Source organism: Paroedura picta, chromosome 8 (assembly GCF_049243985.1).
Source record: "Paroedura picta isolate Pp20150507F chromosome 8, Ppicta_v3.0, whole genome shotgun sequence".
Classification (NCBI taxonomy): Eukaryota; Metazoa; Chordata; class Lepidosauria; order Squamata; family Gekkonidae; genus Paroedura; species Paroedura picta.
Genome location: NC_135376.1, coordinates 33879746 through 33951834, shown reverse-complemented (window position 1 = coordinate 33951834; position 72089 = coordinate 33879746). Strand labels below are relative to the sequence as shown.

General features: G+C 42.5%; 1 protein-coding gene across 1 annotated transcript; it reads right to left on the bottom strand.

The window, feature by feature from the left end:
• Nucleotides 1–15307: 15307 nt before the first annotated feature.
• RBP1 (retinol binding protein 1) lies at nucleotides 15308–59831 on the bottom strand. Its single transcript, XM_077347843.1, has 4 exons — nucleotides 59695–59831; nucleotides 58686–58864; nucleotides 25008–25109; nucleotides 15308–15567 (listed from the first exon to the last, which is right to left on the bottom strand). The coding sequence occupies exons 1-4, from the start codon at nucleotides 59765–59767 to the stop codon at nucleotides 15514–15516; spliced, it is 408 nt and encodes a 135-aa protein (XP_077203958.1). The 5' UTR covers nucleotides 59768–59831; the 3' UTR covers nucleotides 15308–15513.
• Nucleotides 59832–72089: the final 12258 nt, after the last annotated feature.

Here is a 72089-nt window from a genome sequence, read left to right as displayed (position 1 = left end):
GTCATTCCCCACAGAGATTTCAATAATTCGTCCTATCACTGTGATCTGGCCATTCGGTGGTTTCTCAGCTTTGTCTCCTTTAATGTCAAGAGTAATTACTCTGGCCTATGACTTATATTCCCTAGTATTTCAGGTGTCATTATCTCTTCTGAATAGGAGGCAAAATTAGCTTTGCTAATGATTGCGAATCCAGATCATTTGCATGCATGAAGAAGCATACTATTTCTCCAGCACAGTGGCAACCACACCACTTTCTTAAATAGGGCATATAATGGTGTTTTTGTGCCTCTGAACAGCCTTGTTCTTCCATCACCTGAGCCAGATTCCCCCCCCCCCTTTTACTCTCATTACACAACCCTGGAACCATATTTTATTTATTTATTCAGGCATTTATTACCTCCTTTTCTTCCCAAATGGGAAGACATAGCAGCATACATAATGCAAAAAAACAACTCAAATAGATAAACAAAAACATACACAACCATTTTGGGCTGCTCTTCATTTCATTAGTCTGGCTCATTCAGAACCACACATGAGGAGCCATAGACTGCTAGCTGATATCTTGTTTATTCCATCTAAAATATTTTGTGCTGCCTTCCTACCTGATCAACATCTCCAAGGTGGAAACTAAGGAAATATTTGAATACTGAATACTAAACATTTGAATATTGATGATGTTAGCCATTCAGTCGAGTCCAATCTGATCGCTCAACTTCACCATGATTTTTTTTATCTTGCACTGCTTCTTTTAGTTGTATAGTGTTCTGGCTGGTGTCCATGTCCAAATATCCCAGCCATACACACCTGAGCATGCCGGTCCCAAGCCCAGATAAATGGGGAGGGAGAAGGAAAGACCTGGCAACTTACCAGCAGTGGAATAGGCTGCCTAAGGAGGTGGTGAGCTCCCCCAAACTGGCAGTCTTCAAACAAAGATTGGATACACACTTTTTCTGGATGCTTTAGGATGCTTTGGGCTGATCTTGCGTTGAGTGGGGGGTTGGACTAGATGGCCTGTGTGGCCCCCTCCAACTCTATGACTCTATGATTCGAAGAAGAAGAAGAAGAGTTGGTTCTTATATGCCACTTTTTTTCTAATCGAAGGAGGCTCAAAGCGGCTTACAGTCACCTTCCCTTTCCTCTCCCCACAACAGACACCCTGTGAGGTGGGTGAGGCTGAGAGAGCCCTGATATCACTGCTCAGTCAAAACAGTTTTATCAGTGCTGTGGCGAGCCCAGGATCACCCAGCTGGCTGCATGCGGGGGAGTGCAGAATTGAACCCGGCATGCCAGATTAGAAGTCCGCACTCCTAACCACTACAACAAACTGACTCTCTCTCTTAAACTTTAAGGTGCCACTGGATCTTGTTTTATTATGACATAGCTCAGAAGGACTTTAAGCCTAACTTCTCTAGGTGTTTTCTAGGTCAATTGTGCAGTGAGAGCCCTAGGCCATTCAGGAGCATGTGAAAAAGGAAAGGGAAACTTATCAAGATTTGTTAGATATTGTCCCAGAGGGATCTATAATCGAGGAATAGGAGTTTTATGGAAAGAATAAATTATGTCAGGAGGTATTAGTAGGAGAGTGAAGAGTGAAGGCTGACAAAGGGGAAGGCAAAGCTGAAGGGGAAAATAACATGGCCAGACGAATTGATTTTCTGCCCTGCATAAGGGATAGCACAAGCTTTGAAGAAATTGATTTGTTTTGGAAAATCATCTGTTGTTCACATTAGCCTGATCATTAGAGCCCTCTTAAACGGCTTTTGATGCTTGCTTAACTTGACTAACTGCTATAGAACAACTTTTTACTAGTGTAATCAGGAAGAATTGGATTACTGTAGATGGGAGCAATGGTAAAGTAAAATGCAACTCTTTCCCCCAAAAAAGCATTGAGCTTGTTGGTAATAGTTTTGTGTGAGTGATGCCACAGTGCCATATATTGCACATCAGGGATGTAGCAATTGATAGGCAAAGTAGGTAGCAATCTGTGCATATGAATTCCTGGTCCACCAAACTGAGTGCTTATGTATTGTGTCAATAATTAGATAAAAGCATAGGGATGGATCCCGATTTGCATTCAAATGGAAAGTGAAGAAGTTGGTCATCAATTTAGCAGATTATTACTCTGGGCTAGTTCACCTCATGGAAATGCCACATAAGAAAGGTTACACCTATAAGCAGAGTGCAACAAATTTCAGCTAATGCCATTATGATGGCTCATCCACTTCCATCTTTCAGAGGGAAGATTTTGCCTCTGTCCAATTACCCTCTTATCCTTGCCAGCTTTCCCCAGTTCTCCCACCTGTGTTAAACTGTACTCAGTCAGGGCTGAATTCTGAAACTTTCAGTATCTGACTCTTCTCAGCTAGGGCTGAAATCAGATTGAATTCTCCTCAGCATCCAGTTAATAAGGTTTTCTCTGCTCAGATGATGCTACCCAATCAGATTACTTAGAGTAGCTTATCTCAAAGCTCTCTGTTTCTGCAAATAATTAATCCTTCATGGTCCTTCAGCTGTTTGTACAGAATTTCTAAGCTTTTACAAAGTTCAGTCCCTCATCGCAACTCTTGCAACTGAATGAAACAGAAAGATTGATAGAAAATAAGGGTTTTTTTTTAAAAAAGGAAAATGTTTTAAACCATTTCTGCATTATATCTACTACTCAAGTTGCTTAACTCTTGCTAGCTCTTTGTATAAGATGAAACCATTAATTTCTGTTTTGCAGATGTGAAATTTGCAGTGCAATTCTAATCACACCACCCTAAACTCACTCACTTCTAGTCTGTTTAGGATAACACTATGTAACTGAGAAATAGGATGGCATTGCATGACTTACTCAAGACTACCTAGTATGTTCATGAAAGGATCCCAAGGATCCAAGGTCTTCATGTGCAACATTTCCCCTAAACAGAGATAATCTTCCTTATAATCAATGTAGATTCATCAGATAATGTACATATTATAAAGGTCGTCAGGCTATCCTGTAGTCTAAATTCTCAGTTTACTACAGTTTACTACTGATTCAAACTGGGAAAGATAAAATGGGTGGTGATGGGGGAGAAACAATGTGTCCCCCCAAATGATGTTGGCTATATCGTTGATCTGAAAACATCAGATGGTATAAATAATACACTATAAAGGGAAGAGTATAATAGGGAAAATTAACCGCTTTAAACAAATAGTATTCCTACATTAGTTGTCTTCCCCCCTTTAATAAATAGGCTACATGTCGATCAAAAGTCCATTTCTACTTAAATATGAGATGATTCCCAGAAGCTTGGTATAAGTGCTGTATTGCAATTAAAGCATTTTCTTTTTGAAATTCAATGGACCAGATTTGACCAAATCCCAGGAAATAGCCTACAGCAAAGTTGAGGAAGATTAAAGGGCCCATTCTCTGTTACATGCCGATTGATTTTATAATCTTCTAAGAGCATAGCAAGAGCTCTATCCACTGAGCTGCTGAAAGTTTAAATTCTGTGTCTTGATTTGCAGAACTTCAGTTAGACTAATCACTGGAACATGTGCAGCCAGCATCATTTCATTGACATTTTAAGTCTCCCTTTTCTTTTTCAACCTTAGCCTCTCACTTGAACAACGACCTTCTCCTGTTTTGTTTACCGAAAGGCCCATTCATTTTCTGCTGGCCTATGAAGGTCTTGGTAGATGAATGATATCTTGTACACTGTGTATAGACCAAAGAAGGAGGGTTAACGTAAATGGTGAGAGAACACAGTCATGTTCATGACTTTGTTTTCGGTTTGCTTTGGCTTTATTCTTTAGTAGCCTTCATCAAACTACCGAGGAGGTCTGATTTAGGCTATTCAATCACAGATCATACAGAGAAAGATTTCTGATGTCAGTGAATAGAAAAGTTTCTTGAGTCTAAATTGACATTGAACTGGATTGATAAGGTTATAAGAAATTATTAATTGGTCTTTCACAAAAGGACTTTTTCTCTGTCATCATTATTTTATGACCACATCCTTGTGTCATCTCCCTTTAATTATTTAGCCAGCTGTATAAAGGTGAGTTCAAAGAGTTGTATTTCTTTGTTCTCTCCCTCTTTTCTAGGGTAAGCAAGATGTTGGGGGTGTTTCATTATTCTGTTATTCTTTATTCTGTGTTATTTTGTGTGTTTCTAATTTTTTTAAATTGCCTCATGCTTTGATAAGACCATTTAATCAATTTCTTTATTTAGGCTGTCTTGAAAGTTTCCCTGTGCTGTCTTAGAAAAGCTTTCTAGTGGCAGAGCTAATAATGTTGTTAGTGGCTTTTAATGCCTGGGTGTTTTCCCTCACTTTCACCATGCACGTCTGTTGTTTTTTCTGGTTTGTTCTGCATTTCCCCTCACTTTCACTGTGCATGCCCATCAGGTTTTCTTTTTCATTCTGCATTGAATGGGAGAAAACTCAGTGGGAGAAAACTCAGAATAAAAATGAAAATACTATGCAATGCTAAAAAGAGAGGAGGGCAATCTCTATTGAATTTGAGGTTGTATTTTGATGCATGCAGTCCAGTTTGAATAAAGAAGTGGATAACTTTAAGAGATCAGAGGTTAATAGAAAACTGTATTCTCTCACTAGAGTTTCTCCTCAGAGGGTTTTTTTTAAAGCTAAGTTTGGTGATCAGACCTCTCTCATACCAGTCTCAGAATTGTCTTCCCTCAAGTCCACAACCAGTATATCAACTCCTACTCAGGTGTGGCTGGTCAATCACAGGGCTGTTGTTTCAGCAGAGTCTCATTTTCTAATTGTTGCCAATCACACCACAATGTACCTTTGTTGACTTGGCTCAGCTGAGTGGATTTGGGCAAGATGTGTGTGTTGGGAAATAGGGATGGGGAATGGGGCTTCTCTGCTGGTGGCCCTGGAGAGCTTGGTGGTCCCAGGCAAGCCAGTACCTAAGGCAATTGAATCAGCTGATAGTAAGGGATTGGCTTGGGAGTGCAGTGAGCACCAGTCCAGTCTTAAAAGGGTGTGGGCTTGTTGCTGGGTTCTGTGCCACCTGGAGGGCTTCTGGCTTGGTGGGGAAACTGTCCCAGATCCCTTTTCTCCAAACCAGATGGCAGGAGGTTTATGCTTGTTATGAGGCCTGTGCCACCAAGATCTGCTTTGTTTCTGTGGCCAGCCTTGGCCTGAAACTTGCAATGTGAGAGAGGCCTCCTCTCTTCTGTTGGAAGTAGACAGGGTGTTTTCCTGCAGGGCCAAATTGTGCAGGTCTGTGGTACAGGGTTGCCTTTCTGCAGCAGAACATCATATCTTTCCCCTTCCCTTCCTTGCCACCTGGCTCATAGGCTGAAGGGTCCATGCTTCATTATCTGTGGCATTTCACTTATGAGCTTCCTCCTGCAATGCAAGGCATCCGGCTTTGTGGTATTTAGGACTCTTTTACAAGCCATTAAATTGATCAATGTACCTGAAACAATGTGCACTAACATTCTGCAAAGATGGCTACCCAAGAATAAACACAGCTTGGATAATCTATCCTAGCGGTCCCCAACCTTCTTCTGGTCGGGGACCGCCTCCGGGGGTGGGGGAGAGCCAGCGGCCCGCTTGCCGCAGTTGCTCATAAACACGCATGCCCAATTGCTGCGCATGCGCGTTTTGGCCACCAGGGGGCGCAAACGCGCATGCGTGGCAGTTCCGCGCATGCGCGTTTGCGTAGCCGGCCTCTTTCCCCCCCTCTCGCTGCAGGGGGGGGGGAGGCAGGTGCAGCTGCTGGCGGCCCGGTATGATGGCCTTTGCGGCCCGATACCGGGCCGCAGACCGGGGGTTGGGGACCCCTGATCTATCCTATTAAAATACACATCAAGTGCAAAACTGACCAATAAGGAGAGACCAACCATGCCACACAAAAAAGAAGAGATTTCAGTGTTGTGACACAATAGTCCTTTTTTTCCTTATGGGTATGCAGAAAATGTGTTCTGTGATTCAGAAGAGAAAAATTGGGGGAAGGGGGAAGGTGTGGAGTGTGTGTCTAGCATTTGAAGTAAAGCCCCAATGACTTGATTTCAGAGAAAGTAAAAAGTAAGCTGTGCATGCATAAAAGGCCAATGTTATCCTAAGCAGACTTCTAGGTCCATTGATTTCAATATTTGGAAAAAGGTATAAGTCTACTTTGGTGCCACTGTGTATTCACCATTTGTGTAGTGAACAACAGAATTACCTAAACTTCTGGAGTGGTATAAGGATGAAACAAGGGCAAGGGAGATTTCAAGCACAAAACATGTGTGTAGGCACAATATCCAAAAAGATAAGAAGCAATGATCTCAAAGGGCTCAGGCCTTGTAGTGAGTATTTCTTAGTAGCTTTTTCATGGAGCTGTCTTTCTCCAGTGACTGAGGTCCTGGCTACTCATATAGCAGAGTGAGACAGTAGCATTCAGAGGTATAAAAGAAGAAAACCATGTCAGATTGCAAGTGGGGTGTCAAATTGATGAATGCTATTGGGCATAGACAACTCTTCCCAAATAGAAACTTAGCACTTGAACCTACCCCCCAACCAGCTTTACTCCCAGCGCTATCTGTCAGGACAATCACATCGGAAGACAAAAGTGAGCTAGTACGGGCTGGTGTAAAGCAGCAAAGCCACCACCATTCACCTGTTGCAGTGGCATCCCAAAGACGAACAATGGTGAAGACACTTCCCATATATGACAGTAGTTGTTGCCACAACTGAGAAAATCCCTGTGACTGTCACCTTTGAAATGGCAATGTGTGGCAGCCATCTCAAAAATGGATGAGGCCTCGTCTGTCCCCAGCAGCCACTGCTCACCTGTTACAGGTGCCCCCTCGCCTCGGTGTTGTAGCTCTGATGATGCAGGCAGTGGCCAAAGATAGGAGCCCAAAGGGTAGTTTTTTCCCCTAGACTCCAGTGACAGCCAACAACCTGGTGAGAGGCCAAAAGGAGCAGCAGTATGTGTCGCTTGCTAGGTGCCCTTGTGTTAACTTCTGGAATGGCTGCTGAGGAGGTAGATGAAACCATAAGTGCTCCAAATAGCAGCATCTAACTCTTGCAGAGTAGCAGAATAACTTAATCTTCTTTAACAAGTTATAGAAAGCTTTACAAAAATTAAAGGCTTTTGTAGCCTTTGCCCAGTGTACCCTCCACTTTTGTTGCTGCACCACAAGCTGGATTTAAGGAGGATGCAAGCAGCTCAAACCCTGCCAATCCTTGCATCCCTCCCTGGGCCCAACTTGCCCAACAAAGCCTATAATGGCAGCAGGGTCTGGGCTGCTCACCAAGAGGCTGGAACAAAATAAGAATGGGTTCAGTGAAACAACAGCAGCTTGTCAACTCCTTGGTATCCACAGGTGTGGCAGCAACATATCCGAGGCCAGGGAGTTCGAACTGCAACAGGGCACACCCCAGAGGGTAGAATTTGGGCTGTATCAAACGGAGTATCATGTCCAGATCATGGAAGGTGATAGTACTGCTTTACTCTGCTCTGGTTCGGCCTCACTTGAAGTACTGTGTTCAGTTTTGGGCACCCAGTTGAAGAGGGATGTTGACAAACTGGAACGTGTCCAGAGGAGGGCAACAAAGATGGTGAGGAGTTTGGCGACCAAGTCATATGAAGAAAGGTTGGGGGAGCTTGGTCTGTTTAGCCTGGAGAGGAGACGACTGAGAGAGGATCTGATAACCATCTTCAAGTATTTAAAAGGCTGTCATGTAAAGCAGTGGTCCCCAACATTTTTATCACCGGGGACCGGTCAATGCTTGACAATTTTACTGAGGCCTGGGGGGAGGGGGTAGTCTTAAGGGATGGCTGGTCAGACCTTAATGGCTGGTTTTAGCAAATAGCCTGGAGCTGCGGCCAAGTACCAACTGATCCATGGACCGGTACCGGTCTACCGACCGGGGGTTGAGGATTGCTGATGTAGAGAATGGAGCAGAGCTGTTCTCTCTTGCCCCGGAGGGACGGACCAGAACCAATGGGATGAAATTCATTCAAAAGAAATTATGTCTAAACATCAGGAAGAAGTTCCTGACAGTTCGAGCAATTTCTCAGTGGAACAGGCTTCCTTGGGAGGTGGGAGGTTCTCCATCTTTGGAAATTTTTAAACAGAGGCTGGATAGCCATCTGACGGAGACGCTGATTCTGTGAAGGCTCAAGGGGGTGGCATGTTACAGTGGATGAGTGATAGGGTTGTGAGTGTTCTGCATAGTGTAGGGGGTTGGACTAGATAACTCATGAGGTACCTTCCAACTCTATGATTCTATGATTCTATGAGTTCAGGCAGTGGAGCATGGCTGGCAAGAGTACTAATAAGTAAGTAATGTTACTTTCATCACTGGTTATTTCCATTTCAGCTCTATTGCAGGTGTTTTCAGTTATGCCCTCAACCATTCGGAATAACTTTCAGGAAGAGATGAGGAAGGTATTTTTTTTTCCTTGCCAGCTATCAAAAAAGGAAGAGAAGATAATTTTTTTTTTAATTATTGCAGCTGATACAGCAGCTGGTATTTTTAAGTGTTAGTGCTTTTGCTTAGATCGTATTTTGTATTTAGATGGTGTTTTATTTCTTTGATAGTATCATATGATTTTATTGTTATAGAATTTATGGGATTGTGAATGGCTTTCAATGCCTTAGAGTGTGAGGGGAAAGGTAAGAAGTAATTGTTTTTATACATAAAAATGAACAAGAGGACTAGGATCGAGAAGCAAACTCCCCCTCCCTGACAGGTTACTTGTTTCTTTTGCCTTCCCCTCAAACAGGCTTTTGTGCGGAGGGACATTTCAATCTCCTTGCAGTCTGAAGTGTATCATCTGCACTGCCATGGCAGGATCCCATCATCTCACACAGCTGCTTGTGTCGGACCTTTGTTGGGCATTGGGGTAGGTAGATCTGCTCTTTTTGGTACTGCGGGTTTCATGCTTTTAAAATTTGTTGAAGTGTTTACAAAAATAACCACACATAAAATCAGCTTAGGAAATTATATAATGAACATCTAAATTCATGAAGCAAGCAAACCCCTCTTAAATCTTCTTTTCTTCACTGCTGTTTTGGTATTTATGTTTTAAATAAGCCATTTACTATTAACTACAAACCTACTCTTACCCTTGTGTCAAATGTCCCCAAGGGGAGCATCTGTGTGCCTGGTGACAGTAATAATAAGACTCCAACAATTGGATTTACTTGGCTAGTTGCTAATTGAACTCCTTATATGCTTCCACAGAAGTGGTTGAGAGTGAGGCATAAGAAGGAATTAGAAGCAAAAAATGTGAAATGCTCCCCATCCAAAACCCTCAAGAAGTCCATTAGATGAATTATTGGTTTTAATCTTCTGCGATGCTTACGGTTCTAATGAACACATTTTAACCATCTTAAGACTGTTAAGCCAATGACAATGGCTATATGGAAAGGAGGACATGATGGACTTTTAATAGGTGTGTAGCAGAGGGAATTTTTGTAGGAGCAATTTACCATGCAGGAGAGAGAGGCTACATCTGTCAGCATTCCCTCTTTTACAGGCTTATTTGACATATCGGAGACCTGTTTTGTGTCTTTGGGGAGAGGCTAAGGGTTAGTGGTAGCACACTTACTTCCTAATCAGAAGGTTCCAAGTTCAGTCTCAAGCAACTCCAGTTAAAATGGTCCTAGATACTGGGAAAGACCTCTCCAGATCAAAGATTCTGGAGAGTAGGCAGTACTGAGCTAGGTGGACCAGTGTTCTCTCTGTCTTGGAATTCAATAGCATCATACAGTCACTCTAAATCAGCCAATATTTGCATATCTGCCCAACTGGATGTATAGGATGCACACAAACAATGTTATGATGTTGATGAAAACCCTGCCAGAGCCACATGGGAAGGCTGGTGCTGCTGAAAATGAAGCTGTTTCTCATCAGGCTAGATGCTGAGCAAGTGGTGTATTTCATTTTGTACTGCGATCAGAATGACAAGCATTTATCAGTGAGACGTTTATAAGTGAACATTAAGCTCCCCCACCCTGGTGTGAACTCTTATCTGCCAGATCGTAAAAAGTTTTGTGTGAATCTGATCTGCATGATATAGCAGGACTTTCAGTCCTACAAACCCAAATGCCATCGTGTTAATTTTTAATTTTATATGTACATAAAAAGTACAGCTGAACCTTCCTGTATGTTTAATTTCTCCGCTGAAATGGCAGCATCAGTAAAGGTCAGCAAACAGGTAATATTATAGAAGTGAAAGTAAAAAAAGAATCAAAAATCAGTGCATGTTATTCTGAATGGGCTATAAGAGCAGGTATGCTTCTTCATGGAATCCTTAAAGAGGTGAGTGAATGATCAGTTCAACAGCTGTAATACATTTGAAAAGGTTGTTTACTAATATTTTGAATTTGAAAATGTGCCCATTCTCCTCAGGGGCTATTGTTATAGTAACTCATGATTTATGCCTGAAATCCTGGCTAGGTTGAAATCAGTGATAAAAGTCCCATTCAGTACAGGAGTTTTTGTACTATGACCTCAATCCTAAACATATTTCTCTGGATGAGCCCATTGGAATTATTGTTAACTAGTAATCAAGCCCACTGTACCTGAAATACAGCGGGTGGTAGCGGGGCAGTGCGCGGCCCCCAAGCTGGCCGGCTGCCGACAAATGAGTCATGACGAGCCGCGCTGTGCGCGGCTTGCAATTGCCGGTGTGCCGGCGGCCTGACGTGTCGGAGGCGCTTCGCGCCTCTCGACGCATCAGGTGGCCGGGAAGGGAGCAATGGCGAGGTGCGGCAAGGGAGGCACGGCCAGCCGTGCTGCGGGCGGCTGGCAATTGCCGGCATGCTGGCAGCCTGACGCGTCAGAGGCACTTCGCACCTCTCGACACGTCAGGCCGCCGGCAAGGGAGCAACCGCAAGCCGCGCTGTGCGCGGCTCGCACTAGCTCCCTTGCCGGCAGGAGGCCAATCGGAGGAAGGGGCCAATCGGCACCCTTCCTCATCCCGGACAGAGCCCGCCCTAACTCCTCCCCCCCAGCTCTTAGCGCATTATTTAGTCCACGGCACCGCAGGTGGTGTTAAGATTAAGATAAGTAGGACAACTGTGGTAACGAGGGATGGAAAATGCTTCTGTTTAATGATAGGAAGCAGAAATAGAGGGTAAAGGGAAAACTAAACTCTCAATTTAAAAATCTTCTTAGGCCCTGGATTTCCTCATTTCATAAAAGTGAGGCTCATTCCAGGAGCCTCCTTGGACTGTAAATAATTCACACCACCATGCTCTCCTAGCTTAGTTTTCTGGGTCTGGCAGTCAAACTGGGTCTCCAGTTGCTGCTTGTGTACCTTTAAAATCTGTATCATTCTAGGATCTGCAGCTAGTTTCCACCTCTTTGTCAGTCAATATTTGCCAGCCAGAGAGGATAGTTCCTGACTCCAAGAGCCTTAGATATCATATAGGCAGCCACTAGGATTAGAGGCAAAGCATTATGTATCTTCTTTGGTTCCTAAGTGAGGAAGTGGAGCAGACCCATTATTTTATCTATCTATCTATCTATCTATCTATCTATCTATCTATCTATCTATCTATCTATCTATCTATCTATCTATCTATCTATCTATCTATCTATCTATCTATCTATCTATCTATCTATCTATCTATCTCTATACTGCCCATTTCTTTGCAGCTCTGGGCGGCTTACACTGAACATTATATAACTTGCATGGAACATTATACAGACTATAACATCAAAACAACTTTCAATAAAGCATCAAAAGATTACAAAACCAGAGTTATAATATAAATAACAATTAACAGTAACATTGCGAGAGTCATGGGCGGGCGTCTGGGGGGGCAGCAGGTGTTCTGAGTCGGTCAGCCTCAAGTGAATGCCTGGTGGAAAAGCTCCCTCTTGCAGGCCCTGAGGAACTGTGGAAGTTTGGGCAGGGCTCTGATTTCCTCAGGGAGCTCGTTCCACCAGGTGGGGGCCAGAACCGAGAAGGCTCTGGCCCTTGTTGAGGTCTGACACGCTTCTCTGGGGCCAGGGATCCGCAGAGGTGGTGGAGCGTAAGACTCTTTTGGGGGTATGGGCAGGGAGGCGGTCTCTCAAATACACTGGCCTTAAAGGTGATTACCAGAACCTTAAACTTAATCCGGAATTCAACTGGGAGCCAGCCAAGTTGCTGGAGTGCCAGCTAGATGTGGAATCTCCATGATGTTTTAGTGAGAATCCTGGCCGCAGCATTCTGCACCAGTTGTTTCCAGATCAAGGATGAGGGTAGGCCTGTGTAGAGCGAGTTGCAGAAGTCCAGCCTAGAGGTGACCGTCACATGGATCACTGTGGCTAGGTGCTCTGGGTCCAGGTAGGGCGCTAGTAACTTGGCTTGGCAGAGCTGGTAGAATGCCAGCCACGCTACCTTTGTGCTGGACTTCCATTATAAAGGAAGCATCCAGGATCATGCCCAGGTTCCTGGTGGAGTGCGTTGGTGAGAGCAGCACACCATCCATCGTGGGCAGATGCACTTCCTCCCATGCTGTGGCATCCTATTACTTACCATGCATTGCTGCCTTTTCCTCCTTGTACTCCTAGTTCCATCTCCCCCTCTTCATGGCCAGCAACCAGCAAGAGACATGCAGAAGTTTGTGGAAGGAGATGGAGCATGGGATTAGATAGAATGACAGAACCCCTCATAGTTCTCCTAAAGATGAAGGATGCTTTGCTCTCATGGTGCTTTCAGGGTTCCATGATAGTGTGATAGAAATGCACAATCACAGTTCTTTTTATGCCTGTTTTTCTGTTTGCTCCTTCTATGACGAGGTCTAATGTTGAGTGGTACATTTTTTAATATTTGAGTCTAATATATACAGAAATATCCACATTCCATAGAGGAAGAGGTCAATTTTGATGACTTAGTGGTTGGGACACGAACAGCTATTTATTATTAGAACAAAAGAGATCACTGGGTCAGAACAGATGACATTTCTTTCAGTGGAACAGAACTTTCCTGATTCCCAATTCAGTTCACCCCCCTCCCAAATGCTGCTTCTGGGAAACAGGGAACCCCCCCAAGAATAGCATGAAGGGCAAACTGAAAGTCTGAAGCAAGAAGGGGAAAGTGGCACAATACAAATCACCATCCCTTTCTGTTAGTGGAAGATGTAGTCTGATTCCAGTCCTGTTTATCTGTCCATTTTTCTACCAAGTATAATCTCAGTTCTTCAGAATTTGAGCACTCTTCTTTTTTTTACTAATATATCACTTGAGGGACTGTATGTATTACTAACTGGATTTAATATGATAATGCAGTGACAATGAATACACATAAGAATTACATATGTTTAATTTTTAATTTGATCTCTTGAACAGGGCAATCTCTAGAGATTTCTTCTCAGAATAAATGTTGATGTATAGCAGCTTTCACTGTGCCTCTCTGCCCAACAAAGGTTGAAGCCTTCAATTTAAGTGATTCTTCTGCTGAGCAGAGGCCAATGATTATATTTGTAATAGCTTGACATAGTTGCTATACATTGTTCCCATAGTTCTTCTTTTATAACCCTTTTAATAACTTCTTACAAAGAAAATAAGTCCATCTACCCTTAAAGGCAGCTTATATATATATTCCCAGATAAGTGAAACTTATTAGGTGGATAACTGTGTTTGAGAGAATATTTTTCTCAAACATTTATCTTGAATGGCCATCTGACAACTTTAAGTTCTGGGAACGGAGTTATGCCTGCTTGAGATCTGCTGATTCTGTAGCCCAGATATTTGCAGTCCCCTTCTAAAAACCTTATTTTGGATCTCAGTGTTGCTTTCATTAATACAGTGCTTGCATTAATACATAGTTATGTACTATACGACAGCTAGCATGGTGTCTTGGTTAAAAGCTACAGAGTTTGATCTGAAGAACTGGGTTTGATTCCCCACTACTCCACAGGATGCAGCTGGGTGACCTTGGGCCAGTCACAGTTCTCTCAGAACTCTCTCATCCTCACATACCTCATAGGGTGACTATTGTGGGCAGAGGAAGGGAAGGTGATTGTAAGCTTCTTTGTGACGCCTTAAAGTGGAGAAAAGGCAGGGTATAAAAACATGCTTTTTCTGCTTTTTCAGGAGAATTAATAAAGCAGACCCAGAGAACTGCTTAATAGCCTAGCTGAGTACAGCCAGGGAGTGCTGTGAGGGGGAGGGGAGGAGCTGCAGGTGTCCCTTCCACTCTGTTTCCACCAAAGAAAGGTTCAAAAAGCCTACCAACAACATTTCCAGGAGTGAAAGTGGTTTGGCAGGAAAACTGGGAGCTCCTTTTCTCTCCCCTCCCTCCCTTGCAGCACAGGCTAAATGAGAGCAGTTTAAGGTGAGTTCCATTACACATGTCAGACTGTGAGTTGCATAGTGCACCTGTGACCCAGCATGGATTGGGTGCATTGTGTAATTTGGCTAAAAATCAAATGCTTTATTTCCTGTTATTCCCCCCCCCCATCCCTCTCTCTCTCCCTTTCTGTATTCGGAGTGGATTCCATATGCTTTTCTCTGGACACCTCCCTGGGTTCCTCTCAGTTTCCTGCTCTGCCTCCAGCACCTCTCTTGATACTACAAGCCTTTCAGTTTGTCTACATTCTTCTTAGATTACTGACTCCACAGATGCTTAGAGATCAGGACAGATTATTGTCTCATGCAGAATTATTGTTCATTAATTATAGATAAATTAATATTAAGATTTGCTGTTGCTTTTTCTGCATAGTGCCCACTTTTTTCTTAAGTATACACATTGCATTAATGTTGTGGGCATTAGGAATATTTGCATTTATTGCGAGCATTCTAGTATTCAGTATTATTTATATTATTAGCAAGAAAGCCCATTGCAACCAGGAATGCAATGGGTGCTAGGACCCAGGGGACACCAGCAGGCGCAGATCTTTCTCTCTCTTGCAGCAGGAGCCATAGCAGGTAATCAGGGTTTGTTGGTAGCAGGGAAACAAGGGTCATTTGCAATTTGGGGGTCGTTTGCAGTTTGGCTCTGTCTATCTCACTCTCTCCCTCGCAGCAGGAGCCATAGCAGGTAATCAGGGGTCGTTTGCGGTTTGGCAGGGCTCTCTGTGTCTTTATGTGTCTTTCTCAGGCATCTGAGAACAAAGTAGCTAGCCTCCAGGGAATGGGAGCTGGAGAGGGAGGGCCAATTGATTGAATAGAGGCTTGTCTTTTTTGCCCATTATGGTATAGCTGTTCTAGATGCTTCCATTTAGATTTCAGACCACATATCACACCTCATGATAAGCTTATTTTTTAAAAAATCTATTATGCTTCTATATTCCAAAAACTGCATTTGCACTGAGATCAGGGTTCATCAAATTTATTATTTCTATAAACAATTATATTCATTTAGATTCCTTTTCTTCATTTAAAATATATATCTGCAACAAAAGCTACTATAGGCAAATCCAATTGCCCATGGGTAGATGGTGTCCCTGGCCTCTTTTCTAGTGTTAATGGAAGAGAAGATAGTTGAGCACAAGCAGCAATTGTAGGTTTGGCAGCATATCTATCCATCCTAATCCAGTCTTCTTGATATCAATGGCAGGAACAGGACATGAGATGCTTCTCACCGTACTTTCTTAAATACTTGCTTACACTTGACACCACAAGCTCTTATTTCCTGGAAAAGAAAATTTAAGGCATGAATCCTATGTTTTCAAATATTACTTGTAGTAAAGCCTGTTCTGTAATGCAACAGGCACTGACTCATGGTTTGGTGTGGGTTTAGTCAGGGGTAGTCAACTATTACAGCAGGGGCTCATGGGAATTGTAGTCCATGGACATCTGGAGGGCTGCAGTTTTGACTACCCCCAGTTTAGTGCCTTACTTGGAAAGTGGCAAGCCTGAGAAGAGGCCTCTGTGCACAGCTGTCTTCACTCTAGTCAGGGTTATGCACACCTAGGTAGTGTGGAATTCCAGAACATGAACCACACCAATTTTGAAACCTTACCTCCTCTCTGCAATGTTTTCTTCACATGAAATAGGTCAGGGGGTGCTAGGTGGCTGCAGGGACATTACACACTTTTGAGGCCCCACTTCCAAACCTCAAGGACAGCCAGCTTCCAGGTGGGGCCTGGAAATCTCCTGCAACTGCTGCTCATCTCATATCAGCTTCCCAAGTGAAAATGGCTGCTTTGGAGGGTGGACTCTGAGGCATTGTACCATTTTGAAGTCCCACCTCCAAACCTCAAGGAATATTTCCGAAAGGAATGCATGCCCATGCCCACAGACTCCCCTGTACTGCTCTCAGAAATGCATCCCTTGCCTCAGTCAGTTGCTGTTAGAGGCTTCCTCTATAGCAGGCCTGAAGGGAGAAGGTGCAGAATCCTGAGCAAGAGCAGCAATTGATCCTGGGGGAGGGGAGATTCCACCTTTGGAACCTTCAGCATGTTGTTGGAAGTATGAATCACTCTTTATTTATATGTAGAAGTTTTAGTGTCTATTGTAAAATCAAAAGCAGAATTAAGTTTAAATAAAGTACTATAATGAGAGCATACCCATATGCTTTCTGTAAGCAATAGAGTGCATTTTTTCAAATCATGCAAATTAAACTATACAGTGGTTCCCCCTCCCCATTTTAAGTACATTTTAATTTTAACAGGAGTATGCATGGCTCTTATGGACATGTAGTTTTGGCTCTTCCTCCCACCCTACTTGTTGTCTGAACAGGAAGCTTACACTGCTAGTAGTAGAGGGAGCCAGGGTGTGATTTTACCCAATCCCCTCTTCCTACTACAGCTCCCATGCCAGGTTGCATTTTTCTCCACAAGACTCACAACAGCAATCTGAAAGATGCAAGCCATGTTGCCACACAATATTTTAGCACTACCATCAATCCAACTGCTCGTGTTCTGAGCAGGTACATGGGAAGGCTTCTGTTTTCCATTCAATGATCCTCCCAAACATCCATAAGGTATTGCCTTTGTACTTTTACTAATTAAGACTAGCCAAAACATCACAGAATAATGATCACAAGTTTAATTAGACTGAATGTTAAGAAACACACTCACCACCCCCAGAAGGTGCCCCCTTCCTCCATTGTTTCCAAAGGATTAAAATTAAACCAGAGAATCTCTGCAGTAGAAACCCACACAATGTACCGAGTACCCAGCACAATATTAACAAAATTTTGCTGCTAAACTACTTTTAAGTACATTCAGTCACCAAACAGGATAGGGATGAGAAGGTCTTGAGACAAGGAAGTAAAATAAAGGGGGAGGAGAGACACAGGAAAATTAGGTGAAGGGAGATAGAAATGAATGCAAAACATGTGGAAAAAGTGGAGAAAAATTAAGAGAGGGAAGAAGAGGAAGAAGAGGAAGAAGAAGAAGAAGAGTTGGTTCTTATATGCCGCTTTTCCCTACCTGAAGGAGGCTCAAAGCGGCTTACAGTCGCCTTCCCATTCCTCCCCCCACAACAGACACCCTGTGGGTTGGGTGAGGCTGAGAGAGCCCTGATACCACTGCTTGGTCAGAACAGTTTTATCAGTGCCGTGGCGAGCCCAAGGTCACCCAGCTGGTTGCATGTGGGGGAGCGCAGAATCAAACCTGGCATGCCAGATTAGAACCACTACACCAAACTGGAAATATTGTTTTATCTTGCTGCAACACCCCATCTATTGCTTTGCAAGATCTGACTGAACTGGATGCGAGAAAAGGGAGAGAGAAAGGCCTGGTTATTGGAAAAATGACCTGCAGGCTGGCAATTACTGTAGCAGCTTTCAGCACAATCTGTTAAGGAAATTTGCTTGAGTCATGGAGAGAAGGGAAGCTTAGCTGATCCTAGAGCTTTTTGCTATGCTCAGGCTTCCCTGCATCCCTAATGGTTGCAGCAAGAACTGCATTTTAAATACAAAAGGGAAGACCTTTGGCTGGAGGCAGCCGGATAATGCTGGCTTTAAGGGCCCCCTTCAAAAGTCTTCCTTAAGCTATGCCCAGGGCGCGTTACATATGTGTAGCAGTTTGTTCTAGTATAGTTCTACCCTAACATAAAATGAACAGTTCCTTTCCTTTCCCTCCTATCCATGATCTAATTGTGTTATTGAGTCACTCTCAAATTTAAAGAACTGTTAATAAGTGTACATTGATAATTTTCAGACTATTTGTACTTTCTCTAAAAATGGGTTGATGTTAAGGAGAGGGTGTTGTAGTCTGTGTAGTACAGAAGGTAGAAGCTTAGCATCTAACCTCATTACTCTTCAAATTATGTTCTGCTCTTTGGGATGGGATACGCTAAGGGTAGAATGAAGCAGATAATACTCTTTAGCAGTTCTCACAGAAGGCTATATCAAGGAGCAGATCTGTGAGCTACAAATCAGTGGAATTGGGGATCGGAGAATGGTATGTGACAGAGAATAACCCCTTTATTTGGGAAGCACTACCAAACTGAAGAAAGCCCTTTAAGGCTCTGGAATCTGATTAAATCAAAATTGAATAATAATATGGTACAAAATAGGTCTACCTACGTAAGAGCACGTCTTGCGCCAAATTGGTCCTGTGCCATTGAAAATATGCAGAAGGTGAATCCAGACCTTTTGTAGGGTCACAAGCAGGCTGTGTTCAGGTACTATGATAGCCTATAGTTTATAAAGGATTGTGTTGATTTTACAGCTGCTCAGCGACCAGTCTTTTTGTTACTTTGGCTGTTGAACAGTTCAAACCTATTTGGCAGGCTACTTAAAAAAAAAAAACTTACTCAAATAATACAGTACAGGGCATTCAGCACTGCTTCTTGCATGTACTTTTCCACACTGGAGCTTATAATTAAACTGTATTCTTATATACATTGCATTAGATTGACTGGAATACATGCTTGAATCCTACCTCAGTACAAAATGGAACATTTTGAACTAGCATTTGGCCTAACTCCTAACTCTGTTCTACAGAACAGCTTTATGCTCAATAGCTGCATTCCAAACTCTTTAATACACACACACAACCCTTATTTTGAAGACTTAATTTTTTTTACAGACCTTAAACTACAGCAGTCAATAGGCAGAATAATAGAATAGTCTTGGGACAAGAAAGGACTTGAGGATGTTTGATTTAAAAGAAAAGATCAAACTAGCATTTCTAAAAGAGAAGCTTTTGGACAACGTTAACAATAATTTTAAAGAAATAAATGACCTGGATGCTATGAACATAATTTGTTCAGTCCAAAGGAGAATGTTTGATATTGCTTCACAGAAAGATTAATCTATGTGAGGAAATAGATTCCTGGGGTGAGTGACCTGAAGGGGGTAACTGATCTGAATGAAACTAGAACAGAGAAAAAAGACCACTTTAGATTCGAAAGGTACCAGTTTGGAAAAACAGGTCAGACTGAATGGAAGTCATTCAACAAATGGAGAAATTCTGGGACTCCTTTTTCATGCTGATAGATCTGAGTAAGGAGTATGAGCAGAAGGGATGTGAGATCTAAGAATGGGGAAAATGCACAAAAGGCCACCTGTTGAAGGGTAAAGGGCAACACAATACAGAATAGACTGAAGAATGATCAGTCTATGGCAACAATGGAAATATCACACCTACAGTGATATTCACATAAGACCAGGATGTTCACATAATAAAAAAAAAACAGTGTGTTAATTAACTAGAAAAAATGCTGACTTGGAAAATGAGCTGCCTGGGAATAATTGTGAATAAACCTCTAAAACTTATGCCAGATCACTTCATAGACATTGTAAAAAGACTAATTAATTAGCATTTGGAATATTGTATTAAGTTCAATAGAATAGTAAAATAATTACTGAGGCATAGTAAAAAATGTTTATGGTAACTAGATTCCCTGCACATCAAAACACTCTCAGAAACACACCAGAAAATTTTTTAAAAATCTATTTGATATTAATAAGATAAAACCAGTCAAAATTTTCAAAGAGAAAGAAGATTTCAAAAGCAAGCAAGATTAGATTATGTAGCTCTTGCCAAGCATAAATAAAATGCAAACAAGGGAAGGCTAAATATGTAAAATAAACTTAGAAATGGTCTGATATTCATCATTGGCTGAAGAGACATATTAGTTTCAGGGGTCTTTAGTCAACAACTCATTTTCTTAGGGGTGAAGGAAGAATCCCTTCCCTTCCTCCTCAGTTGTCCAACCCTCATCCCTTCTTCTCCTCTCCTTCTCCCCTACCCTTCTGGTCTGCCCACCTACTGCTCAATCATTCCATTCCACTCCATTCAATTCCACAATCACCTAAGACTCTTTCCTTCCCTCTCTCATCCTGAGCACCTCTTAAGTGGAGTGCAGTCTCCATGCCGCCCATGCCATGTGCATGCCATCTGCACTGCCTCCATGCTGCCCACACCACCTCCACACCAACTGTGCTGCCTGCATGCCACCTGCGCTGTCGCCATGCCACCCATGCCTCATGGATGCGGGTGGCGTGCAGGCAGAGTGGGCTGTGTGGAGGCTGTGGACCACTTGGGGAGGGAAGGAGTCATGGGCGATTGTGGAATGGAATGGAATGGAATGGTTGAGCAGTAGGCAGGTAGACTAGCGGGATGGGGGGACAGAGAGGAGAAGAAGGGATGAGGGTCTGACAACCGAGGAGAAAAGGAAGGAGGCACTTAGTTAAAAACCACTAAAGAGAGACTTAATGGTGTTTGAACTGATGGAGGGGGGGATCTATCTCCCTTGTTGGGCAGGAAATGGAAGTGGGAGTAAAGGCAGGACAAAACTGAGCAGACTGTCATGTGTTTTATCCCTCATATCTTCTTTTAGCTGGTTGTTCACCGGTGGCTTGCCCGTTTTAGGGGGCTTTTTGCACGCCTTCAAAATAGCACAATGGTTGCCAATTGAAAACACTACTGATTTGCTGTTTTGCACAACGTCGTCGACAATCTGCCACACACCTGAAACCAATCTGCAAAAAGCGCTTCCTTGTAGCGCTTTCAGGGAAATCCCCAAAAGTGGATTCACCCTCCGGAAAGTGATACACTCCTGCAACCAATCTGCAACACTAGCGAAAAAGACCTGTGCGTTAACATTGTTGCGGCTTCTACAAAGTCCCTCCCCCTGGCTCTCTTCTCTGATCTTCCGGCGAAGCGATCGCCATTTTTTTTTCTCCGAGCGAGCGGGGATAAACGCACCAGCGAGCCTCTTTCTGTTTAGAGGCTTCCCTGGCTTCAGTCCCTCCACTTTAGTCACTAAGCACAAACCACAGAAAAGCCCGTTTGCTGATGTATTTTCCCTTTAATTTTCACACATTCATTCAGCCGAAAATCGGGCCCGTGAGAGGGGGGGGATTTTTTTTTTTCACTTGGAGGAAGCGTGGCAACGATCAAACAATCAAACGACAGCTCAAACACATTAGGCAGCTGGATGGGTCTCTCCGTTGCAACGAATCTACACAGATTCGTTGCAATGGGTCTGTTTTTTTTTTAAAAAAAACCTTCCTTAAAGGGAAAGGGAGCATGCTAACGGCTGCCCATTGGCTGCTTGACGGCCAGGGGCGGGACGAGCTTGGCAATAGCGCTTCCTTTCTAGCGATTTCTGCCGAGACCGGAAGCCTGTGGGAAACGCTACAAAACGCAACTGGATTCCACTACAAAGGCAGGTATGCATAACAACGAATTCCACTATTTTAAATGGCGATTTTTCATTCAGTGACCAATTTGCTACAAAGATCCCGGTGCGTAAAGCCCCTAGGTATGTGAATCCACTTTTCTCAATTCCTAAAATCGCAAGTTTAAAATGGTGAAATTATGAGCTGGCTGCTGGGCAGCCTCTCGATGTAGACAACATCATGTGGAGGGGCCAGAATATGCCGCCTATATGTGCGGAAACACCCTATATGTTACAAAGGGTGCAATGATTCTTCAATAATCAAAGAAAAATCATTTAGAAAAGAAAAAAAGAAAACAATGAATGTGGGAAATTTGGGGGAAAGCAATTCCCCTTCCTATAACAGCATTTACCGTATTTTACAAATGAATTAAACAGAGCCACTAGTATAATATCAGAAGTAATTTCTTTTTTCATTATGTTAACTTTTCTAATGAATTCATGTTGCTAGTTAGTATTTTAATGGTGGACTATAATGGTGCAAAACCCCTAGTAACTGTATCAAATTGCAATCACAATACCAAAAGAGATACCTTGTTCTTGAATGTTTTTAGACTCAAGACCCACCCGGCACCACAGTTTGTTATACAGAATCATCTTTTTAATTACATGTTATTGGCATTTCTTTTGCTTTTTTCCTCTGCCTTCTCCCTTTCTCCTTGTCTTTCTCCATGACCATCTTTCACTTTTAGCCCCTCTTTCCTCTTCAACTATAACTGGTTACAATTATTAGTTATTAGGTAAAGGTAAAGGTATCCCCTGTGCAAGCACCGAGTCATGTCTGACCCTTGGGGTGACACCCTCCAGCGTTTTCATGGCAGACTCAATACGGGGTGGTTTGCCAGTGCCTTCCCCAGTCATTACCGTTTACCCCCCAGCAAGCTGGGTACTCATTTTACCGACCTCGGAAGGATGGAAGGCTGAGTCAACCTTGAGCCGGCTGCTGGGATTGAACTCCCAGCCTCATGGGCAAAGCTTTCAGATGGCTACCTTACCACTCTGCGCCACAAGAGGCTCTTTATTAGTTATTAGTATAAGGTTATTACATGTTTTTATAGACTGTTTTATGTATTGTTCCTTGTCATGATGTAAACCGCTCTGAGCCTCCGGGGAGGGTGGTATATAAGTATAATAAATAAATAAATAAATAAATAAATAAATAAATAAATAAATAAATAAATAAATAAATAAATAAATAAATAAATAAATAAATAAATAAATAAATAAATAAATAAATAATAAATTTTGGGGTTTTGATCTACGAAGTCTTTAATGGTCTGGTCCTGCATTTTCTTCTGTATAGTGTCCTTCTCCCAATGAGATGAGGTTAGATGGCGAAGACCTGATTAAAGGGCCATCTTGCCATGTTTCTGTTTACACACAGCACAGCCTTCTCTGCAGCAGCCCTAGAAGCCTGGAATGCCTTCCTTCAACAGGTCCAACTGGCCCTTTGAGTTGTTCCATTGGATGGTGGACCACATTTTGTTTACTACAACTTTTATGTGAGCTTTTAACACTTGTTCATACTTATATCCATTTTTTATGCTTGGTGGCACTAAATATATTTGAAGATTAAGTCTATCTGGTTATTTCACTCTTTTGTTAGATCAGGGTGGACACATGGGATGTTTTGTTATGCTGTACAATACTTTGGAGTCCTTGAGAAGGAGCTCATAAATTTTGTAGATCAATCAGTCAGTTAAGTTGAAAGGCCAGAAACTTATAATTTTAGAACTAGAAGGAACTATAACTTACCCAGTCCCCTGCCTGGATACAGGTCTATGCATTTTTCATCAGTGATAGATCATTGTGGGCACTCAAGACCACAGACACACACCAAACAAGTTGTGCCACAATCCACACGAGAAAAATCTGGGGGCTGCCAAGATAGTTCAGAAACTCCATGGCAGGATTTAAGGCAAATTTCATGTAAGCTTTCAAAAGTAGAGAAGACATCACTGACTCTTGTCAAATGACTACCATAAGGATTTATTTGTATTAACTAGCAAACCTTCCTCCAAAAACCTCCTACAACTACTGACAAAAAAAACCCTTAGTGTTAAATTGTTACAATAGATCCATCATTAATTTATAGAATATGGTTGAGATCTTAAATTCACTTGCTTGGAAACAATTACCACTGAAAACAGTGGGACCTATTTCTTGGTGAATGTGCTATGGGTTGGAGGGTGGGCCCAGAAGTGTGTGCAGCTGTGGAGGTGCACACGGACATTAGGCGAGCATGTGAGTGCCTATTTAAGACACCAAGTGTCTTGCTCTCCCTCTTCGCCCGCCGCAGCTGAATGGAGCAACATCCCATCCACCCTATTCCTAATGTTATGGGGTTTCTGTTATAAAAAAATTAATTGTCACAGCCAGTTTAAGGGGGCATGAGACCAAGCCTGTTGGTCAGGGAGCCCCGGTTTGCATACCGGGCTCCCTGGAACATAGGGACCTCCATAAGAGACAAGCTATTAGCAAGCGCAGCATGCCTGGCTGGGAGGCCAAGGACTCATGGCCAGGCGACTGGGACTGCCAAAAAGAGGTGAGCATCCATTGGCCCCCGGGTATGTTGTCTCCCACGGAAAGAGGCAAGGGGCCCGCTCTGGCAGCTGGAAAAAGGGCGGGTCCCAGGATGCCTACAGATCCTACGTGTGATGCAGCCAGATGGCTGTGGGGTCAGGCTTCATGTCTCATGCCAGAGCTAACCTTCTGAGGGGTTGGGAGTTGTTGTTAATAAAAGGCTCTGGCCATGTTAATGCCAGAGCACGGTGCTGCATTTTATTTCGGCCGAGATATGCTTGCCTGACAGTCAACTGGTAACATGCATTTAAAAGGCAGTAACTTCTCAGAGATGGTTTTGTAACATCTCGTGTGGAAACGGTTTTCATCAGTGCTATAAACTATTTGGGAAAGAAGCATCATAAACTTTATTAGGCACTAGTATCTAGGAAAGTCAGAAAAAATGGTTAGAAAGAAAATTACACATTCAAAACTGAATTGTTCACTTTTGTTTCCTAAGCTATAAAAAATTTGAGTCTTAAAAGAATAGTGATTCTTCCCACTTTTGGCCTATAGTATGGGATGCAAAAACATCCTCCATTCACATATCATTTGCATCACAGCAGGCATCAAGGACACTTCTATAACAGACTTTCTCTTGTGTAAGCAGATCAAATCAATATGCAGGGAAACGGACAATTAATATAAATACATACTGAATTTAAACCACCATTATTTATGAAACAGGCATACAAAACTAATAACACTGCATGAAATGATTGCCTTGGGTCCCAATTATCTGGAGAAATGGGGGTGTACACTTACTTTAAACAAATAAATGTAAATCAAACACCACACCAGAACCTAATTACTCCAGAGTTAGCCAGTGTAATAGGCAAGCAAGCTGTGGATTATTGCATTTAGCTGCATGAAGAAATAAAAGGAGGAGGGAGACAGACGAGTTATGTTGAGAACACTGCATGTCCTTACCAAGTGCATTTCATCTCCTTCAATCCACTGGGTCCATCCACGGCCTTCTTTTTCTCCTTTCTGTACACAAAGAAGTTTATCTCCATCCCATGTCACACAGGTCTAGCAACAGACATAAAATTAATTAGCATGCAGTGATTTCATCTTCTTTCATTTATGTCTGCATAAATTCAAATACTATTAGGAAATAGAACTCAATATTTAATGAAGGAACACAGACACAACTGCTCTCAGAAGAAAGTGGCAGGTCATATGAGATGTCATCTCTTTAAAGGAACAATGGATTGGATCTTGCCAGCTTTAATACTTGATGTCACTTGATTCTTTTTCTCATTGCAGACTCTGTCTAATGCAGCTTTTATCTGCACAGATCCCATGGTCCCCAGAAGAAGGTTCCTCCTTCTAAGCATTACAAGATATCAAAAAGTTAAGTTAGTAGACATAGTTTCTTAAATAAATGTATTTATTCATTAAAAGGTTTGTACTTCCTTTGCACCATGAAAGGGACTCAAGGCTGGTTAAATCAATATTCTAAAGCCCAGCATGTAATGTTGTAATAAAATATAATAAATCAGTGTAAAAAGAATTATTTTCACCATAAAAATCACTTTAGCCTACTACCCAATCAACAATAAAAGGCCCTCTTACATTTACTGACACAATTAATGCATGCACACTATGACCCTCAAACCTTTTGAAAATTACTACTTGTTGAAGATCTCTTAACTGAACTAGTTTCCATGTCTTTACTGGGATCAACTTGGTTATGATCCAATCACAAAGACTTCAGCTAATTCAGAGGTTAAACTCTCTCAATTGTGCATGACAGTGCAGTTGATACATCACCATAAATCTGGTGGGCACAGAGGTGTTGTAGTTAGGGTTGGGCACTTTGGCTCTCCGCCTGTGTGTGTGTGCTGACCGGCGCGTAGACACCCCCGCCTCCCCTCCCCCCTCCCGCAATGTGGTGCTGGCCACTTTGGGCGCAAGTGGCCACTTTGGACACCGAAGCACCCAACCCTAGTTGTAATCCTAATTAGCTAGACCTAAAAGCATGATGAGCTGAGAGCCCATGTGATAATTAATATAGAGCAGTGAAAATATTAAGAAAATACTATGAAGGATCACAATCACTGAGGAAGTTTGGGAAAACGGGATATTATTTACCTATGAAGGTGTTTTGGTTGTGATTTATTTCTGTTATGATTTTTGGTTGTGATTTATTTCTGTTATGATTTTGAATGAATTACAAAATTTTTGAATTATTATAAAAAGAAGAAATAAAAAGATCCATTATTGATTTGGAATACCCTGGACAATTCCTACATATTCTGTTTGGATTGGAGTCACCCAAAGGAATTGACGGTTTGTTTGGAGTTAATTCCTTTTTAGTCTATCCTTTTTAACTTCTGCTTGGGTTCATAGTTAGCGACCCAGACCTTGCACGCCGCACTGGTTCCAAGCCCTAGATTCTCTTTTCCTCTGATCCCTGGTCTGAATTGTTGACTCTCTGACTTTAGACTGGTTTTATAGACCTTGTTCTTGGCTCTTGCCCTGTTGACTGTCATTGTTTGTTTGTATTCTGGAAAGCCTAGGTAGAGTAACATTGCTAGGCTTTGTCCTGGATGTGACACCTGCAAATTTAATGGTGTAATATATGACAGAAGGCTTCAGGTTACTTGAGAACCCAGTTCTGTGTTTCAGACTGAATAAAACAATAGTAAAGCATAATCGGAACAACTTATTGTTAAATTGAGAATAGAAGGTGGCTGGAACTAAATATCTGTTGGCTTGTTAAGGTAGCCATCTTAATTATAGATATTACTGTTTGTGTAGTTAATTAGAATTCACAGTATAAATTATTTAAGTTATCTTGGTTACTGATTCTGAATTGTTAAGTAAAATTCCACCATCAATTTAAATATAAAAGCTTAAATTAAGAGCATCTTTGGCTCAACTCTAACATAATTTTGTGAAAGTAAAGGGCATTCCCAAGCAACTGAATGGACTCCTCATCTTGTTATACTGTGATGCAACTCATACAAAGCAGCTGTGTGTGCTTACTTTCCATGCTAGATATCTGTAGCCAGTTCAGATTCCACTCCTGAGGAGCCAAGTTGATGGCAAAGTCATACAGGTAAACTCTGTGCTTCATCAGTCTCATATTTAAAACATGCAAAAATCTGAATGTATTGTTCTTCTTTTCACAGGCTTATCAATGTTAGAGACCTATCTTTGTTTTTTCTCAATCTTCAACCTGCAAAAACTGTGTCCCACCCAAACTAGTGAAGTCAAATATAAAAGATGGGAGCCCAGTAGAGAGGCCAGGGGTTAGTAGTAGAGCACCAGCTTTTCATGCAGAAGTTTCCAGGTTCAATCACCAGCATTTCCAGAGAAAAGTACCCAAGAGTAGGTGAAGGAAAAAGTCTCTCCCTGAGATGATGGAGAGCCACTGCCAGACTGAGTAGAAAGGACTGATCTTGATGGACTAATGGCCTGTGTAAGACAGCTTCATGTGACTCAATAAACCTCCACATTTTGCTGCTGGACTAAGACAACCAGAAGGATGTTTATCCAGCAGCTGGCTGGCCAAAAGATATATATGGGTGTGTGATACATTCTTCTTGATATGTCAAAAGTCATACAGGTCAAGCTTGCTGGTCAGAACTTCAACTCAATACTTCATTATGCAGACAGACATAAAGACAAAGTGTAAGTCACGCCTACTCAAAGAAAATATTTCAGGGTCCATTTATCATGCCCTGGAAGCAAAATACTGTATTAGTTTCAAGCATTTCTCATGGCAGTTCTTTTCAGCTTATGTGTATGTTACGAACAATTAAGGCTTCAAGAAAAACCAGAATTCATAATCAGGTAAAGCAGGCAGCCTGGGCCCAGGGGAGATTTTAGAGGAAACAAGCATAGAAAATGAATCACTAGAAGAGTGTCAGGGTGGATGATAATAAGGAAACTACTCTTCACAATCTTCCCAAATTAGCTCTCCCCAGAAATAAAACATTCCAAGTCAAAATACATATTATGTGGAGGATTCAGGATAAGATCTCTTTACATTGCCTTTAAGGTTAAAAGAGTTGCTGTGGAGGAAAGCAATTTGGATTAGGCGATGGTGCTTGGCAGGGAACGTTAATCCCTTTCTCATTTGTGCTTTTTTCTTATTGAAATCTTTCTCTTTTTCGCCTTCGTTTGGCCTCTCTGTGTCTTTTTCTCACATAACATACATTGTTTGTAGATCCAGTCAGAACAAAATACAGGCATAATCCAGGTATTTGTCTTTTTTCCTTCCTGGTGAAACTAGCCACAGAGCAGGGGAATTACTTCTGTAGAAATGGCATCACACCGTGATCCAAATTATTGCTTTGGATGCGGTTTAATGTAGACACCAGAAGATTCAATGCAGGATCACCCACGAGCATAATGTCTGGATATGCTGGCCTCCCTGGCAGAAAGCCACCAAATTTGCTATAGCTTGTGACCTTCCTTCTGCACCTTCTTGCAGGATAGAGAAAATCAGGCAATCAGTAGTTAGTTTGATTGTAATAGTTCAATATTTTTAATTAACAAATTCCGCAGAATTTTTATATTGTATTTTATCCTATATATGTATTCCGTTTTGTTGTTACCCACCATGAGTCATTGGGGAGGGGGGAATAAATATCTATAAACGCTCCTTGTGGAGCGGATAAAATAAAACAGTAAGGGCTCCGTCAGTGGGCCCTGTCCGGGATGAGGAAGGGTGCTGATAGGCCCCTTCCCCCGGACTGACGAATTGGGAGGTGTGAAGCGCCTCCTGATCCACCCCCTCCCAGTTCACCCACATGCAGCCGCTATTACCTCGCTTCCCGCGCGACCAGGGGGGCCCAGCAGCCGCGGCTGTGGCGGCGATGCTGGCGCTGCCGCAGCCACCAACGTGACATCTCACTGCCAGCACCCGCAGCCGAGAGCGGCCCGCACCGCCACCTGCCGCTGCCAGAAATGCCGCCGTCGCTGTGGACGCTGCCCACCCCGCCCGCACCCACTACAGCTCCGCTGCAGACCCACGCAGCAGCCGGCGGCGTGTCGTCTGGGAGTGGAGGCTGCGTCTGCGTCCCAGCCACCTTGGAGCGCCGCTGAACGTCACAGAGCACAGTTGGACCCGCTAGCAGCGACGCCCGCCATGCAGCCAGCCCCGCTGCACGCTCCACACTCACCCCGGCAGCTGGCTCCTGACCTCCAGCCTGCCCGCCACCACTGGCAGCTGCCACCCCACTGATTCAGGTAGGCTGCAGAGCGCCGGGCCCACTCTACCACTTGTGCCCCCACACAGGTCGTCCCACGCCTGCCCTTCGCCCCAGGGCCTGGCCCCAGAGAGCTGCACCGCCCAAATCGCCAGCCCCGCTAGCGCCCGCTATATTTCGGGGACAGCAGGCTTATTTGTTAGTAATATAATCTGTAAACAGCCCGTGGCGCCATGGGCGCCACGGACTGTATAAAGGAGTAAGGGGTAGTGGGGAGGAGTTAGGGCGGGACCGGTCCGGGATAAAAACTCGGGGGGGGGGGGCCAATCAGGAGCCGCGAAGCGGCTCCTGATTGGCCCCTCCGAGTGTCAATCCCGCCCCAAGCAGACAATGGGGAGCCGCGCGAAGCGCGGCTCCCCATTGCCTGCTTCACTCGCTTGGAAAATGGCGGCCCGCCTGGTGAGAGCCTCGGCTGGGGGTGGGCCGGGAAGCCTTCTCTCGGCCGGCGGAGCGGCCTCGCAGCGTTGTGGACGCTGCGAGCCCGCTCCGCCGGCCGAGAGAAGGCTCCAGAGAGCCTCGGGGGGGGGTGGATGGGTGGGGGGGGGGGAAGGGAAGCCTTCTGCCGCCGGCCGCAGCGGGCTCACAGCGTCGTAGACAGAAAAAAAAACCCTGTAAGAGCCTTTCGCAGATCCAAGCAGCAGAAAACAAAACCCTGAAGGAGCCTTTCCCAGCTCCAAGCAGCAGAAAAAAAAACCCCTGTAGGAGCCTTTCACAGCTCCAAGCAGCAGAAAAAAAAACCCTGTAGGAGCCTTTCCCAGCTCCAAGCAGCAGAAAACAAAACCCTGAAGGAGCCTTTCCCAGCTCCAAGCAGCAGAAAAAAAAAAACCCTGTAGGAGCTCCAAGCCGGCACGCCCACGAGAGGCAGCAGAAAAAAAAACCCTGTAGGAGCCTTTCCCAGCTCCAGGCAGCAGGAAAAAAAAACCCTGTAGGAGCTCCAAGCCGGCACGCCCACGAGAGGCAGCAGAAAACAAAACCCTGTAGGAGCCTTTCCCAGCTCCAGGCAGCAGGAAAAAAAAACCCTGTAGGAGCTCCAAGCCGGCACGCCCACGAGAGGCAGCAGAAAAAAAAACCCTGAAGGAGCCTTTCCCAGCTCCAAGCAGCAGGAAAAAAAACCCCTGTAGGAGCTCCAAGCCGGCACGCCCACGAGAGCTAGCAGGAAAAAAAAACCCTGCAGGAGCCTTTCACAGCTCCAAGCAGCAGAAAAAAAAGCCCTGTAGGAGCTTTTCGCAGATCCAAGCAGCAGAAAACAAAACACTGTAGGAGCCTTTCCCAGCTCCAAGCAGCAGAAAAAAAAAAAACCCTGTAGGAGCCTTTCACAGCTCCACGCAGCAGAAAAAAAAAGCACCTCCTGGTGTCCCCTGGGTCCTAGCGCCCATTGCATTCCTGGTTGCAATGGGCTTTCTTGCTAGTAATATAATAAAGGTAAAACATAAACAACCATCCTTGTTGAAACTTTCACTTCATAGTCTAAAAAAAACCTTTTCTTTCTCATCCTCCAGAAGAAATCTTAATAAAGCCCCCTGATGCTGTTTTGCTGCTGACACCAGTCTTGATCTGTGATATGTGTGAATGGGAGATGGCCAGCTGGGAACTCCATCAATGCTACTCAGAGCTCTTTGGAAGAGGCACTGGGTATTTGTGAAATAGACGAATACATACCAAAGAGCCGCATGCCTTGTTCATAAAGAAGCTCCTTGTTTTATTATATTTGAATAAATTATTCCAGTGTTCAGATTCCAGCAGGAAAATGACAAAAGGATGCAGTGTTAAGATGTTTATTGTGAAAGCTTTGACTCATGGCAAGCACTTTGCTCCTCTTAGTAAATTGTGTACTACTCCAGTGTCTATTTTAAATCTTGTTTCCATGAAATATGAATATATCATCCTTACTTCTGGATAATTCCTCCCCAAAAAACTTTTGAATTAAAAATTCACATTTACTTAAAGCCATGCCTGAGAGCACCACAGCAATCCATAGTAGACTTGCTCTTATCCAAACAACAAATTGTCTGTATTTTTTAAAAACGAAGAAGAGTTGGGTTTTATACTGTGCTTTTCTTTACTAGGAGTCTCAAAGTGGCTTACAATCACCTTCCCTTCCTCACAACAGGCACCCTGTGAGGTAGGTGGGGCTGTACTCCCCAGGTTGTTCTTCAAAATCTCCAGGAAAGTCCTAATTTGCGCAGATTGGCAACCCTACCCATAGCAAAGAAGACACTTTCTATTGGATATTTTATGTTGCCTTCTATTGTTTTGTCTTCTGATTACTGAGCTGTTGCTTGGTTTCCTTGACGGTTTGGATGCATTTCAAAAAATCATAAAATTGAATTCCACAATGGAACTTTTATTCTGTTACAATCCACTTTGGTGGGAATTTATATTGAATTATGGTATAAAAAAGACTGAAGGAATAACTAGTAAAATCTTCTTGTTACTTTCCCTACATGTATCAGTTTTTCAGCCAGAAAACACAGTCTGAATTAAAATAAGTGGCTTGTAAACAACCAGTAACCAGAAGGGATAAAAACTCAATGAAAACTACTGAACAATAACCTGTACTGTGAATACAGTTTGGCTTTTGTGTGGATGGATAATTTGTTGCCGTGCAGAGAAAAGGCTAGCTTTGTGCACAAATTATGGACTATGTATAGTCCACCCAGCCAGAGCTAATTTCACTGAAATCGGAGACATTAAGTTGTTAAACTGGTGTGAAGCCGACCCATAACTAGTGCCTGCTTAACATCCAAATGAACAATAAGAAGGAACTCACCACAAGCAATTTAATCACTTCTGACTCACATAGAGTTGGCTGACAGGGTCTGAGAAACCTTTTCACCAGAAGGGGGAGCCCGTATGCAGCATTTCCAGTCTTTGTCTAGAGGCAAAGACTGACCTTGGGAAAACGCAATGATTTTTAAGGTTCTTTTCCCCATCACCAATCTTTAAGTGATTTAGCATGGCTTTGGAAAGACAGGAGGCAAGGGACTTGTTAACCTAGCATTCGCATAATCTACGATTTCCAGTAATCCATTTTGTCATCTTTTAGAAGCAGGAATGCGCACTCGTTTGAGTTGAGTTAGCCAATATGTATATATATTACCTAGCTTACTTTTCTCGTCAGTTTGAACAGGACAAAGCATGCTGAATGAAAGAGGTGTAAGGACACCAATTGTTCTCATTTCAATAGTGCTTGACCAGGAGTCCTGCAAAATGCCATGGAAATTAAGGAAAACAAACTGTGTTTGACAAGGTACTCCCAAGCAGACTTTCTTCCAAAGTGCAGGCAGGGTGCTGCTATTCTTCTGGAGACATTCAGTTAGAAGTACTGCTGTTTTATATAGTAGCAATCCAGCCTCATGTACCTCAATGTACAGGAACATAGATCCTGCTGGCCTGATGATTCCTATAATGGAATGGCTCAGAAAACAGGACTCAGCTTATAGCCCAGACCAACTTGAACTCTTCAGAGCTTGGCTGCAAAGCAGAGTTCAGCCTTGACTAGCATTTGAATAAGAGACAAAGATGGGCCACCATAAATTTGCCGGGGGAGTGGAAAAGATATGTGCATTCCCCTATAAAGGGGCTGCTTAGCCCAGGCCCCCAAACCATGCTGCTGCTGACATGCAGGGGCCTCCAGGGGCTGCAGACCTCCTGCAGACCTTCCTGTCCTCTACCATTCCCCGGAGTCCATTTAAGTTTGCACCTACTGCTTCAGTGACTCCATCCAGCCACCTCATTCTCTGTCGTCCCCTTCTTCTTTTGCCCTCAATCGCTCCCAGCATTAGGCTCTTCTCCAGGGAGTCCTTCCTTCTCATGAGGTGGCCAAAGTATTTGAGTTTCATCTTCAGGATCTGGCCTTCTAAGGAGCAGTCAGGGCTGATCTTCTCTAGGACTGACTGGTTTGTTCGCCTTGCAAATGTTTTATATATATTTTATATATTTGTAAAATATATTTATATATACAGTTATATATTTTTAAAATTTGTTAAACATTTATTAAGTGACATGACCAGTTATGGTCAACCCCCCCCCCCCACCAAATGGCCAATGATGAGCCTGGAGGGGGTGGGGAGGGACTGCGGGTGTTTGAGTTTCATTTGCAGATGCAGAAATGTGAGTGAACAATGGTGGTCTGCTTCACCCCCTCCCCAACTAGATTCATGGCTGAGGTGAAAACTGAACCAGGTACTTATTTCTTTCTGGCAGACATTTGGAATGGGGCTTTCCCATGTGAAGAAATTTGGGATTGACTGCCATAGTGCAAAGATAGCAACATATCTGAGAATAAGTGGGCAAGGGCAGCTATTTTCAGCTTGTAGGTGTAGAGCTGAAGAGACTTTAGGCAGACTCTTAAAAGGTGTGGAGCTGACCAGGGCTTACAGATTCATGCATCATTTCCCTCTAGGATTACCTACTTTATTCTGCATGCCATCAGAAAGGATTTCCAAGGCTCTCCGAGATAACATTTGCTTGCACAGCAAATGAAGATTTTAGCCTCCAGCCCTGCCAGCCAACTCAAATTCCTCTCACATGGATTTATTTTTAAAGTACCATGGAATCAAAACTTGCAACCTTGTACCCATGACTAACTTTTATAATAAAACACTCTATTCCTGATGTTCATTTCTGCACATGGCAAAATCCCTCTGAGATTTTAAATCAATTTAAATAACATATTTATAGCCCACCTGTGAATTGAAGGTATTTCTAAGCTAAGAAAAGCACTAAATGATGTTATCTATTTCATCATGTAAACTTAGGTGAAAGTATGCTCTTGGGCCACCATTTGCAGGGGAAACTTACCAGCTGCAGGAGGAGTTAAGATCTCCTCCTTCCTATGAATTGTTCTTCCCCCTACAAATTCTTCATCCTTGCCTGGTGGCAGTGGCTGCTATCATGTAGTACTGACTTAAGTCCATTTCTCAGTGAATGTCCTTTCACTCATCACAGAATGTGGGGTAAAAGAACAAACATGATTCATGCTTTCACTTTTCATATCACAGTCAGTAATGGAAAAAAAAAACTTATCTACCTCCTCTGCAAAAAGGCAATTTATCAGATCAATCTGCATCTGGAGCTCACACTTCTCTCCTTTCCCAGTGTAGTATATGCACAATGTCTTTTTCCACCCCTGTGTTACAGTGGAAGAGGGTTATTTTTGTATGCTTCTTCACCCACATATTCCTGTAATGTGCAAAAGAGTCCTGGATGCAATGCAGATTTGCTGTATTATTCAAGTCCATTATACTGATCCAGGTAGTTTGGCTTCTTGGGTTGTCTATGTTTGGCAATCTTTCTTTGTTTAGCCACCCACATATTAAGAACTATGCTCAGAAAGAATCCTGCTGGGAGTTACGCTGGGAGAATGAACATATCCGCCATCCCACTCCTAAGAAACTTCATTATTCTTTGAATAACTAGAATAGTTTTGCTTAGTGACTCCTAGGTGGGAGATGCACAGTTTAAAAAAAATGTAATTTAGCTTCATAGCTTCTAGTGCTAGCGCTGCTGATTCCACTTCCAATTGGACATGAAACATACTAAATCTTACCTACTGCTCTACATTCTCTTAAAAATAAATATGCTCCTTTAAATTATTATAAGTGTATCCTGTGGCACTCAGCATCAACAACAGAAGGGTCTAAACATTGCCCAAGAGAACTGGCAGGAATAGCTGTATCCACAGCAGGCTCAAAGAATTCCCTAGAAGGCAACATGTGTTCACCCTGGAGATAACACCTGTCTTGAAAGCTGCACTAGTTTCCAGACTTTAAGCCTACCTTAGAGGATGCCATTTAGAAAACAAAATGATTTGTAACACAATATGGATGTGGAATATCCACTAGCACTTGCTGTTGCTGTTAAAATGCTGGAGTATGGTACGGGCTCTGGAGGCTCTCAGAAAACTTTTGGCCAGTGAATATTCTTTGACATGCTTGTGACCATGCATGGTACTAACACTGATCCTGGTCACAGACAGACTTCTGCAGATCTGACATTTAACATATCAGAAACCAAAAGAACTCAAAGATAAATTTACACAAGATAGCATAAATTTGTGAGCATCAACTTGCCCTTTCCAGCAGGCTGCAGACAGTTAAAAGGCTACATAATTAGCATTTATAAATATCTGCCCTATTAGAGATACAGATCATGCAATTCTAATAGGCCAGCCCAGCCCGATCTTGTCAGAACGTGAATGATAAAAAGAGTCAGCACTGGTCACTATTTGTTTAGGAAACTACCAAGGAAGGCTGAAGTTGCTATGCAGAGGAAGGCAATGGCAACTCACCTCTGCTCATCTTTTACCTTGAAAATCCGATGAATGTGAAAGTGCTGTTCAGATTAAAATCCACTGCTTTCTAACCACTACACAGGTATGACAAAGGCTTTGGAGTAACCCTGGGTTTACTAGTTGAGAATGACTGGCTTAGGATGAACTGCAGAGGGAGGGAGCTTGTTTGTTCCTAGATACCAGTAGTACTCCAATCAATCTCTCCATTAAACAAGACCCCGTTTTAATTTGTTTAAAATTGGTTGGTCAGGATTGCTATTATTACACTTCAGGCCATCTGCAAACCAGCCCGATCCCATCAGATCCTGGAAACTGAGCAGCGATAGCCCTGATTAGTATTCGGATGGGAGACCATCAAGGAATTCCAGGGTCAGGACAGGGGTGCAGGCAATGGCCAGTCACCTCTGAGCAACTCTTGCTTGGCAGCCAGACAATCTTAAAATCCCCTGGCTATATTACGCACATGCTATATGATAAATAAATAAACAAGTCCATAGTGCACCTGTAAACCTGGAAAGAACATAGAAATCAAATTATCCTTTGCTTTGCCTCCTGTTCATTTTAGCTGTGTGGGGGTGTGGGAGAGGACAGACTGGGACAGAAACTACAGCACTGGGAGTAGCTGAGCAAGTCTTCCCTTTCTGTTTCCTCAAGGGAATTAATACCACTTTAGCCTCGAGCCTAACTTCTGCCCATAGTTACCAGCCAGTGTTTGACTATATTCTGAGAACTTCAGGACTCTGAAAGTTTCTTAAGAGAGGACAGCCTTTTCTGTTGATTCCCCTGCTCCCATCATGCTTGTCCTGACAGTCTGCTGACACCCAAGTCCAACTTTGGGATGCTCCCTGTATTGCAGTGCAAAAGGAGAAATCCAGAGATATCAGCATCCCTGTAAAAAAAATGTAATGACATATGTTCTTGACTGCCTGGTTTGTATTTAGGTCAGCATTTATTTAGAGAGCTGGGAGATCCAATCACAAATCTCTGCGGTCTCAATTTGAATTGTATGTACTAGAGAGACTGCATTTGAATGACAGGCTTAGAATTATATACACATGCCTCCTGCTTCTTTCCAAATGGACAAGATGAAGAAGCAAAGGAAATTGGAAGGCTGATAATAAAAATCTTCAAAACTCAAGCAATTCTTTGTATGATTTATCCCCAAATCCTGAGTAATCAGAGTAATCAAAGGGTCCCAGGTAATGAATGGGGTCCCAGCCATCTATATATTGAGGAGTATTCACTGAGGAAACTTCTGGAAAACAGGTTAATTACCTGGGAAAGGGATCCTATCTTTTGACTAGACCTCCCCAAACCTGGGAGCCAAAGGCCACATATATATAATTTAAAAGGAAAACTTGACAACCACTGAGGAAAACCCAATTGAAAATGGTTCAATCTGGAGGCCGTTCTGGTTGTGCTTATATACATATATATATAAAAAAAGAAGAGATAAGAAATGTTTATTTGTATTCATTGTGAAATTGTTTAATATAGCCCGGGATAGGTTCTGTTTTCTGTTGCAATAATTTTGAACCGTCCCCTTTTTTTCCGCAGTGTTTCAAACTGGCAGTAAGATCAGAAAATGGCAGAATTCTGCCAACCTTACCAACCTGTCAAAACAACCAGCTTTTGCTATTGTTCTGTTTGCTTTTGATCTCGTATTATTAGTAGGTGTGAATAACACTGGGCTGGAATGCAATGCTAGGCATGAACCAAATATGGAAGTGTAAGGATATCAGCCTTAATACAAAGTGCCAGCTAGTCAATGCCGTGGTCTTCCCCATAACAACCTATGGATGCGAAAACTGGACCCTGAAGAAGGAAGGATTCACAGCATAAACACAGAAGAAGTTTATGCATCTCACTTTCATACTGATTAATGTCAAAACATTTGTGTTTGTTTTCTGCATAGCTTCCCTGTAACTTTTTTCAAAATATAAGCAGGGAAACATGGTGGTCACATGACTGTGCATTAAGGACACTTAGACTTATTTTGTATGACCGCCAGCTAACTTCCCTCCTCTCCCATGAAATGCCTATCTGTTGAATTTCAACAAAATACGAATTACTGTGGTTAACAATAGATCTTACTGGATGACCTGCAATTTATATTGTATAGACGTTAACAAGGGGAAATAAGAAACTCTCTCATTATTATGGAACAAATTATTTTAACAGTATGTATGTCTGTCTTAACCTTTTGCAGACTATGTGACAAGGCTTTGGATATTTGGGGAATAATTTTAAAACTAAGCAATTAGTTTTGAGTCCTGATCTCAGCGGCTCAGGATAGTCTAATCTCAGCAGATTCTGGAAGCTAAGCAGAGTTGGCCTGCTAACCTCAGAAGCCACCCAGGGCTAAAAAACATGAGATGATGGATATTTGACACTAAGGTTAGGTTCATGCATTTATCCAGATGCCACTCCAACAAGCATGGTGATGGATTTGGCAGAAAATATGGTCTGTAGAAAATATGGTCATTGATTCTCAGAAAATAAGGAAAGACTGATTTCTTTTAGTTCAGAGCACCAATTTGAGAGCCAGTTCGGAGTAGTGGTTAGGAGTTTGGACTTCTAATCTGGCATGCCAGGTTCGATTCTGCACTCCCCCACAAGCAGCCAGCTGGGTGACCTGGCCTCACCACAGCACTGATAAAACATACATGGTGGAGAGACAGCTTGGTGTAGTGGTTAGAAGTGCAGACTTCTAATCTGGCGAGCTGGGTTTGATTCCGTCCTCTTCCACATGCAACCAGCTGGGTGACCTTGGGCTTGTCACAGCACTGATAAAGCTGTTCTGACCAAGCAGTGATATCAGGGCTCTCTCAGCCTCACCCACCTTACAGGGTATCTGTTGTGAGGAGAGGAAAGGGAAGGCGACTGTAAGCTGAAATCTGGGGAAAATACACATATGAACATGTGAAAAATACTGAATTAGACCATCTGTCTCTCTAACCCATTCTAGTGTACTTTGACTGGCAGTTATACATGCTTTTGCAATGAGCTATACCTGCTTCCCTGTTTCCTGAGTTACCAGTTTCCTATAAAAGAGAACCAGTTGCAACTTAAATGTTTATAATAAAGGCACTGGGACAATGAAATAGATACCTTTGAGAATTATGGCACAACTCTGATGATTAGCAACCCATTGAATACAGAAGAAAACCAATCCTTCCCTATTCTCTTTGATGGCAGTTGCATATTTTCTTTTTTTACTATTTTAACAGTAGGAATGTAGTGAAATTTATAAAGCCTTGTATTAAATTCATCCATAGGTTTAGGAAGCTAAGTATCATTATTGTGCTATTAAGCCTAAATTGGCACCACCTTATCTATGTGTGAAAGCATCAGCTCTATGAAAATGAGAGCTCAAAATAAGTACAAATTACTATGGTTATGACATTTCCTTCAAAGCAGATTTATTAAATCGCAGCAATTAGTAAAAACAAATCTGTTGTCTAAACAGTTTCCATTTCCCTCAGTGCAGTTTAGCCAGGACAGGACGGTAAAGCAATATTGACATAAGGTCAGGAATATTGATGCCTGCAACTTATTGAAACATTCATCAAAAGAATTGCTTTATCAGAAAATGTTGATGACCTACATTCAACAGCTTTTGAAATATTTATTTACAGAGCATTCCACATTTATTGATACCATATCTACTGGCTTCCTCTCAAGAATGATCCATGCAACTGTTTCAATATTTTATTTCTGAATGAAAAATAACAATACTGAACAAATGAATATTTCTTCCTAATGAAGAATGGAGCTGACCTCTTTGGCAGCTTTTATCTTGCTCTGTCCAGATTTCAGCTGCCTTCCATCAGAAACCTGTTATTTGTTTTCTTCCACCTAGAAAACTTCCATCTGCCCCATTATTTTTTCCATTTTGCAAACATTTTCCCAAAGCATCTTGATTTCACAATGCTGCCAGTAAGCATACTAACCCAGTTCTACATTAATGTCCCATTAATGTTGAATGCTGCTTAATTTAGCATGCATCCAGCCTGGCAGTTTCTCATTCAATTTCCTGCAAATGTTCGTATCCAAAAGCCAAGTTCATGTCCTGGAATTTGTGTTTGCTTTCTCATGACTGTTTCTGCACTGGAGGCTCTGTACCAGGCTGCAGTCTGGAGTTTAGCTGGTGCAGGCAGCCCTGCCTCTTCCTGCTCCCACTTGGGGGAGCATTTGGCACAATGTACCATGTCTGCCCTGGATTTGTGCTCCCATAAAGGGAGCTGGAGCAGTGAAGTTCCCAGTGCGTAAATGGTTTGAAACCATTTACTGGATTCTCTCTAAAATTACTGTTTCTTGACCAAAGCAGTTCTTCACTAGAACTACTTGACTCCTTTAGATACTTCTGGATATAAGAAGCACCACCATGTTTATACCATTTCCATTTTTAAGGCTCACAATAAGCCCAGAGGGCATTCACTTCCATATCAGCATCTGATGTTGATAACACAGAACTGCCATCTTAGAAGGGAGGCATCTGATTTATTTGCTGGACTGACAAGGTGATTTTTATTCTTTCCCAATATTCAGCTTTGCAACTAGACCCTTCATGACTAGGCATACACCATCCATGTCTCTTGGCATGCCACCTGTTCACAAGATTTTTTCCATATCAGAAAAGAGCTAGTCTCTGTTGTTACAGTCATTTTTGTTGACATAACAGTAGTTCATCCTGCTGAAATTATAGAGGAATAAGTCTTACAAGTTGGGACACACATTAAAAGGCCTTGATCTCAAACACTCAGTACATTATAAGTGCCCCACACTGTAACACTACAAGCAGTTATTTAGAAGTAAACTCTATTGAATAGACCTGAGTAAGATTTTGAGTAGAATTGCTTAAGTTATCTTAAAACTTTGTGTTTTGATTCTTTTATTGCCATATCCATCTCCTCTGTTCCCTAAACATTAGCATATGTGGGGAGAGAGGGAATAAAGGGGGGAGAGGGAAGGGGAGAGGGGGGAAAGTCACTTGTCCAATCAGCCTCCAACTAATTCAACCAATCTACCTTTCCCTCCAGTCTAATCCAAATTGACTGTTCTCTATATTGATCGACCCAATCCTATTGATGGATTCAATCCCAAACCGATCACCCCCAATTAATTCAACCTGTCTGCCCTCCCTCCAGCCCTAATCGAAGCTGATTGCCTCTGATGGAATTCAAATTTGATTGCCCCCTTTTAATGCTGCGAGGCTCTGTGGGGGTCCTGTGAGCCTGGTGTCCCCTTTCACTCATGTTACTAAAAGAAGATGGTCAAGACACTGGTTTGGCGTAATGCTTGGGCTTTATTGAGGCTTACGAAGCTACACCAATAAGGTTGGAGATAGAACTAGGTCAAGCAACAAGGCTTCCCATAGAGCTTCCTGACAAGGAATTAGAGTCACTGGACATCTCTTGGGGGTCCTGGCTGCCTTCTCTTGGCCACTCCTTTCCCTCCATCTTCACAACAGTCTGAAGAATATGTATTCAGACAAAAGTCTTCCTCCAAGTCTGTGTTCTGCAACTCTATCCTTGAGGGACTATTTGGGCCAAGTTTTGTTCAAATTAGAGCCCCTTAAAACCCATAAGAAAAACAATGGCTCCAGAGAAAATGCGTCGCAGGGAGGGCAACCAGAATCAAGGCAATAATGCCATGTGGAAAACCCTAAATGGTGTCTCAATGGAACTCATGCATAGCATACATAAATACAGGTTGTTTTTCAGTAGTACTTAGGCTTGCTTTCAAAAATACATGGGAACTGCAATTTCATTCAGTATCCTATTCAGTGGAAATCAGAAAGTGAAAGATTACATCCAATATTGTTCAAGTGTGACTGCCCTTGTATGTATGCCTGAATGCAGCAAAAGAATTGGAAGATGACCTGAACTGCACTATGGTTGAATGAATTGGTAGGAAAATCAGTTCCTTCATGTTTTCTATTTCCTTAACAGCATGGCTCATTTCTTTTCTACTTCCCTGAACCTTCGTCTGTGCCTGAGGCAAATCCAAAGGTTCTGAAAACTGACAGCATAGTGCTTAAGGTAAGCATGCAAAGAAAGTTTCTAACATTTCCACAATAATGCTAGCAATATGTACCCAAACAGACAGTTCTTCAGGTCCCTTCTTCATTGATGCCTTTGGCAAAAAATCCATTTGGCAGCACTGCCTGATAGCAGAGAATGTATTTTTCAACATGTTTGTTTCTTTTAATTAGGTTGGATGTATATTAACTCACAGGTGTGTAGTTGGGCTAAGGATGACACTCACACCATCCTTTGAATTGGCAAACAGGCACAAGCTTTTATTATTTAACAGCAACAATGTGTTGGCCAGCAAGGGGATATGAGCCTAAAATTTTCCCTGGGTCATTTGACCCTTGCTACTAAAATAGTGCCCTAGGTATCCTGTCCCAGACCCCTGCTGGGCCACGTGATCCCTTGCCATTTAGTATACTTAACCAGAGGTAGCTGGAATGCTTCAGGAGGCATGGATCTTCCTCAGCCCATTCCAGCCTACTTAACCTTGAGTGCTTTGGACCTACCCATCCGGGTTGGCCACACTCAATGCTGATGCCTCTTCCTGAGCCCCCCCCCATCAGGGGAGTCCAATTACTCTCCCTCTGTTCTATTCCTCCCTGTTTAGGCTTCTTTCCCTTGTCCCTGTATTTAACAAACTATTTAACAAACTGCATGAAATCCCCAACACAATGCGAACACTCCAAATAAAGCACAAAACCGTGAATCCGCTAACATATAGGGTGGGAGGGCAGGAAGCTGCTTGCAGGCTAGCCAGGGAGAGTTCGCCTGCAAGCATGTGTCACCTTATAAGTGCCAAGCACTCGCTCTACCCACTCTGCCTCTGATGCGGCACCTCTGTGCTGCGCATGCCCAGCCCTCCTAGGCGCACTCCCAAAAGCGAGGCATCCCCATTTTGCCCACCCTGTTGCTTCATTAATGGTGACTGGGGTAAGTCACAGCTACTCTTTCTGCTCCATCCCAAAATATTAGAATGGTTAACAACATCAAAACAAAACAGTAAAACACATTTTGGAAAGTGAGTATTCCAGATGGGCAAGGGGATGTGGGAAGAAGGGGGAAACAGCTCAAACTGTTTTCCCTGATAGCCATGCTAGTAAAAACATGGTATGTTGTTCTGGAGAACAACATACTTTCCATTGTGGCCCAGGGTCAAGGGCATAGGAGGCTGTTGGGGGAAGGCTCTGCTGCCATGAACTTCATTCACAACTTAATGTCAGAATCAAAATAACCTCCTAGCCCCAAACAGATAGCACAAATAGAAATGTGTCTTAAAGTGTCTCAGAAGCATTATTCGAATGACTCTCCAGATGAAAATGATGAAAATGAATAATTGTGGGGCTGCCACTGAGAACAGTTATTCATATTCTGATTATGTGTTCCTCAAACCCAGATGGTATAGGCAACAGGATGTTCTCAGTTGATATGTGGGTAATTAAAATATATTTTCCATGCAAATTAGGAACATAACAATAGAACAAAGGGGGAAGTCTTTGAGTCCAGTAGCACTTTAAAGACTAAAAAGATTTGAGGAAGGGGGTGAACTTTTGTGAGTCACTGCTCACTTCTTCAGATGCCTGAAAATATATCTTTAAAATATTAAAGACCATTGTAATGATTGCATTGTCCTTTCAGTTAGCACACAATGCAAAAAAATATATTCCATATAATGGCACCTGTTCATGACAACAGAGAGACACTGTAGACTGGGATCAGGTGTTTTTTTTTTAATGTAATAAAAACTATGCACAATGGTATTCTCTTAGGGTTAGGTCGGGAAATAGCTGGATGTTGGGCATGAAAACAAACATCTATCCCAGGAATTAAGGACAGTGGTAAGGCAGCAGTCATGCAGTCTGAAGCTCTGCCCATGAGGCTGGGAGTTCAATCCCAGCAGCCGGCTCAAGGTTGACTCAGCCTTCCATCCTTCCGAGGTCGGTAAAATGAATACCCAGCTTGCTGGGGGGTAAACGGTAATGACTGGGGAAGGCACTGGCAAACCACCCCGTATTGAGTCTGCCATGAAAATGCTAGAGGGCATCACCCCAAGGGTAAGACATGACCTGGTGCTTGCACAGGGATACATTTACCTTTAATCCAGTGGTGGAAGAACTGAACAGGGATAGTGGAAAAATGTAGCCATTGTCTTGTTTTCCTGTTCCTTGTGGACAGGGTACTCTCACTTGTGGCACTACTTGTGTGCACATCCTTACCTTAGGTATATAAGGTCCTGTGATATCAACCAGGATCTGCCTTTATTGTTCTACAACCCACCCCAGATACTTAGCTCTCGGAACCTCTGAATGTAACAAAAGAGAGGGCCCTAGCAGATTTTGGTTGTCCATTCATCAGTAGCAACAGATGTGGCAATGTACCTTTGGACATCTTGCAACCTCTCAATACTAAACCTTTTTATTTTATGCAAGTGTAAGGCATGATTAAGCGTACCATTTGAAAAAGCATGGAAACAGCTCCCCATGACAAGCTATTCATCTATTGTCATCTCCAAATATTTCCAGTAATTTTTTACCAGGTAGTCAAATAAGGCTAACAAAGAAAGATTAACGCATGGAAGGCATAAAATATTTTATGCACAGTGGTACTATCAGCTAATAACGTGCAGCTAAGAATCAACTAAGCCGCTGGTTGATGCAGCGGAGGGCAGGCTGGAGATGAATGCGACCTCCACAGTGGCACGTGCGGGATGCACGCTGAGCTGACACAGTATGCACAGTGTAAAAAGAGGCAGGCTGAACCCACGGAGCCTATAAAGGTGCCAGGCACATGTGTCCTGTCTTTTTGCCCAGCATGCTGCAGAGCAGCATCCTTCCCTCTCATCATATGTAATATGTAAACAGCCTTGAGGCTATGTCTGAGGTGGATGTTTCATGGTTAATATGTCATCACAGCTGTGGGTTTCGCATGGGATGGAGCCTGTTGGCAGGGAGTCTGGTGGGTGGTCAGACTCCCTGGGGTTTGGGGTCTCTCTAAGAGGTGGCATATAAGTGAGCGTGGCTTACCCAGCTGGGAGGCCAGGGGCTTGTGGCCACATGGCCTAGGGGCAGCCAAATGTGGAGGGTGCCTCTGCAGGTTTTAGTATAACTGTTTATTGAATTTCCCAGGCTTGGGATATGAGGGCATCCTGTTGTCAGATAGGGTCAGACTTAACTTTGAAGATTACTTCTTTTTTAAACTAGCATGAAAAGCAATGGAAAAACAAGGCTGCATTCATTGATAAGTGATCAGTGACCATGGCTATAGAAAGGTGAAAAACTCAATGAATGGGAAATCAATAAATTAATTACAAGACAAATGCATAATACAAAATGGTACAAAAGGCTGGACAGTTTATGGAACAGTTTCAGATTAAGCATTCTATTGAGCATCATTTTCCTTTATTCTTCATCCTTTGCATGAATTGCTTTGCCTTATAAAACGACAGAAGAACTTTTAAACTGGGAAATGCTTACCTCGCAGCCTGGAGAATAACAAAGCAACTGACTATAGTGCTAAGTTGGTGTAAGTGAATAGAGATCAATGTTATATAATTTATTTGTAATGGTCAGTGATTTACCCTGTTTATCCATTAGTGTTGATATAAATAGTATTATATTATGTATACATATTTAAAACCCATTCACAAGAAAGCCGGGATGAAAGTAACAGCTTTGGTTACCAAATTTTTGAATAATCAATTCTGTTCTTAGTTTGTATATACCCAATGCTAAAATAATTCAGCCACACAAAGAGACAGATAACTTTGCCTCTGTTTCTTTTTAGTTCCCGCACAACAGGAGACATTAATCACAGAAAACTTGCCAGTTCTAGGGACTAGCTGCTTGTAAAACCAAGGCTGTATCAGGAGCCCAGTTGCTTGAACTAAGAATAAAGCCGAAATTTTGCTTGGCTGTCCCAGATTACGCATAGGCTGAGATCTGAGAACTCCTCATATAGAAGGGTAATCGAAATATGATCCTGTAACTAATAAATGGCATAGAGACTCGCAGTTGTGCAGCTTGAGAAATAAATGGAACACTTGAACATCTCTGCCGGCCCCATTAATATTGGCCAACTGAACCACCTATAAATAAGGAGACTTATAGCCTAATTGAGGTTCCAAGTCAAATAGGTTTGTTTTCATTAGGCATAGTTCTGAAAAATGACAATAGAGGACTGTTGTTTTCACATTTGATCAGTGTTGTCCATCTATTATTCAAAACTTGCATGGGTGATATCTCCTGGGATTGGTAGTGATAACATAGATGGTCCGTCAATCTATTTCTCCTGTAAACCAGAATCATATGAAACATGGGTGTTCTGAACAGCGGGTTGTACTTAAGAATGGTTTCTAAAAGGGTGCACTAAACTAAAGCTTGTTCCAGACAGAAAAGTGGTGGGATTTCTTTTGTTCTAGATCAGCCGTTCTCAACCTTCCTAATGCCATGACCCTTTAATACAGTTCCTCATGTTGTGGTGACCCCCATACATAAAACTATGCAAGTATTCTTTCAAAGAAATTAAACCAAAACTGACAAATGACATGAAGATCCATTGTTCATGATTGTATATAAATAGGTTTTTTTTTCAGGGTTTCTCAGTTCAGTTCTGCCTCTTGTCCCGCCGAGCTGCACTGCCACCTCGAGCGTCTGGAGGGAGACTGCACTGGGCTGGAGGTACTGCTGGAGCGGCTGGCATCCGAGCCCTGGCACCTGCAGGAGGAGTGGCAACAGTGGCAGCCCCGCCCCTGCCAAGCTGCTCACCCTGCCGTGATCCCTGTGAAGAGGCTGTTTGACCCCCAGGTTAAGAACCACTGTTCTAGATCAGTGGTCCGCAACCTTTTACAGGCTGCGGACCGGCGGCAGCAGGGAGGGCGATTGCTTGGCCACGACCCGACCGCGCATGCACATTGCTTCCCTCTCCCCCCCTCCCACAGTAAGAAGCTTGCCGGGCCGCAAGCTTGCGGCCCGGGAAGTTTCTTACTGCAGGGGGTTAGGGGACCACCGTTCTAGATGGTCAGGTTCCCATAGGTCAGTTTGGGAGAGGGCCTTTTCATAGTGTCACTTAAATTGTGGAACTCCCTGACTATGCATATTCTCCTTGGAGCAAGCCTAAGCAGGTCTACCTAGAAGTAAGACCCATTTTATTCATGGAGACTTACTCTTAGGATTGCAGCCTTGGTGCCTACATAAACTTCTTTCAGGTTCCAAGTGCAGCCTATCCTATTCACCGTGCTTTCAATCAGCAAGGGCAACTGCTTTCCTGAAACAACTGATGCCGGCCTTACAACTTCTGGTTTGAATGGGATGGTTATTGTTTTTAATTGTTTTTGTTGACAGCTACCCTGAATACTTTTGAAGTTTTTTTTAAAAAAGGCACTTTGAAGGCAGAGAAGGCAAGGATTTCCAACCAGCCGGCAAATGACTGAAAAGGGACACCTAGTTAGGGGAAAAGGCAAAGTTGGGCTAGGATGAGGTGTATTAAATGCATGTAGAGGGGTGGGAAATAGGCTCCGCAAGGACAGAGGAGGCCAGATTAAGACCAGAGAGGGTGATAAAAGGCAGGATTCACAGACAGGCCAGGGTGGAAGCAGTAGAACACCAGAAAAGATGGTAGAATTGCCATCCAAGGGTAGGAGGGAGCTACTGTGCTCAGCCAGTGCCTTCCTTGTCTAATTCTGAGGCCTAAGGAACTCCATTACAGAAAGGCAGGAGGTGCTCACATCAAACCTCTCCTTTCTTACACTCAGCTAATTTGGCCATAATGATCCATGCATTTGTAACTTCACAATTGAATTAAAGTAATGAGATCTATGTTAGGCCCTTGAGGACAACCTAGAAAGTGCATCTGATTCAGACTGTAGCAACCCAATTATTTTCAGGAATTAGACAACAGATCTCATTCATCTTAACACAGTTACATTAACTACTAGCTTGTTTCTGAGTCCAATTCAAAGTGCAGAACCGTCTCACCAGTTTATGCTCTAAAATCCCTATATCTGAAGGAGTATCTGCTCCCATATTTCTCTGTACATCTACTATTGCCCTCAGGCTGCCCCTCATTGGATGTTCACTGCCTGCCTCTGTGACAGGAAATCTTGGGGGACTTCTGCACATTGAAAAAAAAATAGCGTTACACCAGCAAAATGGTGCACGATTTAACACCTATTTGTTGCTCCAGGCAGTTTGCTTTAAAAAAAAAAACGTTCCCTGGAAGAAGGGAAAGGGAGGTGGGTGTGAGGGCAGGAACTGGAGGTGGAGCTAGCGCTTCTTCGCCTCTACATATTTCCTTAGTGTGTGGCTTGCTGGTTGCTATGCCCTAGCTGGCGCTTTTTAGTTGGGGGAATCCACTTCCTGCAATTGCCCAGCTAGTGCTTTAAAATGGAGGATGTTGCTAACGGTTTGCTGCTTGGATGCTGGAAGTTGGTGATGTCATGAAAAACAACAAAAATATGGTGTCTGCATAAGGTGAGTATTTCACTATATATATCAGGTATGGAATGGCCCCAAGTTACACTTTTTAAATAGAGAACAGATTAGCAAGTCTTAATTCTTCTAACTGAATACAGTTAACACAATGTATAAGGCTACGGCTATGTCATATTTTAAAACAAGACCCTTTTAACATTGTTATGTTTGTTTATTTGATCTTTATCCTGCCCTGTGCTTTACACAGCTGAGAGTGGTGTTTTAAGCCAAATCATAAAGATCTCTGTTCCATGGAAATCACAAACACGTGGATGCACACCGGATTAAAAATTGTTTAGTTGGAAGCTGTTTATGGTGATTGTGCAAGTCATGCATTATGATCTACTCCAACCTCTCACTTTCTGTAAGCAGCTCAGCCAGCTTTGTTTAGAAAACAGTATGTCTTTTGATCAGCAGTACAGTTTGTGTAACAGGATTGCTGATCAAATGCCAAGACTGTGAGCCAAGATTTTAGGTGGCTGCACAGTACCATAGTGTTCATCAGTGAGTTTCACTTCCCTTAACCAACTGAAAACACCATTCAAGCAGGCAAAGCAGAGAACAGATTTCTCACTTGAGCTGTAGCCACCATAGCTATAAAGCATATTTCATTTTAAATATGCTTTATAGCTAAAAGCTTGAAACCAGTAAAAAATATTGTTCCTAAATGAGAACTTTAAAAGTAGTCTAATGTAGTCCCTAGTAAATAAGCAATCTCCATGATTACCTTGGTTCATATTTGAGGTATTATTCTAGGTAATAAATAGTTGGACTGTAGAATGTAATCAGGTATGGAATGGCCCCATGATCATGAGCCTCTTGTGGCGCAGAGTGGTAAGGCAGCCGTCTGAAAGCTTTGCCCATGAGGCTGGGAGTTCAATCCCAGCAGCTGGCTCAAGGTTGACTCAGCCTTCCATCCTTCCGAGGTCGGTAAAATGAGTACCCAGCTTGCTGGGGGGTAAACGGTCATGACTGGGGAAGGCACTGGCAAACCACCCCGTATTGAGTCTGCCATGAAAACGCTAGAGGGCGTCACCCCAAGGGTCAGACATGACTTGGTGCTTGCACAGGGGATACCTTTTAGAATGTAATCAGGAGATCATGGATCAGATCCTATAGATCATGAGCAGTATTATTTTTTGAAATGGACCTCCCCCCCCCCCCAAGCTCTATTTTTACTGCTGTTCCCAAGGATTGAGGGACCCTCAGGACAATGTGGGGCATACCATGTAGGCTGAAACTCAAGGGGGGCAGAATCTATAGCAATCACGGGTTACTCCTGGTGCAACAGGTGGTGTTAACCATTGTCATTAGCATTCAGTTTATCAGTATTACATTCGTCAAGCTGCCAGATTCAATCCTGTGTTACCTTCACTATCACATATATATTGCTGGTATTTATTTTAAGTGACTATTGATTAGTTGATATTAAGAGGGTTAATAGCTCAGTTGGGGAAGGGGGGAGGGTTAGGAGTTGGGTGGTCAGGGTGGGTGGGAGGGGATTTTATTACTGTTTTAAATTGTATATTTGTGACTTGTGAGTTGCCATGAGCTGGATGGTTCTGGGAATGGCAGGATATAAACAAACAAACAAATGAACAAAGCTTTTACTTTTAAAATGTGTCAGTAGTTGGCAGAGAACATGTTAGAAGAGAACATGTTAAGATGAAGAACAGGAGGAGGTGGTTTTATATGCCTCTTTTCTCTACCAGGAGTCCCAAAGCGGCTTACATTTGCCTTCCCTTTCCTCTCACCACAACAGACACCCTGTGGGGTGGGTGAGGCTGAGAGAGCCCTGATATCACTGCTCAGTCAGAACAGCTTTATCAGTGCTATGGCGAGCCCAAAGTCACCCAGCTGGTTGCATGTGGGGGAGTGCAGAATCGAACCTGGCACGCCAGATTAGAAGCTGCTGCTCTTAACCAATATGCCAAACTGGTTCTAACCCTTGCTTTGTAAATTGTCATTGTATTTGTTCCATATTACTTCAATGTTGTTCTCTGCCCTCATTTAATTTTCTCAAATGTTTTAAGGTAACTCAGAGACTTTGAGCTCTGCTTGAATTTTTTGGTCACGTGCAATTATTATTAAATACTGAGGAAGTGCAACAGCAAAAATAGTTATTACCTAGGATATTAGTCTTGTTTGTCATTAGGGTTCACTTATAAGATTCCCTAGAGGATGGTTACCTTTGATATCAGTAGACCCAAAATATATGTCTTAAAATATAAGATATATAAAATATAAATATAATTGGTGCAAACTTAAATGGACTTCAAGGAATGGTAGAGGACAGGATGGGTCGCAGTGGGTCGGACACAACTCCGCACCTAACAACAACAACAACAACAACACAATTTAAGGCAGTGTGTTGAAGACTAACTTTATTAGTATCCTTGAAAAAGCCAATAAAGAAATACTATACTATATTGATAAGTTCACTGATGAAGTAAAAACGAAAATGAGGCTGTTGTATCTAGAAACTTATTCTGCTTATAACAATTTATATTGTTTGAATTAAGTTTTTGCCATCGCCAGCTTGAAAACTACCTTTTCTTGTCTACTCTACACAACTTTGTAGCTAGCAAGGAAAGAAAGGTTCTGGGGGATAAGTATTGAAAACCCAAACACAGACTTTCATTGCTTACAGGAGCAAATGGCTTTGGTGTGAGTGAGGCAAAAGGTTTACCACAGAGACTGAGAAAGCCATGAAGCTTGTTGTTATTTATTGTACTTCTTGAGTCAGAGAGAATGGACTTCCAAGGACAGATCATAAAATTTCAGGACACAAAGAAGAAGCTCTCTTTTGCACTTTGATCTTTGGGCCTGTGGCCAAGAAGGTACAAACTATGAAAGATGTCCAGAGAAAATTGGAAGCAGTTCCAGCTCTGAGGTAAGAAAGGATTTTTAAATTCTGCAACTTCACAAATTACTAGGCTAGCAACATCATTAGGACAAGTATAGAGTTTAGAGGACTGCATGATTTCACAATATCCTTGCTCAGCCTGTTGCTTTTACAGATCGTTTGTATTCTCTTTATTAAACTTCCTTATATTTTGAATGCTTGAAGGCTGATCTCTGTTAACATACCATATGCCTATTCCCAGTTTCCAAAAAGCAGTAAAAAGGAGGAACAGCTATTGAACCATTTGCTGTGGTAGTGCAGAAGTGTGAAATATTGTCTTCTGGCTAGCTAGTATGAGTGAAGATGATGCAGCAATTACCCGTATTTGCCGGCGTATAAGGCGACTGGGCGTATAAGATGACTCCTCAACATTTCCACTCAAAATACAGTACTATGGACCACTATGGGCAACTATGTCTATCCCAACTGAAGTGCACCCGGCGTATAAGACGACCCCCCACTTGGAGGCATGTTTTTCAGGGGGGAAAAGTAGTCTTATACGCCAGCAAATACTGTAGGTGAAGCCCTTAAATGTGGATACAGAATGTCTAGCTGACATACTGTTTTCAGATATGAGAGAAGTTGGTATACTTCAGAAGTATGAGAAAGGGGTCCTATGACCCAAGAGACTGGGCCCTGTGAGACCATTCCTCACATGAAGCTTTTGCAGCACATGGTGCTTTCACAAAACATTAAATATAACATTCTCTGTGACAAACGCACAATTAACAAGAACTAACAGTCCAAATAAATGGCAGACATAATAAGAAGTGTCTAATTATTTCCTTGTGAACAGCTAAGGGATGAAAGCTGTATGAATGCTGATTTTTTTACTCTGGTTGCTTATAAAATGTCAGGGAGAACAGAATCATAAGACAGTACGTAATTGCTCTCTGGCTCTTTGGCCTGATTTGTAATACTCTTGTTAGACTCACTTATTTCTAAGCAGAATTAGCTCTCCAGTTAGTTCCCATTCACACATGCCCTCATGTACAAATAAGCTATTTTATGCATGATCATCATGGTCTTCTCACAATTCCAAGGTTTTCTTCTAAGAGTTTAGATTACATAGCAGCAGAAAGATCTCAGGTGCATAGGGTACAGCAACACAAAGCAATGTTTAACATACATTTAAATGTGGCTTGATATTTCATATGCAAGCAAACTATTGGCAGAATTCACTGCCAATGTTCAAGCCCCACAAAATGATCTGGTTGCTAGTGCCTTTCTTCCAACAAAAAGAGTTGACATATTAAGACATTTCTGAATTGTTCTCTATTCAGTTGCTTGGGCTATTCTGCAATTAGAATTGCATTAGTTTATGACTTTTAAAAATATTGTTCCTTAAGCAAGTCATATCCTTCTCCCCTTCTTTTGGGGCAGCCAAAGAAGATGGCAGTGAGCCATGGGAATGCACACACTCTGCAACGTGTGTAAGAGATGGGAGTGTGGGTGCCTATAAAGGCACCATGAGCATCTGCCTTGGCCTCTCTGTGCCTCTGCAGCAATAACAGCTTCCCTCCTGCCCTCCCAGTATTCATGACATCTGGGGAACTTCAGGTTATGCAGCTGGACGGCTGAGGGGGTCAGGCTCCCCTACAATCTGATGGAGGTATAATAATAAACGGCTGCAGCCATATTAATGCCAAAACAAGTGAAGTATTCATTGGCAGAAATGCCACCCTGCTAATCAATAGATGTACACTGTAATTACTTTATAGCAAAAAGACCTTGCATGTCACTTCTATAAAAGCCAATAATTAATTGCAGAGGAATCAAAAACTTTCACAGGGTTGCCAACCTCCAGGAAATGGCTAGAGCTCTCTAAGGTTTCTGTCTAATCTTCCAAACTGCACCATGTACTTATGTCAATTATGGGGTTATCATGGAGTTTTAGCCAGACTTGGGGAAAAGTGCTTAGTGCTCTGGAACAGGTTTCATATTATTAGCTACTGTAACCAGGGCGGAGTCTGCACTTACTTTGTTTATTCCATTGTCAATCCTGTTGAATTCAGATCGCTTTGAACTCGGGTCTTCCTCTTCCCTCCCTCCCCATTGAAGCAGGAAAGTCTTCTGCACGTGGTTAGGGAGGCTCAGAAGAGGGGGGGCAAATGGAGACTCTTTCTTTGTTTTCTTGAAGGGGGGAGAGGATCCAAGAAGTCAGAGGAGGGAGGAAACAAATCCTTTCTTTTCTTGAAGCTGGGGGGAGGGGGGACGAAGAAGGCACACAAAAAAATCCAAGGCCGACAGAAGTTGAGAGAACTTAGAGGCTTCTCCTTTAAGGCAGGCTTGTCACATGACCACCTGTAGCCAATCACGGGTCCTCTACCACGGACGAGAGCCCAGATTCAAAAAAATGCGATTTTCTGAATATATTCAGGATTAAAAGCAGTCTAAAATATCGCACAATAAAGGTAGGGTCACTCCGGATCAATCCTTCTTGCTGCAGAAGGAAGATTTAAATCGCCCCAAATCCAAACGGAAATCACATTCTGTGTAGAAGGCAGGGACTGAATCGATCTGGGGTTGGAATAAAAGCTCCATGCAGTTTACACCCTGGTCTGGATAGAAGTTAATTAATATTTTAGTTTCTCGGACATTAACATCAGATGACTAGGTGCCCAGGATTTTTTCCCCAGCCACAGGAGTAATTATAATTCAGGTGGCTTAAGGCTAACTAGTGTATGACATTTTTCATCCACAAGAGCAGTCCTCACCTTCCCCAGATATGTGTATCATGTAAAGTGTGATATTCATGGTAATGACTGTGGTCAGGAGTAATGTCCTAATCAAGGCAATAATCTGCCCAGTTGCTGAAATCACAGAAAATACTGTTAATTATACCTCTCAATGCTTAGCATTGACGTAGTAGGTAAGAGCCATGGCTTCTAATCTGGCAAACTGGTTTTGATTCCCCACTCCCTCACATGCAGCCAGCTGGGTGACCTTGGGCTCACCACAGCACTGATAATGCTCTCTATCAGGGCTCTCTCTCAGCCTCCAGGGAGGATGGGGCGTGCTGCCGAGAACTGTCCCTCATGGGGATGCAGGAAATTTTGGGGCAAAATGCCCTATTGCAAACAGCTGGTAGCAGCCTGGCATGGTGCCACTGGTTCAGTAAACATCTCTGTGGTCTGAATCAGTTCTTTTTGTCCTGACTGCTTTGGCATTTAGATGGCATTGTAAGGTGTAGTTCTGGTAACACTTTCAAGATGCAAACATTTTTGTTGACCTGACAAGTATAATACTGTTGGCAGAGTTTAAATATGCAAAGGACAAAGCATAGAAGCACAGACTGTTTAAAAGAATAAGATAGTTTTATTAAGAAGAGAAACAACCTTGCATAGAAAAACAAAAAGACAGAGAGAGACCTAAGTATCCAGCTGTTCTGAATTTGTTCTGTTCTGGAAGTAAAGAAGGAGGAAGTGTGCTCAAAGGAGCAGGAAGTCTCCAAAGAACCAATGAAGACTGTGGAGAAGATAATTTGAAAAACATCAGGAAGTTCCTATTTTAACTATGCTAAAGACACATTTCCTCCAATGCTCCCTTATAAGATATTCTTCATATATTTTTTGAATCATGCACACTACAGATATTGCATATTCCAGCAAATACAATTCTAACCAACCAATCTTGGATGGAAAAGAGAAAAAAAAGCTGTGTTTCATATCAATACTGGGAATATCGGGGGCCAATCCGCACCAGGATCTATGTTGCAAATTGGTTGCGGAACGGAAAAAAGCCATTTTAAATAGTGGAATTCATCATTATGCATACCTGCCTTTGTAGTGGAATCCATTTGCGTTTCTATCGTTTCCCACAGGTTTCCGGTCTTGGCAAAAATCGCTAGCCAGGAAGCGATATTGCCGAGCTTTGTCCCACCCCTGGCCATCAATCAAACGAGCAGCCAATGGGCGGCCATTATCATGCTCCCGAAAAGCCCCTTTCCCTTTAAGGCAGGTTAAAAAAAAACACACACACACACACACACACACACGTTGCAATGAATCTGCGTTGATTCGTTGCAACGGAGAGACCCATCTAGCTGGCAGGTGACGTGTGAGCTGCCGTTTCATCGTTGCCACGCTCCCCCCGAGTGAAAAAAAATACACTCCCCCCCCGCACGGGCGCTATTTTCGGCCGAAATTAAAGTGGAAAATAAAGAGAAAATAAACCAGCAAACGGGGCTGTGTGGTGCTTGGTGACTTAAAACAGCTCTGGGGAGGGACTGCAGCCGGGGAAGCCTCGCTGGGTAAACGAAGGCTCGCCAGTGTGTTGATCTCCGCTCTCTCCAAGAAAAAAAAATGGTGATAGCTTCGCTGGAAGACCAGAGGAGAGAGCCAGGGGGAAGGACTTTGCAGAAACCGCAACAATGGTAACGCACAGAACTTTTCCACTAGTGTTGCGGATTGGTTACAGGAGCTTTCCGGAGGGTGAATCCACTTTTTGGGATTTCCCTGAAAGCGCTAAAATGAAGCGCTTTTTGCAAATCGGTTTCAGGAGTGTGGCAGATTGTCTACGACGTTGTGCATAACCACATTTTTGTAGCAATTTCAATTTGCCACACTCCTGCTACAAAGAATCTGTGTGGAATGGCCCCAGTAATTTCATATAGTATTAATGGAGGCAAGATTGAATCCCGCAATTTAGTGACCTCAGAACCTAGTAGCAGTCCTCTAGAACTATTTTCCATTTCCTTTATCCAGAAACACCATGTCTTCCTTTATCAGCTCTGCTCTCTTTAGTTTTATTGCCTTGACCTTTGTGTGTAGCATACGGTTTCCTGCATTCTCTTTATAACTTTGCAATCTGTCTTCGGTCTGTACTAGAAAGGCATTCAAGAAATGAAGTAAATAAAATAATAAATATTAGACATTGCAGCAGGATACCATTGTTGAAGTTACTTAAATAACTCAGAGAGACCCAATAAAACAAGCAGGGAAGTATTATCCCTCTCCAGTTCCTGGTACAAATTATCTACCAAAATTGTTTCAATCCCAGCTCCAGTTCAAATGAATAGGGATATAGATGATCAGGTTCATTCAAGAATCCCAAAGAACAAAATTCCTGTCCTTATTTCTTCAGCATTTTGGGTTTTGTATCAATGTAGTTAATTGTCAACAGGACCAGATCTGTGGATACTTAAATCTGGAGACTTAAGAGAACTTGCTGAGATGGCAAAATTGACCACCTTATACTTACTAACTGAAGGCTTTGAAAACCAAGTTCAATAAATTTAATAAGGAAATAGAAAGGAATTAAAGGATTGTACTACTAGAAGATAGAGAACATGGAAAACAACTATGGTATAATGTTCTTGCAGAAAACTGTACTGTTATTATTTTGTCTTGTTTTCTTCTTCTAAGACTTGTTTCATGCTGATATCTTTTATTAATTAAAATCTTTAATAAAACATTAAAAATAAATGTGGGGACTGGAGACATGAACAATCAAGACTGGGAATAGTCCCAGGTTTGCAGAAACATCAGAAAACATCACACTTCCCAAAAATATAAACAGGAAGTCTGCAGTTGTTATGAACTTTGCTAAAGAACCAGAACAGTATTGCCATATTTCAGCCCTTGGCTGGTGGTCAGCAAAAGGTGGTGATGGGGGGAAGAGGCCCCTTTCCAGGGCTGTTTTTCCCTTTGGGGGAAGGCTACTGGACCAGACCTGGCAGTAACCACTGGGCAGGCTGATATCACTTCCTCACTTAGGACTGGTTCCTTGCTACTGTTTAACAACAGATATCCGACAGAATCTGTGAGCATAGTGGCTAAAGTTTCAGACTAGGATCTGGGATATCAAGATACCACTCTGCCACGAAAACTCACCTTGGTCCAGTTAGACATTCTCAGCCTAACCTGTCTCACAGGGTTGTTATGAGGATAAAAGGGAGGAGAGAACAACAATGTAAGCTGATTTGGGTTCCCATTGTGGAAAAAGGCAGGGGATCAATGAAGTAAAGAAAGAAACAATAAATATAATAAAAATTATAGACGGGTAAACGTTGGACTGGCTGGTGGATGGGAAGGAAAGATTCAGGAAAAAGTGAAGATATGTGGATTGGCAAGAGAAGGCAAAGAGGAAATGGTGAGGGAAAAGAGGATACAGGGGAAAGTGAGGCACTAGTACAAGTCCTTGGGGGTTCCTTGTAGCACACCAGCATCTGGCCTGGCAGCCAGTACCACCCAACTTGGCCATAGTTTTCCCAGGCAGAGTGTACCAAAGGAGGGAATGTCAGAGGTAAATAAAGCTAAGATGGCTCATCTTTCTAGGTCTTAAAGGTGCCTTTGGACTCACATTTGTTCTACTTTAGACCAACACTGCTACCCACCTGAATCAGGGGGTGGTGGGGAGACAAGGAAACAGGAAAAAACATAAATACTATGGGGGCCTTCAGGAAAGCAAAGGAAGAAATAATGGGAGGAGGGAAATACTGTCGCATGTCCTTATGGGTCCCCTGCTTATAGCCAGCTTGGTGTAGTGGTTGGGAGTACGGAATTCTAATCTGGCAAGCCGGGTTTGATTCCTTGCTCCCCCAAAAGCAGCCAGCTGGGTGACCTTGGGCTCACCACAGAACTGATAAAGCTGTTCTGACCAAGCAGTAATATCAGGGCTCTCTCAGCCTCACCTATCCCATAGGGTGTCTGTTGGGGGGAGAGGAAAGGGAAGGCAAATGTAAACCACTTTGAGACTCCTTCGGGTAGAGAAAAGCAGCATATAAGAACCCTCTTCTTCTTTTCACTGATTTTTACCAGATGCTGTCTTCCTGTACTTCAGAATGTCTCCATTTTTATGTTGTCATAGAATCAAAAGTAAATTGTTACTGCCTGAGGCTACAGGAGGGCACTGATTATTCCAAAGTGGCCCAACGTCCCTAAGAATATGAAAGGCTATTGTGAACTTCTGCTTGGTATTTTCTTCCCTACCAAAATAATCTTTAGCAAGCTCTTCACTTGGGGAGTCTTTAGTGTCTTGCCCTTAGACAAATGGAAAGGACAAAATCCAGACTGTGACTCAGCTAAGCAGCTTGCTATTATCTAGGCTGTGCTGCTAATTGGTATTATTTCTTATGAGCCATATCATATTGTTTTGTTGTCAAAAGCTAAAAGCTCACAAGGGAGAATTCTCAGCTCCATCAGTTTCCTTTAAGGATGATGCTTGTGTGTGCCTTTTATAAATAGCTGTTTAACATGTGTGCAGTCTCTGCTGGCCTATTCAGAATCAGTAAGGAAAGGTGGACAAAAGAGGCAGCAGATCCTACTCAAGACAGGCCCACTTTTGCTACTTGAATGTGAGTTGAGTGGTACCAAACTCTCTACAAGCTGGCCTATTGAAATGAATAAGTCTACTTGAGGAGTGAAGAACTGCTTTATGTAATAATGATTCATGCGGACAAATAAGGTAAGAAGCCATTTTCAGCGAAAAAAAGAATAGGAAATATTAACTTATATGAAGGGATAAACCAAGCTTCCTGAAAGAAAACAACTTAATATGCAGCAACAGTTTCGTTGCAAGTTAAATTTGTAATGGATTTTTTACCCTCGCAAGTAAAGCCATGAAATGCAAAAGTAGGATTTCTGAGAAAAGCCACGTTAAAACAGCTGTGACCTCTGCTACACAAGATTTCTATGCTAATCTTTTTTTGTCCTAGAACAGTAGCTGTTCTAATTCTTACCATGCATTTGCGATCATCCACCCCAGTTAAATCCTCTTCAAATTCTTTCCCTACATCAAAATCCATGATGTAGTTTCTAAAAGTGCTTAGTGTTTTGATGATCATGTGATCTCCATCCTGGATGATCTCTTTGTCAGGTTTGAGCAGGCAAGCTATTTTCCTCACAGCAACATTCACATCTTTAAAAGAAATCAATAAGAAAAAGGATTTTCTAAAGCTATACATATAAGATCTGCAGGAGCTTTAAAAACTGGAGTTGCAACTTAACCCCTGCCCCCTGATATTCAGCACCAATGACTAAGGGTCATTATCAATGTATGAAAAGCAAAGTTTATTTATGTACTTCATTTATACACCCACTTTTCTCTCCAAGAGGGACCCAACACAGCTTACATCATTCTTCTCTCTTTTGATTTTATCTTCACAACAACTCTGTGAGGTGAATTAGGCAGAGTGTGTGTGACTGGCCCAAGGCTGCCCAGTAAACTTCCATGATGGACTGAGGATTTGAACCTGGTTCCTCAGATCATAGTCCAACACTCTAACTGCTATACCACACTAGTTTGTATTTAATACTACAGATTTATATGATTGAAGTTTTGCAATCCAATTAATAAACCACTCTTTGGTATCCTTATTCTGGTCTTTCCTCCTATGAAATTCAGATGGCAGGCTTTGAGGATTTTTCTGCAAATTACCATATATATTAATGGCACTGTAGCAGTAATTCTAAGTGCTTTATAATTAATTAATACTAATGACACAGACATATATATCATATACCTCTGGATGCTTGCAATTTATTTGTGTATGGTACATCTAATAGGCATTCACTTGACTGACCAGTCACTTTCTTTTAAAAAGCTAGACCACACAAATGGCATTGTCAATAATTTGTTGCTAAATATTTTTTCAGAAACAGTCATGTAAACTGCAGCTTGTACAGAATGATCAGATTCATTCATTAAGTTAAAACGCCTAATGAATACAACAAATAGCGAAAACTTACCCAATGCTTTCAAGTATTCCTCAAAATTGTCATTGCTAAGCATTTTCCAGTAACCATTGAAATCTGCAGGCATTGCTCGTGTTTGTCTCCACGTCTAGCGTGTTAATTCTGCACCCTAAAGCTCAGTGCCTTTTGCTTGGGAGAGATTGAACCCTGGTGTCTTTTATCTGTTCTTCCAACCACCCAATTATGCTAGTCCCTCTAAGCGGATTATTGTTGAAGTGTTACTTTTAAATCCTCCCACAAAGCTGAACCTTTTAGTTTGCTAATAACAGCAGGATGGCTTGATTTAAATGGAATAGGTCTTTCACCTTCCAGTCAACCACTGTAAGGCCACTGATTAGCTGCATATCTGTTTTAGCTGTATTACTTGTCTCACTCCTTATTACTTAGATGGTGTGTCTGCTGATATATGGGTTCCAAATACTTTTGAGAGCCTTCCAATACTATCCCATACTTTGGGAGTTCTGCAAGTCGTATCACTGAAAAGACATTGCATGTTCTCTTCTGAACATCTTAATGTGTCCCATAAACAGTGTTCATGTGGTGAGGCTGGAATGATGGGTGTTGGAAAGAGATGTTAACAGCTGGGGAGTAGATGGCTGAGAAAGAGCCAGCCATTGCTCATCCAACCTTGCATTATCAGCATAACACCCAATTCCAGTTATCTTCCAAACTCTTCATTGTTACTAATCAGAACACACTTTCAACTAAGAGAATGTGAAGCCCTTTCAGACTGAGAAATAAGCTGTACTTCACGGAAGCCCATTAACTTCAGAGCAGGCAAGCGAGTGAAAAAACCTGTGCTGTGCTGCATTATTCAACAACAATACGCTGTTACTTGAAAGGAATCACTCGAGACTGCAAAAATCTTCCCATCAGTTAACGAATACAGCAGGGAAATTTCAAACAAACATGCTACAGAACCAACAGCTTTCAACATAGCGTGTATTCAGACTTAAATTAATAGAGTGGGACTGTCCAAGGCATTAACGGCTATGCTTCTGAATGATGGCTGCCTCCTTCTCCAGGAATCAAGGCAGCATACTATTTTCTTAATCAAGATTCTCATAGCTATTGGAAGATTCTAGTTTTTTTAACCCCTAAATTATGGAAGTGCAGCTATGTTCAAGTAAGAAAATTTCCAACAAACACAGCCACACACTTACTGTTAGACTGTAGGTTGACGAAGCAGAGGGCGGGGCCATCAAGGAGGGAGTGCAGTGATGCCAGATGTCTCAGGCATGGTTCATGCAACTTGATGCCATGTGAGCCAGACAGGGGCAGGTCTGCCTTCTTAAAAGAGGCCACCCGCTTGTTAACTGGTCTCTTCTTGCCACAACCAGCCATCAGGAGGTTAAAAAACCCACCCACCCACCAACAAGTGTTTAGTTGGTATAAGTCATTAGTTGTTAAATTGTTATCTTATATGTGAGGCAAATTTTAGGTTGATGCTCAGGTTAATGAATATTTTAAAAACAGAACCTGCTGGGAATCCTCATGCAATAAAAAAAAAATTCTGAATTAAACTGAGGCATTTTATTTATCACTATTTGGAGCACAGAATATTTTAGAAGCATACCCAGAAAGCTTTGCATGTCAGAAATAAGCCAAAAGCTGATTCTATGTAAAGCCTGCCTCACCTAAGAAATTTCCTGGCTGTCATAAGAGTGATGCAATTAATCTGCACAAAATGACTTCCCTTCCAGTCAAAATGCAGATGTGACCAACCCCCAGGAATCACCCGGAGCCTTACACCAGCTGTGGAGGTTCAGCAATATGCCATTAAATTTTCCTTATCAAGGTCCTCTTTTTTTTTTTTTTTGGTATCTTTTAAAGTAAACCCCCTGCAGTGTGATAACATAAATTTGCAACAAATGTTATCAATCCACGTAGGAGAGGATATGTCAATGCACATACATGATGACAAATGGCATTGCACTTTATATTCTGGCATGATAGTGGTTGACAATTTTACACAAAAGCAGCCTAACATTGCAGTATAGATAAGTCTTGCAACAATTTAAGATGTTACTAAAATGTTGAGTTTATACAGACAAAAGAGAGTGTTGATAACAACACTATGCCGAGCATACTATTTCAAAGTAAATCCTAAATCAGTGGGGGTTCCAAATAACCGTTTCTAGGATCAAGGTACATGACAGTTTGTTTTAATTCTTTGACAACAATGATGCATAAACTGAAACATATTTGTAGCACAGCTGCCAAGCATAAGCCCAATTGTGGCAAACATCACTTATTGTAACTAATGCTACATTCCTGATTCCAGAAGCTTCATTGTGCATAAATGGATCCCATGCTGAGAACCATCAGATAATCCAGGACTTGTTCATTTACTTCAGATGGGGACCGTTGTGGACAGGCATTCCCACTATGTGAGTAAAATTATGTCAGATATGGCAGAGGATGCAGAAGGATGTGAGACAGACATAATTTTGAACTGATGTGCACAGATTTTGGTATAATGGGTTATGTTTTGTTCTTTTTAAGGAGGTGGAGGTAGAGGTGGAGGAGGAGGAGGAGGAGGAGGAGGAGGAGGTTTTTATACCCCACCTTTCTCTACCAGAAGGAGTCTCAAAGGAGCTTACAATTGCCTTCCCTTCCTCTCCCCACAAAAACACCCTATGAAGTAAGTGGGCTGAGAGAGCCCTGATGTTCTCACTAGTGTGTGAGAACAGCACTATTGGGGCTGTGATGAGCCCAAGGTCACCCAGCTGGCTGCATGTGGAGGAGCACATTAGTTGGCTGTAGAGGAAAGGACGCACAGTAATGGCTTTAAACTACAAGTACAATGATATAGAGAGCCTCTTGTGGCGCAGAGTGGTAAGGCAGCAGAAATGCTATTTGAAGCTGTGTGCCCATGAGGCTGGGAGTTCAATCCCAGCAGCCAGCTCAAGGTTGACTCAGCCTTCCAGGTCGGTAAAATGAGTACCCAGCTTGCTGGGGGGGGGGGGTAAACGGTAATGACTGGGGAAGGCACTGGCAAACCATCCCGTATTGAGTCTGCCATGAAAACGCTAGAAAGCGTCACCCCAAGGGTCAGACATGACCCCGTGCTTGCACAGGGGATACCTTTACCTTTACTTACAATGATATAGGCTAGATATCAGGGGAAAAAAATTCACAGTCAGAGTGGAATAGGCTGCCTAAGGACATGGTGAGTTCCCCCTCACTGGCAGTCTTCAAGCAAAGGTTAGATACACACTTTTCTTGGATGCTTTAGGATGCTTAGGGCTGATCCTGCGTTGAGCAGGGGGTTGGACTAGATGGCCTGTATGGCCCCTTCCAAATCTATGATTCTGTGATTCTGAGCAGGGAATCAAACCTGTTTGCCAGATTAGAAATTGCCATTCTTAACCACTACACCAAGCTGGCTTGCCTTCTCAATCCTCTTCCTGAAATGGGTAACCACTTATTGCGAGAACAGAACCATCATTCATCGAGCAAGCTGATCATAACACTGGATTCCTTAACAGTGATTTCACATCATTTTCCCATTTGCTCTTTTCTCTGTATATGAAATAACAGAGTCAGGAACCAGGTATTCTTCACTTTGAGTTCTGCACAAGGACACTTCTTAGATTTGTAGTGTGGGTTTCATTGGAAATCCAATCTTTAACCAAGCAGATATTGTATTGGGATCTTCTTAAATGCTCTTATCCATGTAAACAGAGAAAGCAATAAAATGAACAAATACTAAAACACAACTGTCAACTTTTAGACATGAATCACTTCAGACTATAAGCATGACTGTGTATAATTGCTGGGGGAGGACCACATGTTTTAAATGCCCCTTCCCCCTCATAATAGGATGCATGTTTTGGAAGGGGCATGTTGGAAGTACTAGTCAAATAATACATGACAAGATCCACTTACATGGTTTCCTTCTCACACATACACTATGTGATTGTTTTAGGGTCAGAATGGCTTCAAGTGATCAGGGCATACCTAGTGATTGACTGTTACAGGGATTAACCAAGGAAGGTATTCAAAACCTGTAAATCCTCTCTGATGCCCTATTTAATTGTGCATCCAAGTATGAATGGGAAAACATTCTAATCTCTACTACCGTTTTTCAAATGCAAAACTGCAATAATTGAATTTATTCAATTATTGAATAACCATATATGCTGCGCTCACTTATTGATCTTTTTAGTGAGTGTTCGGTTTCAAAATGTACCATATTTTGTTCCTTGTGCTGTTGCAATATGTTGTCACAGCTGGCGGTTTAGGCCTGGACAGATTATTTTGGAGCAGTCTGCATCTGCAAGCCGGACTCAGCAACTGGGGAGGGGGAGCCTCCATAACAGGAGAAGTTGATGCTGAATTGCGGAGCCTCCCTGGCTGGGGGGAGGGCAAGCTCACATCACCGGGCCGCAGGGGGAAACAAAAAGAAGCTCATACTTGTTGGCTCCCCAATACATTGGTTGACTTTCCCTGCTCTGATCCCAGTGGCTTTGGGGTGCTGAGGGCTCAGTAACCACGGTCTTGTTACTGGGGTTCAGCTGATCATGAGTGGCTCAGGGTCTCCCTGGGCTGTGCTACCACTCTGGTTGGTAAAATAAAGATGTGGCCAATTCATTGGAATAGGCTGCCTAAGGAGGTGGTGAGCTTCCCCTCACTGGAAGTCTTCAAGCAAAGGTTGGATACACACTTTTCTTGGATGCTTTAGGATGCTTAGGGCTGATCCTGCGTTGAGCAGGGGGTTGGACTAGATGGCCTGTATGGCCCCTTCCAACTCTATGATTCTATGATTCTATGATTCTATGATTGCTAAATCAAGATTCTATGCATCCTCCTTGTTGGCCCATAATTGCCCTCCTGTTAAGCAGTACAATTTGCTGTTATAACAACAGGCAGGCTGCCTGACAAGTAATGAATCCATGTTCTTCCTGACAAACTCTGTTATGTGGCCTTACCTCCATAAATTGGCAAAGTAATGCAAAACAGAATGGGACCCTTTCTGGTACCTGCCATTAAAAAAAAATCCCACAAAACAGCTGATAGATCTGGATGACATTTAAGGAGCTGAGATAGTTTCAGGGAACACTCAGCCTTTAAATGGGGGTGGGTGGGGAAGAAGGTAAAAAAAGTTTAGTAGATCACAAAATATTTCTGGCATAGGAACTGATTTACTTCTGTTTTTCACAGGAACTAACCAAGAGTGAGTCATCCTTAGCATTAGTTGGTCCCCCATTCTACTTACTCCATCTATAGCAATGAACTTGCTAACTGGGAGAATAATCACATTCACAATCCAACAAACTGATACAGCTGAATAGTTGCAACCACAGAATGGCATCTCTAGATAAACTATTAGTCTTGTGTACATAAAAAGGAACAATTTTCCAGTGAATGCATCAGAAAACAATCATACAGAAATGCCCAATGTTTCCTTGCACCTTTAGCATTTTCTATCAAACATTAGTTCCTGGCATAGGCTTTCAACTTGTTTCATCTCCTTTGCCTCCTTTCTAAAGTCAACAATTCCAGTCTTTTCAATCTTTTTTTTTCCCATGTGAGTTTCTTCAACCTCGTAATAATAATAGTTGCTCTTTGTTGAACCTTCCTTATTCCAGCAATATCCTTTTTTGATGCAAGGTCACAAGAATTGTACATACTAGCGTAGAGAAGGGCAAACTATTATCTTCCTCTCTGCCCTTTACATATCTTAATGTTCTGTTTGCTTTCAATGAAAAGTATATACTGAGTAAAGGCCATTCCCAAACACAAAGAGACATACAATTTTTTTTAAAAGGTAGATTCTGGTGGGTACCTGTGTTGGACTGAAGCAGTAGGACAAAGTTTGGATCTAGTAGCACCTTTAAGCTCAAGAAAATTTTATTCAAGGTGTCAGCTTTCGTGTGCATGCACACTTCTGCAGACACAGTGAATTTGGAATTAGAAGTCCACACATACAGGCAGAGGGTGAGCAATACATTAGTATACAGAATAATGACAATATTTAACAGATTCAGGGCATTACAAGAATAACAAGTTTATAAGATTATCATTTGTTTGGGTTCAATGAGTGGGTGGGACATAGTGGAGGAAATAAATATATCAAGATGGGAGAGTAATGGACAGATGCATCCTCAACTGTAGAGTGACAGAGCTTCAGAACTTGTCAATCAGCTCTAATTTTTAATCTGCAAGTTTGCAGGTTTCATTAAAGCCAAAAAGGACTTAATTTGTCTTCAATGACAAATCTGCATCCCATAGTAGTGAACAAAATAGAAGCATATATATATATATATATATATATATTACTACATGTTTACCATAGTAAATTCAGAATCAGTTTTAAGATTCCAGTACATCTCTTTATTATGTGCATGCAGTTGGGGTGAGGGCGGGGAAAAGATTAACCAAAGGAATTCTTTCATTTGGAGAATCAGGATTCCAGTTTAAATAATGCAATGGCTAGTTTTCTTTTAAAAAGGCTTACATGAATGCTCCTTCTCAAATAACATCTTTGCAGTACTATGATCAACTTAATACAAAGGTACAAATATCCTGTTGCTTGCAACATGTACACAGGCACATCTTCACACACGTTACTACAATGGATACCACATGGTATTTCAGCAAAGGGAGCAACAAATGCTCTACTTATTTTACTCTTTACATATTACATGTATATGCACATACACTGATTTCCTATGTTCATAGAAGCAGACATGTCAGAGGTTTTCCATATGAGTAGGCATCCTTGTTTTCAGGATTGCAGTGAAAAAGTATAAAATGGATGGACTCAATTCTGACTTTAAAATCAATATAGCAGTGAGGACAGTACACATGATGTTGATCTTCTTTTCTATACACTGAAATAATTAGTAAAAGGGTAACTTGTAAGACTGTTTTGTATGTCACACAAAACAATGAAATGCAAACATACTAGTGAAATCTTCTGCTTGCTTCTTGTGATAGGTTAATAAGAAACTGCAGGGATGTATAGAATTTCCCTTTCTACACACTATGTAGAGAACAGCAAAAGTCCCCTTTCAGCAATAATAGCATCCAGAAGTAATGCAAAAAACAAACAAACAAACAAACAAACAAATCACACACCTCATATATCTATCTTCCCCCAATTAAAAAAATCTTCACCTTGTTCACTTATTTTAAAATAAATCAGTATCACCTTATTTTGGATCTCCAGATTGGACTACTGTGTCTACATGGGGCTACCCTTGATGGGTCTAGGATGCCAGGACCCCCTGTGGAGGCAAAGGTCTCCCACTGCAAGGCCCCTCCACCCTACTGCCAATCCATTGGCCAACGGGGGGAACTTAACCCAAAAAAGAATGAGGCCCAATCAATGTTGCAACAATGTGTTTATGTCACTTGTGACCTGACCTAGAAACAACATCATCACATCAGCTGAGAGTGGTGAGGTAAAATTTGAAAGTATATAAAATTATAAATAAACGATTAACCCCCTTAGGCGTCTTTTGATTCTCTTTGATTGGCGATGGGGTTGGGTTTTAGTCCACTGCCAAAAATTTTTGGTTTTATTATTGGAGGTTGTTTTTAAGGTGTTTTACTTTGCAGGTTTACCTATTGTTAGCCACTGTGGGCCAGTTATGGGGGTAGCAGGGTATAAATTGAATTATAAGTAAATAAATAAATGATGTTGGTTTGCATCAAATGCCTATAACAGTATTGATGGGTCCCTTAGCCTTTATTTTTGTAAGTTGTAAGTTCTTGACTGGCACCTCAGATCAGTACAGGTGGAGAGAGAGTGGCATATTCCATAAGACTTTCCAGAAGATGCTAACACATTCAAAGTTACACTTATCTAATTCCACTTTTGTCAATGTGCTTAAAAAGATACAACTCTGTTTAAGAGGGCCCATTAAGTAACCTTTGCCACAAAAGGAAGCAGCTAGATATAACTACTAGCAAAATCTTATTAAGCAACAAAGCTGTAGCACCAAAAACATGTTGATGGGCCCAACAAATTTACCTGCCCAAGCTAAGTCTGAAATGAAGTAAAGTTCTCTTATATTTTTAAACAGGAAAAGATTATTGCGTTTGTGATTCTAGTGACCCTTACCAAAGACATGAAGAATTTATAAAATAAGTCATAAAGAAGGAATAATAAACTTATAGAAAATATCTCAGAGGGCCTTTCAAAATAAAATAGCAAATAACAGATACTTTAAGAAATGGCAGATACCGAAGTACAAAACAGAAGGAAATACAATTTTGAGATAGTAAACATTTAGGCAAAGACTGACAAAGGATCTCATTTGACAGTCACCTTTGACACATGGACAGTGCCTTCCATTTCAGGAAATTGCATTTATATTCCATATATATATTCGATATATGCTACAACATTGTCAAAGAAAAACTGAAACTAAATCCAATAGTAGTTGGACACACACACATCTCCAACTACTATATTTTAGCATTGGGAATAGTTTCAATGCCTGCTTGCTACATTCTGAGGATTTTCATTTCAGGGCAGATAATATGCATTCAAAACTGCTACTGTCTGTCTTGTCCAATGTTTAGCCTTTCAGAAATTAATATCTTGATTTTATTACAGGAGTAGAACTTTACATAATCATCTACATCTGTCTTTAAGTCTTTGCCAGGAGCTTATTAAAATACCACAAATAGAAGATAGACTTGGGATTCTCTTGGCTACATAAAATATTCTTGTTTTACTATTGTATCTTGGTCCACAGCAATAACCTGGCATAACAAGGACTGAGGGTTCTTTGTGCAGTGTCTTAGTTCTATGGGAAGGACAACTGGGATGCCAACAGCTACTAATACTGTTCAAATTTTTAGCATCAGGAAAACCTGCCATCAGCATGTGAGGGATTAATACTAGCCTGGGAGAGATAAACTGAAATCACTCACTGCTTGCAGATGGTTGGAAGACATGTGTTGGGGCCTTGCCTATGCTTTGATAAATAGAAGCTGAAGGCTCATGCAGAATAAACAGAGGAAAGACAGAGAAACCCTGTGTGTAAATCTTGGGACAAAGAGTGTTTGGCTTTAAAAGGAGCTAATCAGGAATTACACAACCAAGAAATTAAAACACAAAGTATACCCATATTTTCCTCTAAATGTAGCAGCCACTGTAGGTCAAGTAACTGCTGCAGATCCTGTGGCATTTAGATGTCATCACATCAGACCATTTGCCCAGCAATCGTGAGTATGAATGCCCAACTACTGCAGTTCAGTCAGCTTGTTTCTCTGGTGGAGGCATAAACTTCAATCACATTCATCAAGGAATTCTGTTTACAGCATGAACCAACCTGTGAGTGATAAAACCAGTGATGTCCCTGCAGCTCTTTCTATGGCCCCATAGGTTTCTTTATGCAGTTTCCTGATACAGTGTGATTCTTTGTAATGGTGCCTGAGTTAACATAAAGAGGTTGGTGCAAAGTAATCCCTTCAAAGATATACAAAGTTATTATCCTGCACTTTCAGTTTTAAAACTCAATCAGCTTTTGTGCACAAAAGCTTAATTACGTGGTGGAGAAATTGTTGCATTAATTCTGTATATTGCAGGTTTTGTATCAATGGTAGCTAGCATTCTCACTCAATACAAGCAGTTTAAATGGACCATTATTTTCATTTTTAGCATGTTACTTTCTCTGCTCTAGCATAAACAGTGTAGGACAAATAGTATCTTTTGTTGGATTCGAGCTTTACCCAGCACAATGATATCTAATAAAAACTTCAGGCATTTACATGGTAACCAGTAATGCAACCCCCCCACCTAGAGAAAACCAATTTTTAAAATCAAAATAAAAGAAAAGAGAAAGTAGAAGATGAATTGGCTGTATTTCAAAGACCTGTGATTGCCCAGAGGAATTTATGACCTTTTTCTTTTGAATAGTAGACACCCATTGTGTATCACACAGTGCTTTTGAAACACTCTAGTTTCAAAAAAGATTTGCTTTGCAACAGGACAATATGTATAAAATTCTCTTGAACATTCAAAGGTAGTTGCACAGTTCTTTGGATCCAAGTCAGAAAAGAAATAAACATGTGCCTTTTAAAACAGAGGGAGAAAAGAGAAAGACTTCAAAACCCAATCATCTGCTAACTGAAGATGCTCCTAAAGACCTGACTCCTGTTGGATTCAGAAATGACAAAGCAAAATTAAATTGTATGGACAAGTAAACCAGCCTGACCAAAGGCATGACAATTCTATCTTGGCCTATAAGTGCAAGGCCTCCTTGGTGATGTTTCTCATCTCTCTGCCATTCTGCCTTTAGACAGCTATGTCTAAAGTGCACTGAATTCCAGTAATTTTAGTTGCAGGTTCAAGAACCATGGCGAAATAGAGTCCTAGCATACCCAAAACAAGAAGCTGCAGTCAGTAATTAGAAAGTCTACATGACAAGAATGCAGAAGCCAGAAACATCTGTAACCGCTCCTATGGTATTAAATAAAAGGGTAAGGGCAATGTGGGAGGAGAAAGGGTGGGCTCGCGGCTCCTGATTGGGCACTCCGAGTGTCCATCCAGGGCCAGGCAGCCAATGGCTCCCCATTGGCTGCTTGGCCCAGCCTTGCCTGGCCAGGCCGGGGAGTCACCGCGCAGACACAGAAAGATGGTTGCACGGTGAGTCCTCCACCCGGGTTCTCCTTCCACTAGGGAAAGGAGCAGGGATGGCGCGTCGAAGACATGCCATCCCTGCTCCTTTCCGTCCCCAGGTCCCTTGCTCAGGAGCCTTCTGCTAGCCCCAGGCCACCTTCACTGCATTCAGGATGCTGCAAGGGTGCCTCTGTGACTGGCAGAAGGCTGCGCCGCCCTCCGCCACTGCAAAGAGACTTCTGCCAGCCCCAGCCGCTCCCTCGCTACCTCCATGAAGCTGCGGGGGACTGCCTTGGCCCGGCAGAAGGCCGCCCCTCCCGCTGCCACCGCAACAAGCCTTTTGCCGGGCCCAGCCACTCCCTCGCAGCATCCTGGATACTGCTAGGGAGCTACCAGGGCCAGCATAAGGCCGCCCGCCTCCCCAGCCAAAAGCCTTCTCACGGCCCTCCCCCCACTCCCCCTCCCAATTTGCCCCCCCTTGCACCTCCCCCCATGGACCCTTCAAATGCCCCCTCCTTTCCCCCCACTCCCCTCCAAGTCCACCTACCTCCCTTGCTGCCTTCCTTCATTCTCCCTTGCTTCCTCTATTTCTTGATCTCTTCCCCCCAACTCCCCCTCCCAATTGGCCCCCCTTTCCACTCCCCCCTTCACACACCCCTGTCCCCTCCAAGTCCACCTACCTCCCTGCCAGCCTGCCTTCCTTCTTCCCTTCATTCTTTCCTTCCTGACTCCCTTTACTTCTCTATCTACTTCCTGCCTATCTCCCTCTCCCTCTCACTTGCTCTCTTTCCCCCTTCCTCTCTAACACACTTCCTGCCTTCCTTCCTGTCTTTTTTCTATTCATCCCTTCAACCACCCCTTTCCCTCCTTTCTCACTCCCATCCCTCCTTCCCTCTTCAATCTTCCTTTGCTCCCTTATTCTTCCCTATGCTCTAGTGCCCACTGTATTTCAGCTACAGCAGGCTTAATCTCTAGTAGGCTTAATTTCTAGTAGGCTACAGTGGGCTTAATTTTTAAGGATGTTGCACAAACCAGCTGATGAGCTAAAGTTCATAACTGGGCTTTTCTGGCGGGATTCTTCTGTGCTTGGCCCAGGTTTTATGAGTGGCTCACTTTGGACAGCTAGCTGCGAAGTGCCCCTGTGCTCTGCACTCCAAACACAGCTCCTACTGTAAGTACTGCAGCAACTGGCGGCCACACTGTGGGTGGCCATGGAGGACCATATTGAATTTGGAGCTCCCACTCCGTACATCTTGGAAAGTTTCACTTGCAAGACACAGTTGTTCATTTGCCCTATCAAAAGCTAGGGTGGGGTGGAGGCTTTCCCTGCATTTGGCATCATTCCAACAGTACAGGATTTAGCTCATCTCTGACCAGGGCCTATTCACCTCTCCTTGGGCAATCTGGTAGGCCATGCTCCCCATGGCTTGCCATATTGATGCCATACTTGGCATATACCATTGCACATATAGGATTCCTGAGCTCATGTGATCCACCAGCCTCAGCCTCCCGGGCAGCTGGGATTTCATGTGCATTCCAGATGGCCCTCTATCACCTCTTCAGATGCTTCAGAGATCTCACCCAGGCTAATTGACTTGAAGTCGTATAGTGCCTGGGCTTGCAGAGCAAGGTGGCCCCACTGTCCAAGCAGTAGATGATGGCCAGGAGATGCCAACAGCATCGGCAACTGCTCCCTGCTGTGACCCACCTTCCCTGCCCAATCCGCTAGTAGTAACAATGGCAAGACTCACCTCTTGTGGGGTTCACCTCTCTCCTGGCCCACTGAAGTCTCCTCATGGTGGGCTGT

What these genes read in the sequence shown, in the direction of transcription:
- RBP1 (XM_077347843.1), bottom strand. Translation starts at nt 59,767, where the DNA reads ATGCCTGCAGATTTCAATGGTTACTGGAAAATGCTTAGCAATGACAAT. An exon ending in TGGATGATCGCAAATGCATG is followed by an intron (nt 25,110 to 58,685) that starts GTAAGAATTAGA and finishes GTCTGTTGCTAG; the next exon opens with ACCTGTGTGACATGGGATGG. An exon ending in AAGGAGATGAAATGCACTTG is followed by an intron (nt 15,568 to 25,007) that starts GTAAGGACATGC and finishes TTTCTTTTCCAG; the next exon opens with GAAATAAGAGCTTGTGGTGT.